This window comes from Trachemys scripta, chromosome 1 (genome assembly GCF_013100865.1).
Source record: "Trachemys scripta elegans isolate TJP31775 chromosome 1, CAS_Tse_1.0, whole genome shotgun sequence".
NCBI classification, from domain to species: domain Eukaryota; kingdom Metazoa; phylum Chordata; order Testudines; family Emydidae; genus Trachemys; species Trachemys scripta.
In genome coordinates this window covers 266,063,294-266,135,382 of record NC_048298.1, presented here as the reverse complement: position 1 = coordinate 266,135,382, position 72,089 = coordinate 266,063,294, and the positions used below count along the sequence as shown (strand labels likewise).

The following is a 72,089-nucleotide window of genomic DNA, read 5'->3' as shown; positions in this document are numbered from 1 at the left end:
GTTTCTTAAATAATTCCCATTTTTCTGCACTAGGTTTCCCACACAGTCATGAGAGCTCATGTCATTTCCATCAAGATCTCTCAGTGGTTTGTTTTACCACAAGCTATTGTTTCTACTGGATTTGAAGATGTTAGTAATTCATATTGTGACATGATAATGACAGAGTGTTTATTTTCCAGTCAAAGCCTCACTAATTTATGTAATGTGACTTTCTTCAAAATTTCTTACAGCATTTTGCACTTCCACAAAACTTTCACAGATGCAAACCCATTCATATTGCTTCCTTCTTGTTTTTGTTTATGGCATATTGCTAATTTGTGATCCCTCGGTCAACTCAATTTCATTTAACAAGATGGGCTAACTTCCTAGCTGTAGGTGGAGAAAAGCCTCTGATCATGAAGTTCAGTCAATAAACTGACTTAAGTAAGCAATTATGCACTGCCTCTGGAAACATGTTCCCCACCTTACAGATTTTGCATACTTGTTATCCCAGTAAGTATCTGAGAAATTAAAATCCTTCATGATCAAAGTTTCTGTTTTCTTATAAATATCTCTTAGCTGTAAACATGTTGCTTGTTACAGTTACTCTAAACACAGTTTACAAGCTAAAATGTCTACACAATCACTACTGTTTATTTCATCACTTTCTGTAACTATGAAACCTTAGTTCTTTTAACCAAGCATTCATGGATCAGGATTGTAAAATACTAATTTGCATACATGAGATTAAAAATAATATGCATATAAACTTACTGTTATTTTGTCTAAGTTATCTCTTTATGACATTAAAATATTAAAATGATACAACGCATGCTCTGACCTATATACAGGAAGAGAAAGATCTCACATTACTTACTTAGAGATCAGCTATCCGGCCATTCAAAGTGATCTTACTAAGGATGGGCAAAGTATTTTATAAGTCTCTCAAATATGAAACACAGTGCAATAGTTTCTACAATAGTCAAATTAATCTGGTGCTTGATAGCATCTATTAGAATGACAAAATCCAGTGTTAGAAATTTGAACAGTCACATCACCAAGTATACACTGTTTGTACTTGCAGAAGCTACATGAGATTTCACTAGCATAGAAAGTTGTTAAATACACCTTGGAAAATTCTTATCATAGCCACATACCTCTCAGTCATGTTCGATCTCGATTGCTTGGTAAGGTGGATACAAGCAAACAATATGCTTTTTAATGTGGCTAACTGTAAATGTATACATCTAGGAACAAAGAATGGAGGCTTTACCTATATGATGGGGGACTCTATCCTGGGAAGCAGAGACTCTGAAAATTGGGGGTTGTGGTGGATAATCAGCTGAACATGAGCTCCTAGTGCAATGCTGTGGCCAAAAGCGCTAATGCAATACAGGGATGCATAAACAGGGGAATCTCAAGTCACAGAGGTTATTTTACCTCTATATTTGGCACTGGTGTGATCACTGCTGGAATACTGTGTCCGGTTCTGGTGTCTCATTTCAAGAAGGATGTTGATAAATTGGAGAGGGTTCAGAGAATAGCCACGAGAATGAATAAAGGATTAGAAAACATGCCTTATAGCAATAGACCCAAAGAGATCAATCTATTTTACTTAACAAAGAGAAGGTTAAGGTGTGATTTGATTACAGTCTATAAATATGTACCTGGGGAACAAATATTTGATAATGTCTCTTCAATCGATCAGAAAAAGGTACTGTATAACATGATCCAGTGGCTGGAAGTTGAAGTTAGACAAATTCAGACTGGAAATAAGGCATACATTTTTAACAGTGAGGGTAATTAACCATTGGAACAATTTACCAAGTGTCATGGGAGATTCTCCATCACTGACCATTTTTAAATAATCAGATGTTTTCTAAGCAATATACTCAGGAATTATTTTGGGGAAGTTCTATGGCCAGTGCTATATAGGAGGCCAGACTAGATGATCACAATGGTCCCTTCTGGCCTTGGAATCTATGAATCTATGAATTTCAAGAGACATCACTCATTTTAATCCCAGTTACATTCCAAAAAAAGTTGGTGTCTCTGTACTTTCATTATTAAAAGCTATTTACATCAAAAATTCAGAATTATGACTGTGGGATTACACAGAAAGGTCTGAATCCCAGAGCATTTTAAGTTTGCTGCCTGAATAATTTTTCAATATTTTTCACATACTGTGTCCCATGTTTGGGCGTTGATAGGTTGTGAGGCATGCCTAAGTCACATATGTTAACTTCTACTAGATTGATCAGAACAGAATACAAATGAAATAAAAACACCCAATAATGAGAATTACTTATCATGCCATGTTGCACAACAGACTAATATCATTCTGGGTGTATTAACCGGACTATCACTTGGAAGACGTGAGAGGTAATTGTTCCACTTTACTCAGCACTGGTCAGGCCTCAGCTGGAATACTGTGTCTAATTCTGGGCACCACATGTTAGGAAAGATGTGGATAAATTTGAGAGTCCAGAGGAGAGTAACAAAAATGATCAAAGGTTTAGAAAATCTGACCAATGAGGAAAGGTCAAAAAAACCTGGGTATGTTTAGTCTTGAGAAAAGAAGCCTTGGAGGGGACCTAGTAATAGTCTTCAAATGTGTTAAGGGCTGTTAAGAAGTGGACATTGCTCAATTTTTCTCCATGTCCATTGAAGGTAGAACAAGAGGTAATGAGCTTAATCTTCAGCAAGGGAGATTTACTTTAGATATTAGGAAAAACTTTCTAAAACTATAAGTTGTTTGCAGTGTTGTTGCAGCTGTGTTGGTCCCAGGATATTAGCTGGTCCAATAAAAGCCATTACTTCACACAACTTGTCTCTCTAAAACTATAAGGGTAGATAAATTCTGGCATAGGCTTCCAAAGGGAGAGAGTGTAATCCCCATCACTGGAGGTTTTTAAGAACAGGTTGGACAAACACCTGTCAGGGATGATTTAGGTTTACTTGGTCCTGCCTCAGTACAGGGGGCTTGACTTGACCTTTCAAGGTCCCTTCCAGAAGTACATTTCTATGATTCTATGTTTAAGTCCACAGACAGATAGACAGACAGACAGGTTAAGACTTGTAACATTACATACCTACACACAGTAGTTTCACACTCACAAGCCTCTCACATTCTCAGCACAACACTGAAAAACCCACACTCATAACAAAACCAGGCTAAACACAAAACTCAGGCTTAAACAAAATCTTTCCTTTTCTCAACTGCCATCCTGCTGTCACTCAGATCCTCAGGGCTACAGAATCCCAGCTGGTCAATCTATTCACCCTAATGTCACTACATCACACAATACTCTCTCCGTTGTAAAGGGTTAGGACACACTGATCTAAAGGACTGGAAAGTAGATTTTTCCTGGGCCCAACCCTACAGTTTACTGAACTCCTTTAACTGACTTCATTTGAGGTCATTCATCATCACATTGGTTTGCACCTCATGTTAGCAGCTATTTTCTTTGTTAGATGAGTTGCAGTCAATGACATGGCGCACCATTCTACACTTCTCTTTCTGTCCCCTAAATATATGTAGTTTAATAATAGTAATAATCCCCATTTGTCTTTCCATGCCAAATTTTCAGACCTGGACAAACTAGCTAACCACTAAATTAAACCCAGTCTTTCTGTTGGCAAACCCATCATTTTCAACAGCAACTGGTAATATTGCTGAACTGTTACATGTATTATAAGAGGTTGTGTTATTGCAAGAAATTGTGTCTGCTGGAAAGAATATCCTGGCTATAACTCCTGGTAATGATGGTAAGGACACATTAAGTCAGTCCACTCTCCCTGTTACTCTCCCATCTCTCACATGCCTTTTGAACCTCTTGCTGTACATGTCACCACAGCATCAGAAAATAAAATTGTGTATCTTCTTGTATCAGTTCCTCAGCAAGCTGTCTCAGCTACTGTTTTAAGTACCCTGACTGTCTTTCTCTTATCATTTTTTTCTACAACAGGCTCTTTGCCAATTCTCTTGATTAACTTGTCAGCCCTCTCAATATCATTCTTAACCTTTGACCCAGGAGACAAATCACTGTCTTGTTAGCTCGGTTCTTTTTAGAGAAGTAGCTATTCAAAGAGCACATAGTCAGGTCTCCTGCTACTAGTATGTCTCTATTTTTATTTCACTCCTCTGCTCTCTCCCTCATTTTCCTGTGGTGTACAATTCCACCCTCATATTCATGTTCAGGCTCCAACACCTGAAACCTGTTGACTACTGCTATTTTAATTAACCATTTCCTACACCTCTTCCTTCCTTTACTGTTCCATTTAAAGGTAGGGATGGAGATATCAGTTTACCTATCCTTCACTCTAAACTTGAATCTTTTGGAAGGGTTAAAAAGTTTGGCTAAGAGTCTTCCCACCACTTACCCAACAACCAGTGTTTCTTATTGTGGTAGCAGTTCCTCTGGGGCAGAATTAGGCAGTCAGCTACCCAGTTTACATGGTGGTGATTGTGGTTGTGGAGGAAAGCCTCTGATTGGACTTACCACTCCTGTTCGCCCACTCCACCTGACAACTCTGGTAGTAAGTATCTTCTTCAGACAATTTGCTCTTCCATTTTTTCCAATATCTGTGACAACTGCAAATGCTCACAAAACAATGTGAGACATTGTCTGTATTTTGTACTCAGTATGTCCCCCCACTCAGGTACTTTTGAAGAAATGGAAAGTAGATGAAGGCTGGTGTGAATGAGGTCATTAAAAGACCTTTAACTTTGAAAACCAATCAATTTTCCTGGATAAAAGAACCTTCTAGAACACTGGTCCTTGACCTGTAGGCTCCGACGAGCATCTCAATGGTGAAGAATAGCAAATTCAGGGGAAAAGATGGTCTTGCTATCCTAGAACATTGAAAATGTGTCTATCTGCAAGCAGCTCTCCTTATATTACTCTCCACGGCCCCGTCTGACCTGTGACACAGGAGCTACTCTGCTTAATACCTCTCTTCTTTGTACGGTGAATTCAGGTGTGAGCTAATTTATCATTGACCCCCAAATTGTCTACAGCAGAAAACACACAGAAGGAAATAACCATTTTGAAAGTAACCTGGAGAGATTAGCAGAGTGGACTTCAGGCAACAAGGGAAGATTTAGTGCTACTAAATGTGAAGTCCTACACTAAGGGAGAGGAAATAAACAACAAAATGTAGGATGTAACCAAATAGTCACCACATTAAAGCAAGTTGATCTCTATTTTGTCTCTTTAATATTGTCCTAATAATACTTTATTAGAAAACCAAGCAATATAGTTGTCACAGAGAAGAGTAGGCTCAAGGATAGGGAGAGGAAGTATCCATAAGAAAATTTCTAACCTCGGAGGGGTTCCCATAATGAAAAAAAGTTGGAGAGCTACTGCTGTAGAGGATAGCTCAGGAGTTAGCTTAGTTTGTGAGAAACAGCTCTTACTTGTTTCCTCCTTAAGATTAAAATAGGAAAAAGCTATTTTCTATTCTTCCAGAACACAAGGCCTCTGGAGAGCTGAATGACTTGCTTCCAGCATCTGATGGCCAATGGTAAGAGCCATGGCAAACCTGAAACCACTTTGGCAAATTCACATTATGGCACATTCCCAGTACATTTGGTGCCATATTAAAGAAGGAATGCATCTGCTGCATTATAGATAGTTGCGATCCTGGAGCAACCAGCAGTGATACTAAAAAAACAGTGATTAATCTTTTCACTGCAAAATTTCCACAGTGAGAGCTAAGCTAGAGGCTGAAGAAATATGGAGGGTTTTTTGTTTGTTTTTTAACATTGTTTTGCTTTGCAATACAGGAAGGTTCTTCTGAGCTCTTACATCTCCACTTACATATGTTACTTGAGGCTTCAAAAAACTAGAATAAGTCAAGTTTGTTTTGTGAATATTTTATCCTGCTCCATTAACCTTCCACTTTTAATTTCTTCTCCTCCCTTTCCCTCTCTGATCGCTATGGGGAGAAGAAACATTTGAATATGCCATTTGGAGGTTCCCTTGTATGGTCCATCCTCTCTGGCAGTGCAACACCCAGTGGCCTCAGCACACACTAGGCTCTGGGCCATTGTGTGCAATCTACATGCAGAATGGACATGCAATGTCAAAGCAGTGTCAAGTCATAGTCCACAGGTATTGTTCTTGTAACACTGAAATTTTTAAAAAGATAATTCTCAGTTTATTGACATTAACTAAGAAAGGTCCTTTTCCCAAAGAGATTACAATATAAACTGGACAAAGTACAGACACGTGTAAGGGGAAGAGAATAAAAGTAAAGTGATTTGAGACCCAATCCTGCAAAATGCTGAGCACCCTTAACTCCCACTGATGCCAGTGAGAATGCTTAGCAACTTGCAGGAAATCAGCTGCAACTTCTCCTTTCTGGGTGATCAGCACTACCCAAGAAGTGGGCATTGTTGTCTGGAATGGAAGCGTTCCCACACTGGTTATGGGGGCATGCACCAGTGTTCCTGGCAGAAGCTCCAGCAGAGGGTAACACTGACAACACCAGATATGCCTTCCTTCAGAGTGAAGGGCAGGAAGATTAGCTGGTGCAGGAAGCTGTAAATTACATATGCCTGTGCTAGCTTTGGTGTCTCTACATATTCTATCCCCCACTGTTTTCCCTTTTTACCACGAATCTGCAGAGCAATAATACTCACCCATTTACACAAAGGATTCATTGCTGCACTAGTAAGACTTGTAAATACTTTGGTCCTTATTATGCTCTCACTCACCCCAGTGTAAATATGGATTAGGTCCACTGAAGTTAATGGAGTTACAGTGGTGTAAAATCAGTGTAAGTGTGCTCAGAATTAGGCCTTTCACTGTAAACTTCAGTCACACTCTTGGCTCAGCCAGTGAGAATACCTAGATTGCATCAACAGTAAGAGACAGAGTCTGCCGTCTTTACTAACGTTGACAATTTCTTTAGGCTTCATGTAGCTCCACTGATTCCAGTGGGAATCAGAGAGACTTCTTAATGTGAGAAAAGGCAGACTTGGGCCCTAAACAAACTTGTTTTTCTTACCCTGATTCTGATCTCTCACTGGCTTTACCCAAGGATAACTATGGAGATCAGTGCATGGATGCCCCTGTATTGCACAGATCAGAAGCAGACCCCACTGCCTTCAACAGTAAAACAAAAAGAAAAAAAAACATAGACAATGAAATAGCTGAAGGCTAAATTCTCTTCTGTGTGCACACATTGAAATCAGTAGGAGCTCCTTGTGAGCCTCTGAGAGAAGAATCTGGCCTTTAGTTTAGTGTGACCAGTGGTATAACACAAGACAGAAATCATTTCACCCTTGAGCTTTACATCACTTACATTTTGTCAGTGATGAACTTTATAATGATAACCACTTAAACTTTTATAGACCCTGTTATGAAATCTTACTGTATGGAGGTCTCTGAAAATGCTTTACAATAATAATAAAAGCTAATCTCTCTGACTAAAAATACATCTTCTCTCTGTGGAGTAAGGAGTTAGGTGTTTGAACTCAACGTGAAAATGTTAATCTGCGTAAGTGGCAGGAAGAAGTATTAGATATAGCTTCCCAAGCATTTATGTGGAAACAGAGGCTCACTTGCATATTAAAAAAAAAAAAAGTAAAATGCTATGGCCAGAGATTTCAGACTTCCATGAAGCAGCCCAATATGATTATCTGATCAAAATCCATAGTAGGAGCATAAACCTATGAGATACAAGGAGACCAGTGCCTTTGGCAGGTCGGTGGAATTTGAGGGCAGTCATCATATGTTGGGAGACTCCCAGCACCCCATAAAAGCAGGCCCCAAACTTGTACAGATACTTAGATAGTTAGTGCTTGCTCTGGAGATATCCAGGACTAAGCAGACATGGAGACTGAACTTCCACTCAGCTTTAGAGAGAGGTCCTTTCAGATCAGTGTTGGGGTCATTGATAGGGCAATGTGAGAGGGCCGTCTTTCAGAATCTAAATTCTTTCTGGCCTTTAGAGGGGAAAAGAGCACCTTGGTGTTCATTTCATTGTGATCATGCATATTCATTAAAATAAATTAATTTATGTAAACAACTACTGAAAGAGATCTATACATATACAATATTGGGAACAGAATTTCAGACTAAATATTTTATTTATAAAAAGTGTTTTACTGTAAATGAATGCTAATCTTTATCAAAGAAAATTTTACATGGATGTCTGCCAGGCAAATATAGGGCCATGTCTCCAGAGTGGATAGCATGTGACTGTTAGTGTATAGGATCAACATTTAAGAGCATTCAAAATCCAAAATTTCCTGCAGGACAAATCCAGCCTTTATTTTCATTGCATGAATACTGAAGTTAATGTGCATGTGTACATTGGCAGTAATGTGATATAATTCCCCCATTTACATTTTTATCATGAATATCTTTCAGAAAACAAGATTATATTATGTATAGTCGGAGAGAGAGAGGCACTTTACCTCAGAGGGTCCCAAAGTGATTTCCAAACAAGCTGATTGGCAAACTTTCAGTCCAATCTTGCAGTCCTTATGCAGGCAAAATTCCCATTGACAAACAGAAGTAAATCAGTTCACTGAAAACCAGTAACCTCTCTGAGGAAAAACAGCAAGCATTAAATAGAAAGAAGTGGGACAGGGAAAAGGACAAATCTTAGAAAAGTAACTAAGGAAATAGCAGCAAGACTTGAACATAGCCTGGATATACAGAGCAAGGGAGAGGGAGGAGTCAAAGGTGGTTTTCAAACTATGGGTTTAAGTGACAGGGAGGATGGTTGTGTGGTCATTAGTGATAGAAACTGGAGGAAATGGTGACGGTTTGGGGAGTTCCGTTTGGGCAAAGTTAAATTTAATGTCATGACCCACAGGCCTTGAACTAAGGTTCATAGGGGCAGCCATGCTTCAACCCTCTACTTGCAACCTGCTGACAGCTGCTTACCCAGGACCGATGAAGGCCAGATCAAGTTTGAGGCTCTGCCCCTGACATCCCATTGGCAGAGTCGCAGAGCATCTGACTGGCCCATCGGCCCTACTTAAGCCAGCAACAGGAATAGGAAGCTGTCTGAACAACTAGGATCCACCCTGCTCTGGACTGTGTGCCTCTTGCTTCTGCTCCCCAGCTTGACTTCCTGATGTCCTGATCTGGCTTAGCTCCTGGCTCTGACCCCCGGTATCTTGACCTGGCCTGGCTCTGGTTATTCACTTGTGCTTCTGATTTACAGATTGTCCCTTGCTTCTAATTTTCCAGTATCCTGACCCAGCTGACTCTTGAGTCCTGACTGTGGTCTCTGGCTTTGACCACTAGGTCAGGCTGCCCACGACCCAGCCTTGACAGCTTGTTTGGACCACAAGAAGGATGGGCTTTCCCATTGTAAGCATTGGACTCACCTGATTGGGCCCTCTGCCTCCATGTGGAAAATCAAGCCCTGCAGGCCCAAGTCGTGCAGCTGATTGGGCAGCACTGAGAACATCATGCTGAGAGCACTGCCTTCAGTGCCTTTCCCAGAACACAGAGGCCTGTGATACCCTTGCATGAAAGGTTCGACAGGAACTACCAGTAGTTCTGGGGGTTCATAAACCAATGCCACCTTCTGTTCCTGATGCACCCCAGAATCTATGCCTCTGACCAGTTCAAGGTGGCCTTGGTAATCAGTCTGATGACAGGAGATGCGTTAGACTGGGCCTCTTGCCTGCTAGAAGGCCATAGCCCAGTGCTGTTGAACTGGGATGCCTTTCTCCAGTTGAAATCAATCATCTTTGATGACTTGCACCAAGCTCAAATGGCCAAGGCCACCCTGAGGAGACTCTAGCTGGGCCAGGCATAGTTGCCTCCTATGTGGCACCCCAACCACCTCTCAGCAGATACTGAGTGCAATGAAGCAGTGCAGCTGTATCAGTTCCAGCAGGGCTTGCAGGAAGAGATCATGGTTGGCTATGAGAACAAGATAGGGGAAAAGTGGTTCCCTCCAGTCCCTCTCCTTGTGTGCTGGGACCTCACCTTCTGTATCACCTGCTGAACCCACACACCCCATTCTGACTCATCGGCGGTTCACCCTGAAGAAAAAGAATGGTGCCATCATCACCACCTGCACTTCTACTGCGGCAAACTTGGCCATGTCATCTCAACCTGTCCAGTACAAACACTGAGGTGCTTGTGGAAACACGCCAGTTCAAACATAGTGGGGGAACTGGCCTGGTCCTTGAGAGAAGAGAATTTCCTTGTAGCCTAGTCCTTACTAAGATGGCCACCCCAATCCCCATCAGGGGGCTTCCCATTTGCAGGTGCCTATCCAGCTGTGCATCCCAGGGGACCTCTGGCAGATCCCCCTCCAACAGGCCCACATTAATTGGGGAGCAGTGGATAATTTTATGGATGCAGCTACAGCTCAGGCCTACAGATTCCCCCGTGACACAAGGCCACACCAAACATGATTGAAACTCTTGATGGCTCCCCACTGTCTTCAGGTCTGGTTGTGGAGGAGACTGTCCCTCTACAGGTCACTATTCAGGGACACAGAGAGCTAATTTGATTTGGTGCGATCCATTCCCCTCATTTTCCATGATCCTTGGTATCTTCTGGCTAACTCTTCACAACCCCCTCATTCAGTGGTGAGAATGGAAGGTCATTTTCCCATCAGAATTCTGCAATCAGCATGGCCAGGGACCAATGAGTGTTGCATCCAGACCCAAGAAGGTCCAAGTAGATTTAGTTGCCCGCATCGAAACACTTACTGAGGAAACTATGGAACTCTATTCCAAGTACTGCGACTATGTTAACATCTTCAAAAAGAAGAATGCAGAAAGCCTTCCTTCCCCACATTGGGACTATGATAATCCCTGGCTGGAGTTCTATGGGGTAAAGATACCATTTGGGTGGATCTACACAATGTCTGAGTCTGAAATGGTAGCTTTGCAAGAATACCTCCAAGAGATCCTGACCCAGTGGTTCATCCACCGGTCAACCTCACCAGATGATGCCCCAATCCTTTTAATAAAATATAAAGATAGCAACCTCTGTCTTTGTGTCAATTACTGAGCCCTAAATCAGGTAACAATTTGGAACCCTTACGCACTACCCCAAATCCCTGAATTGTTGCCCTCTCCAGTACAAGTATAAGGTCAGAAGGGATATATCGTACACAAAGTCCTCAATTCCAAGGTAAATTGTAGTACCTGATTGACTGGGAAAGCTATGGCCCAAAGGAATGCCCGTGGGAGCCAGCAGAGAATGGTCATGCTCCCGTCTTGGTTAGGGCCTTCTGTAGAAGTCATCCCAAGAAACTTGGACCCAGGTCACCCAGAGGGCACCCTTAAGGGTGGGGGTGATGTCATGAACCATGGGCCTAGAAAGTTGGTCCATGGAGTTCACATAAGCAGCCACGCTTCAACCCTCCTCTTGGCACCCTGCTGACAACCACTGACCCAGGACTCATGAAGTCAAGACCCAGTTTGAGGCTCTTCCTCTGACATCCCATTGGCAGAGTCCCAGAGCACTGATTGACCTGCAGGTCCTACTTAAGCCAGCAACAGGAAGCTGTCCAAACAACTGATATGTGGTTCTGATATCTGGTTTGTCTCCTGCCTCTGACCCGGCCTGACTCAGTAACCGTCGTGTGGTTCAGATCTCCAGTTTGTCTCCTGCATCTAATCTCCCGATATCCTGACCCAGCTGACTTTCGACTTCTGAGTATGGACTCTGGCTCTGACCACTAGATCTGGCTGCCCATGACCTGGTCTTGGCATTTGACAGTGAGATAGTTAGGAGAAGATGTCAGCGAAACCAGCTGAACAGTGGGATTGGATGGAGGGAGGCAAGTCAGAAATGGAAAGGTAGATCTGTCAGTCATCAGCATAAATATGGTAGCTGAAGCTATTGCGCTGATTCAGTACTACATAAGAGGGAAAAGGTCAACTACACAATCACCATCACTACTTACTTTGGGGTTTTGAATGTCTCCCATCCAGATACTGACCTTCTTTAACCCAATTTGTTTATCTTGTGTGATCTGTTGGGATGACAGCACTGTTTTACAGGCTACACAACAATTACTTGCATTTAAAAAAATAGTTTGTGAGCAGGACAACCATACTTCGTTTTGGATTAGAACTCTCATCCAGTTCTGCTTCTTGTCTTAACAGCTTTTCTCACTTAACTTCACACTTGAACCATCTGCAAATGCTTGCCAGCTGTATAACACTGTTGTATTAAATTAGATGGACTATATGGGCCCAACGAGTCAACGGTGTTAATATAGTCCTGTCACTCTCCAACATAACACAATTTTAAACAAGATTTGGGGTTGGTATACAGAGACTTCAGCCTGCTTAGTCCCAGGGCAAATACTATTAAAAATCCTTTAAACCTTTTATTGAAGATTCAGAAAAAGAAGGAAAAAAGATGTAAAACATTTGAAATGTAAGGTATTAAATAAGGCCTTCATTTTAATAACATCCCTTGCTCCTTTTCTCTTTAGCTGGAGCAAGTCTTTAAAGGACTCCACTGTTTGACAGGCTCTTATATGTAGAGCCCTGAAAATCTGTGGATATCTGCTTTATGTCCACAGACCATGTTTGCTGATCGTGGATGGATGCAGATCCAAATTTTATATTTAGAGCCCTGCAAATCCGCGGATATCCACTTTATATCTGCAGATAGCCATGGACTATATTTGCCAATTGCAGATCAGATGCAGATACAAATTTTTTAATCTGTGCAGGGCTATACTTATATGGTATTAAAAATGTAATAACTGTCCTTTAGGGAAAAAGAGAAGACATTGGTAGAGACTGGACTGGAACTATCGTTGTTTGCTAAAGTCAATCTCATTTCCTAAAAGACAAGACAGACAACTACACACAAAACTGGGGAAAGAAAAAAAAACGGCAAAGATAGAAAATTCAGCTTCTGTCTCCACTGTGGACCTTCACTTGCAACCTCACTGCTAAAAAAACTCAGATACAGCACATGTTTTTTTCGGCCACTCCCAAACTTGGCAAACTATCAAGCTGTTTAGGGCATTCCATTTAGTGGTCTTTCCAGTCACTGGCTTACAGCAATTTGCTAAATGTGCCATCTTGGCTGGTTAATCCAGTCCCTTATTACACAGAAGGAAGAAGGAGAGAGATAGGAAAGAGAAGGACAAGGACATTGCTGGAGGGGGAGGGAGGAGACAAAGTTTCACATCCTAGCTGGTATTCAGGATTTATTTGCAGCCAGTAAAGATAGTGATGTCATTTGGTTCACTCTCTCTGGCCTCATCTGGTCAGGACATCTCAGGATTAGGATGAAGACGGTCCGGAGTGTCAGGAGATCATGGAGGTGGTAATCAGCCTGCATCGCCATAGCCTGCTTTTCCTCTCAAAGTCTCTTTTTAAGGATCCTGTTACAGGGCGCCTGCCCCACACTAGCCCTGAGAGGAATAAAACCAGTCTAGGGCGGCTGAGCGGCAGGCAGCCAAAGGAGTGGCTGCAGGAGAAACAGCCAATTAGGGCAGCAGCTGCAGACAATTAGGGTGGTGGCTGGACCAGCCAATTGGGGCCCAGCCAGCCCATATAAAAGGAAGATGTAGACCAGAGCGAGTTAGTCTGCTGCAGGAAGCCTTAGGGAGAAGATTGGCTTCCTAGAGGGCACCTGGCAGGCTGCCAGGACTTACAGTCTCGAGGCCCTGGGAAGAGGGCAAAGGAGCTGGAGCTAGAGGCAGGACCAGAATGATCTGAGGCTGCGGAGAAGTGGCCCAGGGAATAGAGACAGTGGGCTGGAAGGAAGAGGCACCAGGAAGCTGCTGTTTGCAGGGGTTGCCCAGAGTAGTGGGCAGGCCTGGCCCTGCCCCCATTAGCCGCTGAAGGAGTGGCCTGGCTGTAGACTGCCAAGCCGCTGTGAGGAGCAGCTGGAGTCTTGTTGGAGGAGTCCCCTGGAAGGGGGAGAAACCGGATGGTGACATGGCTAGAGGGCTGTGCCACAAAGCAAACGCCAAGAGAAAGGAGTCGTAACAGATCTGCAGACGGAGGTGAGGACAGGAGAGCCGCCGACACCTGAGGGTGCACCCACTGGGACTGAGCTAATTCCCAAAACGCCCAGCAGCAGCCGCCAGTGTGGTGAGTGACCCTGTGACAGATCCCAAAAGTGAGTGTTGGGCAGAATAGTCCCTCTTCTCATTATTTTGTCTACCAATAGGCCTAATTTCCAACACACCTATTTTGATTAATTGATTTCCAGACCTCTGCTCCTCTGATTTACCAGTTATAATCTCAACACAGTCCTTGATTGTTAACAGTATAACACTTTCTGTTTGAATTAATTTAGTCTTTCTGTCTTCTTCTTACATCTTTTCTTAAACAATTCTATATAATACATCGTTACAATTTATGGACTTTCAGTCACTTTTTACAGTTGAGCTTACAGTCAGGATATATTTGTAGGCCCAATTATCACAACAACTCCCTGCTATACTCTCCCGATAAACTCAACTGGGGTCAAAATCTTCACCTTTTCCTTGGTTCCCACTTAAAACATTTCAGGTAGATCTAGAACTGATGATCTAAAATTACTATTATGCAACTAAATTAAAAAAATGCTGTATCCATTTGCTCAACACAGAAATCTGACAGTTTTAAAGCTAAGAAACACTTCTCAGCATGAATAAACTCTGAAAAGTATTTGAAAATTAAGCTTTTAATTAAAATTATCATTAAAACTTTTTTCTCCCAAAATGCATTCCAGAGTCTGAGCAAGATATATACAGTTTTCCAATAAAGAACTTGAAAAATATTGGCGCGTGGTTACTTCTGACACAGAAGAAAATACTATATTTATATCACATTGCAATCCATTCATTGCTTTATGGACCTTTGGTTCTCCTGGGAGCATCCCTAATTCACATGATTCCCCAAGTGCAGGATTTTGCATTTGAATCTCTGATCTAGCTGAAAGATATATAAAAGACCCATGTAGCCAGACAGCTCCCTATTGACTACACATCTAAGGAGGCTGAGGAGCGCAAGTTATTTCAGCAAGGACATGGAATAAATTATGCTTAATAATTTGCCCCTAAATCAGCCTTTTTCACACAGTAGAATAATTTATTTATTTGGACAAACCAAACCCCTCTTTGGAGATCTTGTTATCACAAATGCAGAGGATATGAACTTTTAGCAAGAGAGCAAAATACTAATTGATCAAATATTTGGTATGGAGGCTGTTTTCACAGCATCTTGAACACAACTTATTTCAGTTTGCAGAGACAGGCGGCGTGGATCAGAAAATTCAGCTCTTTGTATGCATGTGTGACAGTCACATTTGGATTAATAATGGCTTTGAAGAAACCTCCAAGGAGACTTTGACATTACAGGCCATAATAGCCAAGATGGTGATAGTTATTTCAAATTTCAGGTACTAATCTGTGATGGGAGAACCCCAAAAAGTTTGACAGTTTGGTTAATATAACCCCCCAAATGTTCAAACAATTATCTGAACATGATCAGAATTTCACAACATTATTCAGCTTCCCACTTCACACAATCCTACCTCACTGATCTGCTGCTTGAATGGTACATTCTGTTCTTTACAGTCAAGTCCATTATAGGGATGAGAGGATATCCCAGATTTCCATTGCTTGCAGTCCAGAATGCACATATTTGCTTCTAGAACCCCAGAGAGTAAAAGATTTAATAGGCTCCAGCACTACTGAAATTCCCACTGAGCTCTGGAGCTCAAGGAACAAGATGACTTTACAGTGATAGTTAAATTGAGAAGAGCCATTACTGCAGGGTCCAACAGAGAGGTTAAAGGCTTCTGCTGTTACGGTATGTTGGCATCCTGGCATCTGACCCAAAAGAGGATCTTCCATTGCAACTCACCCAACAAGGACTCAGTATTGGAGAAGACAAAGTCTGCCCAGAAAGGTAAAAGGGCAGTGAAGTCATAGGAAGATCCACATTCCATCTGTAGGATGATTGAAAATTCATGTTTCTTATTTTTTCTAAAGTGGTTTGCCCATCTAGAGTACCAATATGGAGAATCAAGAAGGCTTTGACAAAATAATCCATTATAATCCCTGTGGACAACTATGGCAATAATCTGTTCAAGGAGACTGGAATAGGAATGAGTAAACTAGTCCACTTAAAGCCTCATAGAACCTTTTCCCATTTCTCCAAATCTTTCTGATCCTTCAGAATGTTCAGCTCCCTAATGCCTACATAAAATGTCAAAATATTGCCACAAATGCTGTTTTCAGAGTATTTCTGACAGAGTCCAAATCACAAGGTATTCAAAACCTTATGAGAAAGCCTGCTCACATGGCATCAGCATACCCAACCTCCCATAAGCCTTCTCTCACCATATGTGCACATCACTCCTATTGACATCACTGGGAACTACACCTGGGCATGGCGAAAATAACCCCATAAAAATTAAGGTTCTTTTATATAACATTAATCTTCAGTGTGTGACACAAGGAGTTAGCTTTTCACACCATACAAAAAATATGTACATATTACAGGAAAAAACAAACTAGCGGCAGCCTAACTTTAAGAAAAGAGGAAGGGAGTATCTCTAGTACTCATTTTTGGAGAGTGTTGAATTCCATTTTTGATTATCATGTGTGGGCCTGAGCAGAAATTTAGAACCCCATGCTGCCCTCCCATCATGGTGAATGGGAGGTTTCCACAAAGGGGAGGCTATTAGTTATCTAATAACTAAACTTTGAGTCATCATCATCATTATTTATTAAAGTTACAGTCAGCCACGCTCAGTGAGAAGATATGCTGACCTTTAGGACCAGCACTAGTTCTACCCTGTGTTTCTCTCCATCCTTCTTTTTCCTGTTACTCAATCGTAGGTAACAGAGAGAGAATCTTCTTTCCTTCCCTCTGAATTTCATTCCCTGAAGTAACAAATGATTTTCAGCCCCCTTTGGACTTTATTCTTATCCCATTCTCTATCCCTTCATATAAAATAATTAGCAAAGGAATAGTTATATAATGACATGTAAAGCATCATCATTAGGCTTTAAATTAGACACCCCAAATTAGATTATTGGTTGGGAGAGTTCACATCACCCAGTGCCATTGTTTTAGGCTGTCTACAAACAACATTTATTAGTTACACTTGCTCTGCATTTAGAAGAATTACTCTGCAGCCATGAAGTCTAGAACATATTTCTTTTTATTATTTATTGAATGAAACTTAGGCCTGATTGACCTACAGAAATTGCACTGATTTAACTAAATCAGTTTCTAAAACCATGTAGTTAAATGGATGAAATTCCTTTGTGTAGACATGTATTTTACAAAATTCATTTAGAAACTGATTTAAGACTGTCCACACAACCCGGTTTAGTTTCTGTGGGTATGTCTACACTATGAAATTAGGTCAAATTTATAGATGTCGATTTTTTAGGAAGCGATTGTATACAGTCGATTGTGTGTGTCCCCACCCAGTGCATTAAGTCAGTGGAGTGCATCCACAGTACTGTGGCTAGCGTCAACTTTCAGAGTGTTGCTCTGTGGGTAGCTATCCCACAGTTCCCGCAGTCTCCGCCGCCCATTGGAATTCTGGGTTGAGCTCCCAGTGCCTGATGGGGCAAAAACATTGTCACAGGTGGTTTTGGGTACATGTCGTCAGTTGCCCCTCCCTCCGTGAAAGCAATGGCAAACAATCGTTTCGCACCTTTTTTCCCGTGGGGGCGCCATACTGCTTTCAGCAGACGGTGCAGTAGGACTGCTAACCATCGTCATCGAATGACTGTTTCCACAGCCACTCTGCTCTCCTGGTGCATGAATCCACCTTGTGGGTCCTCTCGTCATTCTGAATAAATATCTATTCTCGTGGCATCCGCTGCAACTCCTGCTCTTGTCTCGCCATACCACGGCAAGTGTGCAGCCCGCTCAGCTCAACTAGGGGACACTGCCGCTGTTGTGTCCTGGTGCTGCTGGCAGAAGATGGTGCAATAGGTCGGCAAAACTTGCCATCCAACCACCGCTTCCGCTGCCACTCTGCTCTCCTGGTACCATGAATGCACCTCGCAGGTGCTCTATATGACTGTCGTCATCCACTGCTTCTGCTGCAATTCTGCTCTCCTGCTCTTGTCTCGATCGATAGCGAATTTCTCTATGTTGGCTCTCATGGGCTCCCACTTCTACTGCAACTCTGCTCTCCTGCTCTCATGAATCCACCTCGCAGATCCTCTCGTCATTCTCTATAAATATCTATTCCTTCATCCACCGCTTCCGCTGCAACTCTGCTCTCCTGAAGACACCATAACATGGCAAGCACGGAGCCCGCTCAGATAACCGTGGCAGTTATGAGCATTGTAAACACCTCGTGCATTATCCTGCAGTATGTGCAGAACCAGAACCTGCAAAAGCAGGCGAGGAGGCAAAAGAGAGAGTAGTATTTAAAAAGACACATTTTTAGAGAACAATGGGTAGACTCTTTCACGGTGAACCAAGCTGTTAACATTACATAGCACATCTGCTTTCGGTACAAGGTCGCATTTTGCCTCTGAATGTCCCCTTAATAAAATTCCCCTATTTCAATCAGGTGACCATGAATGATATCACTCTCCTGAGGATAACACAGAGAGATAAAGAACAGATGTTGCTTGAATGCAGTCCAGTAGCTGTACTGGCCGCAAATTCATCCTAAGTCTTCCGGGCAAATTAATCATTAAACACGTTTGCTTTTAGACCATGTATTATATTTACAAAGGTACACTCACAAGAGGTGCCTTCTCCAGCTTCAAGGTCCGGGAGCTCACCTTGGGAGGATTGGGAGGGTAATGTCTCCAGGGTGATAAACAGTTCCTGGCTGTCAGGGAGCACGCTTTCTCTGCTTGCCTGCTGTGCGCTACCCTCCTCCTCCTCTTCCTCATCATCATCTTCCTCATCCCCAAAATCCTCATCCCTGTTGAGTGAGATTCCCCCCTTGTAGGAGTCCACGAACAGGGGTGGGGTAGTGGTGGGGGCACCCCCTAGAATTGCATGCAGCTCATCATAGAAGCGGCATGTCTGGGGGGTTTGACCTGGAGCGGCTGTTTGCCTCTTTGGTTTTTTGGTAGGCTTGCCTGAGCTCCTTCAAGTTTCACACACTGCTGTGGGTCCCTGTTATAGCCTCTGTCCTTCATACCCTTGGAGATTTTTTTCAAATATTTTGGCATTTCGTCTTTTGGAATGGAGTTCTGATAGCACGGATTCATCTCCCCATACAGCGATCAGATCCAGTACCTCCCGTTCGGTCCATGCAGGAGCACTTTTGCGATTCTGGGACTCCATGGTCACCTCTGCTGATGAGCTCTGCACGGTCACCTGTGCTGATCAGCTTGCCATGCTGGCCAAACAGAAAATGAAATTCAAAAGTTCATGGGGCTTTTCCTGTCTACCTGGCCAGTGCATCTGAGTTGAGAGTGCTGTCCAGAGCTGTCACAATGGAACTCTCTGGGATAGTTCCTGAAGGCCAATACTGTCGAATTGCGTCCACACTGCCCCAAATTCGACCTGGCGATGTCGATTTCAGCGCTAATCCCCTCGGCAGGGAGGAGTACAGAAATCAATTTTAAGAGCCCTTTAAGTCGACAAAAATGGCTTCGTCATGTGGATGGGTGCAGAGTTAAATTGATCTAACGCTGCTAAATTCGACCTAAACTCATAGTGTAGACCAGGGCTGTGTGTACAAGTTTAACTAAACTGTTTTACAAACTTTGTAACTTCTGTGTGTACAAGTTTAACTAAACTGGTTCTGTTAAACTGGTGTAATTTCTGTGTGTACAAGTCCTTAGATTCAGTACAATCTGAATATGTTATGCAAGCCATTTATAAACACCAAGGTGACCAGATGTAGCCAAGACACGTCTGCTCCAGTGGTTAGAGCAGACTGTAGGTGAGATACGGGTTCTCCTCCTGGTTCTACCACTGATGCACCATCTCACCCTTGGCAACTCACTTAACTTTTCTGTGACTCTTTCTCCATCTTTAATGTGGGTCTTATAAAAGGGTACTGCATGAGCGTTAACTAACTTGTTTGCAAAATACTTGGAAAACTTTTACTGAAAAGCACAATGTAGAAGCAACGTATTACTATTCTAGAATTATTGTAAAACAACGTTATGATAAAATAAAGGAAACAAAATGTGCAGCTTTGTTCTTCATTGTGATCCACTTCTTGTCAGTATGAATAGTTTATTTTTCTGTATTTTGCAAGGCAGAAACACAGAATAGATATCTGTGATCCCGACAAGAATAAGATACATTTTGGGCACTTTTAAAGAAAGCTAATTAAACAATTAAAAAATCTGTCACTAAAATGAATCACCAAATTAGAAGCTATTTCAGTTCACCTTGTTCAGACCCCTTTATGATATTGCTGTATAGTACTGGTGAAAATTCTTATGACCAGTGTTTTGTTCATGTAAGTGTTCACAAAAAGCAAATTTCAGGCCCGCCAGCAGATTACCCTGATGGGCCAAGTGCAGCCTGCGGGTCGCAAGTTGCCCACCACTGCTCTAACAGCAAATTCCAAGTATGCATTATGATACAGACTTGAATGACAGGATCACAGACTATTTTTTCCACAAGACTCCGGCCTCATTGTGCACAGAACAAACGATGCTCACTCAACAAGCAGCTATTCAGTATTCTGTTTTCTCCTCATTATTCAATGTGTGGCTGTGTGACGGCATCTATCGGACCTTCTTCCCTGTGCTGGAGGCATCAGCACCTGGACACTCTCCACCCAAGGAAAATCCACTCACACTGGGTGACCAATAAGACAGTCCTCCAGAGGTCTAGAAGGGCCAGGAGGAAATACTGACCAATCAAGAAGCAGCTGGCCAGTTAAGAAGGCTTGCCTGCTTTTGCTCATGGGCAAAGCTGAGTGACAGTATGGCAGAGGAAGAACTCCTCATAGTTAACTCAGAACCCAGGCCCAAGCCAGGACCTTGCACTTGCTCTAAGTGCTGCAACTAAGTACTTACATTTGAAGGTTTTTCTCTTTGTTTAAAGGTGCAGACAGCCAAATCCTGAGCTGCTATTTTGTTGCTTGGTTGTTTAGAGACTGATGCCTAGCATACAACATAGCCTACCCCAAGCAGGAGGCCAAGCCTTGCAGACTTGAGTTCCTGCAGTACCATGAGTGGACCTGAAAGGGGCACTGCAGAGCAGTCTCACCTCCCATAGGTTCATAGTTCAATGTGTGACTATTATCAAATTTCTGTTCCCCTTGTATGTACTTATAGACTGTGATCAAGCCACCTCTTTAACTGTCTGTAACCCTTCTTTCAGGTGATCTCGGCAGCAACAAGGGCCAGGTTCAATATCTAGAAATTCCTCTTAACAATACAAAACAGAACCAGCTCAAGCCCCCATCCAGTAATCTGGGAAAACTCAACACCACCCGGGGCGCCTCTAAGGGTACGTCTACACTATCCGCCGGATCAGCGGGTAGCCATCGATCTATCAAGGATTGATTTATCATGCGTAGTATAGACGCAATAAATCGATCCCCGATCGCTCTCCCGTCGACTGCTGAACTCCAGCTCGGCGAGAGGCGGAAGCAAAGTTGACAGGGGAGCACTGGCCATCCATCCCGCGCTGCGAGGACACAAAGTAAGTGATTCTAAGTCAATTTAAGATACGTCAACTTCAGCTACGCTATTCTCGTAGCTGAAGTTACGTATCTTAGACTGATTTCCTCCCTCCCTCCCCCCACCCCCGGTAGCCCAAGCCTAAGAGACAATGCTTCCCCACTCACAGGCTGTGTATAACAAAAGTTATATTAAAAGGGAAAGGGAACCCAGAATTAATTTGTGAAAACTTCACAACCAGGCTTCCAAAGCATGTAAACATAAGCAAACACCCACCCCATAGTACATTGGGCAGCATCCTTTGCCTCAGTTTCCCACCATGTATTGTGAAAATCCAACAAATGAATGTCTCTTTAACACCCCACAACCCTTCCCTCTGCTGCACCCCACTCACAGTTGGTTGTCCTTAGCGAAGATCCAGAGTTCAGAGGTGTGTTCACGTGGGTTCACCTCCCACACTGAAAGAGACGGGGGTTTCAAGCAACATCTCCACTGCTGCTGCGTGCCCTGAAACTAGCTTATTGCTGCTGCTGTTATGATTAGGTGAATTTTAGGGCATAATTTGTCTAAAGTCTAAAGTATTCAAATGGCTGAGATAACTCTTAGTTTAAAATATAAGGAGATGGGCTGCTCCTTAGATTTGAATTATGCTTACAATTTACCAAAAGAGAAGAGGTTTTTTGTGTCAGTGAGACAATTATTTAAACTATTCTGTTACCACTCTCAATAGTTTAATATGATTTTTTTCAGGCAACTTCTGTATTAGAAGTAACACAGTTACTATAGAATTATTGAATTTATTAAATGTTTTACGAACAAGAGTATTTGGCCTCTTCCCCACAGCTCTATCTCTGACTCATGTACACTGCTAGATGTTCAGCATCAGTAATGTTGGGACTACAGAAGTGGAATTTAGCCAAATGAAGAAATGAAATATTGTATCTCCAAAAAGGATCAAGAATATTCCTTTATTTTGAACTTAGAAGGTAACAAAAGACATTTGCACTCTTCAGTGTTCAACACACTTTGGGATGAGCCAGAAAATGTCACTTCTTTTTTGATGTACATTTTTCTTCTTTACACATATTTCCTCTCAGAAGTAAAGATGTATCACTGAAACACAAGAGAAGAGAAGCTATCCATATATGGTCATAGTGGCAGTGCCTTGAAGATCACAAGAGTGATGGAATGGGGCCTCTCTTTACCACTAGGTAAAATGATTATTTGTAAACTGCAGTTATAAATATGTGGAATTGGATATAATTTAATGTATTCCCTCTGTTATAAGTAGTTACGAAGGATTCATAGTGTAAGACAACTGTTGCACCCAGTTGATAGAGTATTTAGAGAAAAACAAGAGGTTAGGAAGATCAGAATGTAAGAGTGGCCAAGGTGTACATAGATTACAATGTTGAATATGAATAGAAAATATTTTTTAAAACTTAGTTAGCTCCTAGAGCTAATCGGCCCTGTGGCCTAGAGGCTAGGGAATTAGACGGGGAGTCAGAAAAGCTGGGTTCTATTTCCAGCTCTGTTACTGGCCTGCTGGTGACTTTGAGCAAGTCACTTCATCTTGGTGTGCCTCATTTTCCCCATCTCTCAAAAGGGGATAGTGATATTGACCTCCCTTTGTTGGGCACTTTGAGATCTACTTATGAAAAGTGCTATATAAGAGCTATGTATTATGATTAACTAATGGGTAGCATTTTCAAAAGTGCTCAGTGTTGGTCTAACTTTTGTATTAATGCCAGTTAGAGTCTTATCTTTGACATCAATGGGAGAAGAGGTACACCAACTCTGAGTGGTTTTGAACATCCAATATCAAATGTTTATATTGACAAATGCATTTTAATTTAAAAACAATTCAGTTCTTTCATTTATTTCTTAAGAAGTGCTTGAGTCAGTGTTCTGAGGGTTCTGCTGAAATCATTATTTTTTGTTATTATTTATATTACAGTAGATTCCTAAAGGCCCAACTAGAATTGGGGACCCATTGTTGTAGGCACAAATTTTTATTGGGGGCAGGGCCCAGGTCATGACCAGTCAAACCAATGCAGACCTAAACCGCTGGCAACTCACCCCTAAAGAGAGAGTGAGATAGAGTGCTGGTGATGCTTAACTTGTGCTAGTACTCTGGTGAGCCAGACCATACTATCTCCAGTTTCCTCACAAGGAACCCAGTTCAGAAGGAATCTGAGAAACAAGTCAACCCAGGCTCGGTGAAGTGGACTAGCCTGGGTGTTCTGACAGAGTATGCCCTGAAGCTCCAACTGAGGTCCTGTCAGGGACACATGCTGGCTCCCATCAACCAGCAATGGACTTACAAGTCCCAATTGAATTGCAAATCCTGGGGCTTTCCCAACCACTCCCTCTGCAGCAGGCCCTCATTGACTTGGCTTGGCCGACAATTTCATTGATGCAAAGGTGGCCCAGGCACTACAGATTTTCCTGCAGTCCAAGCCTGTTCCAGATCTGATAGAGACAATTGAGGGTCCCTCTTATCATCTGGACGAGTGACTACAGAAACTTCCACTTGAAGTAATGATCCAGGGGCACTGAGACATCCTATGGTTTAGTGCCATCTGTTCCCTGCACTTCCCTCTGATCCTGGGTATCTCATGGCTGGTCATCCACAACCACTTTTCTGCTGATGTGAACTAAAAGTTGAATTCCATTCAGAATTCTGCCAGCAGCACTGCTTTACCCCAGGAATTGGGCAGCACGCAATAGGTCCCCAATGGTCACATGCCAGGATAGCGGGCCAGCAGAGCCACTTATCAACTCTGGCCTTCAACTTCCATCCAAATACAGTGACTACAAAGATTATTTGAAAAAGAAGAATGCTGACACCCTGCCCCTACACAGGGACTACAACTGCCCATTTGAGCTACAAGCAGGGGCAAACATTCTGTTTAGGGGTATATATGATATGTCAAGCCTGAACTAACTGTGCTGCACACTGTCCTTCAGGAAAACCCAAACAAGGGCTTTATTCATATATCCATGTTGCCTGTCAGGGCACCAGTCCTCTTTGTTAAAAAGAAGGATGGGAGTTCTATGTGTTGCCTATTGGATCCTAAATCAGATCACCATTAGAAACTGGTACATGTTGCCAGCAATCCCCGAGCTAATGGACTGTGTGAGTACTGCCCAGGTGTACACAAAGTTAAACCTCCAGGGGGCCTACAATCTTGTGCATGTTAGAGCTGGGGACGAATGGAAGACCATCTTTCAAATAGGTTGTGGCCACTTTTAGAGTATTTTGTGATGCCCTTTAGGTTGACAATGCACCCACGATGATCCAGCATTTTATTAAATTATTCTGGACCAACATGTGGTGCCTGGTTATTTCCTTGGGCAATGCTGAACAGCACACTATGCACATCTGTTCCATCCTATGCCAACATGGCCTCTATATCAAATTAGAAAAATGTGCTTTCAATCAGTCCTCCATAGAATTCCTAGGATTCATCATATTTCCTGCTGGTATCAAAATGGACCCATGCAAGGTAAAGGCAGTTCTCAAGTGAGCAGTGCCATAGAACGTTTGTGAAATACAACTCTTCTTGGGGTTCACGAACTTCTATGGTAGGCTCATACTAAAATTCTAGGAATGAATTGACCCTCTCACAGCCCTGCTCTGCAAAAACACCCACGTTTCTCTGGTCTCTCAAGGCCCAACAGGACTTAGAACAATTAAAATTTGACTTTACCACCACTCCCATATTGGTCCACCCCAACACCATTTAAGCCATCAATCTCAAAGCAGGTGCTTCCAATTTAGCAATCAGAATCATGCTATCCGAGAGTCACAGTCATCAACAACTGCTACATCCATTCTCCTTCTATTCCAGAAAACTGCCCCCAAAGTTCCCAACTGGGGGGAACATCCAGCCCCAAGATTGGCTGAGGGACTCTATCTAAACCAAGAAGTAACAACAGGAAGTTGTCTGAGCAACTAGGGGAATCCATGGCTGGCTGCTACTATGGAGCCCTCCTGCGTACCTGACTCCTGAGCCCTGCGTTCTTGTCCTCCTAGCCCAGACTTCTGTCTACTCCCAGATCCTGCTCTCCTACACTACTCCACGTCCCTGCTCTTCTGTCTTACCCCTGGCTCTAACCCCCAGTCTGGCACCTGACACTATCTCTGGCTTTTCAGCTTGGTAACTGATGCTGTTTTCGGTTTTGTCCCTTGGCTCTGACCACTAGGCATGATTGCCCACACTCCGGTCATTGCAAAGTCAGGAGGCCAACTTGGCACAAATTAGCCCCAGAATCAGGGAAGAATAAAAGTGGCTTAAAGCCACATTTGCCTACCCTTTGCCTAAGAGCTGTGCCAGACTCACTAAGGAAGGGAACAAAGTGCTGGCCATTGAGGCTAAAACATGATTTCCATTCTAAAGAGATAAGCATGTCAAACTCCTAGATGCGTAAACAAACCAAGTGTTTGTTCACCTAAATATCACTGGCTAGATTTTGAACTGGTGACTAGCAGCGAATGGTTCAATATCTGATTACAAATTTCTGAAGCCATTTGTCTGCACTACTAGTCTAGGATCTAAAACAGATGTTTTTAAAGCTTTGTCAAATTGCAGTTATAGTTATTGATCATTGTTCGGAGTATAAAACAATGCAAAAATGTAAACTAATAAACCACTGCCATAGTATTAGGGAAGATACAAAATGGTCCCGGTCTAGTTTCCAGCAAACAGGTCTCCACATCACAAAAATGCTGCACCACACAGACCAAAGACTGACAGGACACAAAAAAACCCTCACCTTTAGAGACAGCCCCTTTAGGTTGTGTTTGAGACACTTTGGTGGGGTAGCTTTCATTGCCCACATTGTTATCAGTTCTGTGGATAAACATGGGATTTCAGTCTCCATTGCTGTCACACCAGCTCCTTTCACAAGCACTTTAAAGTCACAAAGATACAAGCTGTAAGAGAAACATAACAGTCTGGTTTTTCAGCAGTAATATGTTCATCTCATGGGAACTAGAAACTAAACTCCAGAACTGGCCTACTTCAATATTAGAGAAAGGTTTAAAGATACATTAGGAGTAAACATTTTTCTATTACTTCTATCATATTATTTCTTGTGAAGGAAAGGAGAATTCAGAAAAGGAGGACGAGATGGGGTATACAGGCCATATCATTCCATCCCCCAGCCCCACATCTACAGAGGACCAGTTCTCTAGGAGCAAAAGAAGCAGAAACCCCACTGCCCAGCACTGATGTCTCCAAAAAAGGTACTTAAAAAAAAATCTTAGAAACGAAAGAGGATATTAGATTTCTGACTATCCCAATATTGTATGAATATTTGGGGCTAGACACAGGTATTATAATATATTTCTCCAAATAAATCCAGATATTTGATTGTTTAAGAATTGCTGCTTCCTGGAATGATCAAGGGATTAGAGAAAGATTAGCTTTTAAAGTGCCATGTAAAAGTTTATCTTTTAATAGGAAAGAACACTCATTGTGTATCTCTCTTTAGGAATTTTTATATGGAAAACAATTTCCTTATGAAAAATATTTGCCCCTCCATTGTAAATGGACTTTTGTGTATCACTACAGGATTGTTCTGCTAAAAACTTATGTGAAAAAAGGTAAAAAAAAAAAATACATAGCAGAAGTTAAAAATACTTACCAGCTGGAAGTCAGGAAGACCAAGTAAGCTGGAGCCAGTTTCAGAATGGTCACTTTAGGACAGGAGCTCTTTGGCAATGCCACATTTAAAGAGCCACCTACAGAAAGGCATGCTGAGAAAAAACGTTCTGCTAACAGGGCATCCCTGTATTGGGAAGGGTTAGTGTGGATTAGTTAGCCATAAGGGAAGGTGCTCCACTGTCTGTTACGTACCACTGTTGTAGAAGCATTTTATGAAACTATTACTGAGGAGTAACAAAGGAGTTGCAAAGAGTTACTAGGACATTAAAAATAAAATAGTAATTGGCTGTCCTACTAACTCTGCCAGTATCCTCTTAAAGTGCCAATTGTTTTTTTGTCCCTGGAATCCCACTGACAAAATACACTAGAAAAACAGTCTGTGTTAAAATAAGTCAAAGCGATAGATAATAAGAAGCATTAAAAGAAGAAAAAACATGTTGTAAACATTCTAAGCATTAAGCAAAAATTATATTAATTAGTATTATGTATTATTTGTATTATAGTAGTGCTCACTGGCTCCCATCAGCATCTGGGACTCAAATTTCAGTTGTATCTCCCTGGAATATTTCCCTTTTAAAAAATAGGTTTTGGAGAAACCACTCATTATATCAATACGGCGTTTGATCTTTATCTTCACTTAAAAAGCAAATTTGTAAGGTATGTAACATGCTAACACCACTAGATTGTTTGTGTTTTTCCAGCATAAAAATGATTCGCAATCCAGTAGAAATTATTTGTTTTTCCTTTAATGGTTTCCATTAAATAATCATCACCTTCATTAGTGTGATCACTAGACAATTCGCTTCCTCATCCCATTATCTCTAGTTAGCTCTCATTTCTGTTGGCTCTGAATGGTGGAAAGAGGCACTCTTCTTGGTTGTCATATAGGCCCTGATTCAGCAAAGCACTTAAGCATATGCTTAACTTCAAGTGTGTAAACAATCCCATCCCTATTCAGAAAGTATTTATGCAAATACTTAACTTCAAACATGGGTTTAAGGCCCACTTGCTTTAGTGCTTTGCTGAATTACCTATATGTTTAAAGTTAAGCTTGTGCTTAAGTGTTTTCTGAACCAAGGCAGAGGAAATGTCAGAGCAGAAGTAGAAAAAGCGAAGTATGGCAGCAGAGCAAAGACTCCACTCGACATCTCATCAGTGTAACTAAGGGTTTGCTTTTGTTTTACATGTCAGAATATATACTACAGAAATAGTTGTTTTACAGTGGGCAAACAGGAGAAGACAAAATTGGTTAAAAAAATTGTTTATATAAATGATTCACTCATTTCTAATGATAACCTGTCTAGTGCTGGTTGGAACATGATCATTTTTTCTGCAAAAAATTCTGTGGCTGCCCCTACCCCGGCACCAGAGCTTGGTTGGGTGGAACAAAGGTGGCTGAAGGCCACTTTAGTCTCCTCTTCCTCCTAAGTTGCTGCTTGTGCGCTGTATTTCAGGAGACTAAATTCATGTTTCATGTGTCATTAGGCTTCTGTGCAAAAGGCTCACAGCAATCTAGTGATCAGGTCATTTCTGGCTAGGTTGTCTCTCTTTGACTGCGTCATTTCATGTTTGATGATTATCACTGAATACGGGTATGTCGTTATTGCTTGTTAACTGTGTATTGCTAAATCAATGAGAAGAATAGAGACATTAGATAGTAGATAAGGAATCGCTCTGTTTGGAAACTGAAGAGAATTAGGATGCCTTATCAGTCACAGAGTTTAGCTTTAAAAAGAAACACCAAGAGAACTATTCTTAATTCTATTGTCTCTGGTTTTGACATGATAAGTGTGAATGTGATGGAGAGGGTCAAGGGGGCTCATGTGGTGGAGGATAAAGACAAATCTCCTCCCACTGAAAGCTACCTAAGAAGGGAAAAGTTGCTCAGAAAACTCAGAGGAGATAAACTCCATGAAGCTTCCTCTTAGGAGACTGCACAAGTGGGAGGGAATGGTGCCTGGAAAGCCTGTGGAGCCTTAGGTTCTGAAAGGACACCAGACTTCTGCACACCCTGTGTGCAGTGTTTCCCTAGCTCTGCTCTTCCTCGCAGCATAGCTCTCTTGGAGCCTGTGGAGCTTGAAACCAGAGCAACAGGAGTGGAGGGAGGAGGGAAAACAACTGAAAGAAAATGGTACTTTCTCTCCCTTCTTATGTTTTTTTAATCGCACTTCCCCAGTAGAAAAAGGGGAGAGGAACAAAACAAAACGACCCAAAACTTTTTAAAACAAAATGAAAACGTTCGTGTCATTTTGCAAGTTCTTAGCTAATAAAACAATTCTGCTCTTCTCTGCTCCCCACAACAGGCTTTTTCTGACCTATCCTGTTCCCATCTCCCAAATTATCTAGGGTTGGGATGCGTACATGCAAATATATTTTTGATTGTGAGAGTGAGATATCTAAGGGGATTGTTCGGAGCTGATGTATAAACATCTATCTATATCATGCATAAGTGATGGAGACACCCATTAAAATTTCCCAAGTGAAATAAATGGTGTATTGAACCAATGAATGACCGAAGTTGCCTTTACTATAGAAGCTTGAATTTATAAAAGGGAAAGGTACTGCTGTAAAAGCTCATTTTAAATGTTGTCTCAGGGAAAAGTAAGGCCCTGATACTCCAAATGCTTATGTCCTAAGGAACTTCTCACTATTAAAGTTAAGCACACACTTAGGTGCTTGCAGGATATGGGCCTAAATGGGAACTGGTATTAAAATTCTTCACCAAGAAAGATTTACCTACCTTATTCACATGTGCACCCACCCTTACTTCTTTCCTCCTCATTTGTTATGGTGCAGAATCTGGTTTGTAAAGTATTTTATTAGTAATTTGCATCAGCAATAAAAAAGGTCTGTTATTACAGAAATCTGCCCAAGGGCACCTTTAGCTAGCAACCAAAAGGTTCTGAAATGTATTTTTAAATATAAATAAATATCTTTACTGAGGGGATCAAATACTTTGAACATATAAAAGGCAACATGGCACTGGATGCAGTAGAAGAAGATAGATAGAAACAAATATATAGCTACAAACATGTAATATGTTAAGACAAAATCTGCTTAAATATGCACGTGCAAAAGATCTTGAAAGAGGTCCAAAGAAGCCATTCCAGTCTTCCTGATAAATCATAGACAGTACATTTTACAACCTTCTATAAAAGAGATGTTAATAATCCCAAGGAAAGGAAATAAAAAGGGTTTCAGTTACTGTTAAGTTTGTGACACAAAGCAATAAAAATTCAAAATTAATGCTGGTATTCTGGAGTATATACTGTTGTTCATCTGCACATAACTCCCATTGACATCAATGGGAAAACTGTGTGTTGGTTGAGGGCAATATATGTGCAACAATAAGTGAACTCATATCACCTGAAGGGATTGACAGCAATCAGGTTTGTTCATCTGTGCTTGCGCCAGGTTGGGACATTTGGGTTTTGAAGGTTGGGGTGTCAACATCCACCAGCTCCCCAACCCAGGACAAGGCTGTGGGTCTGCAGCCCAGTCCCTCTCTGTCTGCTACTCCAGCTTATGGGGTGGAATAGCTTCCACAGGCCTGGCCCTCTGAATTCCCTGAGCAGGGATTTTGAGTCACTGGATCTGAGTAATCATGGATCCAATTGCCTTGACCCCAACCCATCTACAACTCTGCTCCCTGTACCAGTTTGATTTGAGATGTGCAGGGGATGAGGACACCCCGATACACACCCCATTCAGTTCATGTCTTTCCCCTCCTTCAGAAGACAAATACAGGGCTGAACTGGTGCTAAAGACTTTGCATGGGTAAATTTCATGACAGGTAAACTGAACTCTCTGTCAGTGGTTCCTATCCTTTCTTTTGCTAGCATCCCTGCTCATGATGGATTGTCCAATAAACATCCTTTCCTCCATGTCACCTCAGGCCACATTCCCCACACACATGCCACCTGAGGAGCGTTTCTCTCTGTCTTGGTATTATTGTCTCTTTTTTTTTTCTTAGTTTCTTATACACATGAGCTGATCAAATGTCATTGTATTTGGGGCCATCAGTGATGCAGGGAAGGAAAGTGGATGGGTTTCCGGGAGCTGCCTGCAGTTTCAGGAACATGTTTATGATGGGCGAAAAGACAGATCCTGAGTCATGCAGCTTTTCCTCCATCAACTGCTGTTGTCTTCGGTGTTTCTGACCCCTTCCCCCCACTTATCTGGTGCTCCCCAAGGGACAAAATAGGATCTATTATTATTTATCATTTATATTGGAGTGATGCCTAGAGGCCATATCATGGCCCTATGGTGCTAGGTGCTGAGCAAACATATAGTAAATCACAATCCCTGCCCCCAAATGGTTTACAATATGTAATTAGTTTATATAACTTCTTATGGGAATGTATGTTTGTGAAAGATACTGGACTGAAAGTGCAGGACACTGAAATCTGTTTCTTCAGAGAACACATACCATATAGGCAGTAGCAAAGCACAATTCCCTCTGTTGCTTTGCTAATGTGCCACTATTCTGCCTTGAAGGAAAGATCAGCAGGGTGAAAGGGAAGCTCTCTCTCTATATATTCACATTGTGCCCTTTATGCTTCTGTGGCTAAAGAAAGTGCCTGTCACATATATCTCCTACAAGTACTGAATCCATCTGCACAGAGAAATTCTTGAGAGGGCTTCTTTGATGAGTATAAGACCACCATTTTCACTCAGTTTGTTTATAGTTTTTCAATGCAGAGAGGAACTCCCTCTTATGTCTTAGGTTTTATGTAGTGTCTCTCAAGAGCAGACTAATTTAGGCCACTTATCTCCTTCTATACCCTTCATCAGTAAGCAACAGTCCAACAGTATAACAAAGGATGAATTTACTTATACACAGTAACAATTAAACCAAAATGCATCCTTTACTAATCAAGAGCTAGATTCTGCCCCTAGCTGCATGTGTGCAACTCTTATGGCAGTCAATAGGGATTCTTGGTGCATAACTGAGGACAAAATTTGGCCTTAAGTAAATGTAGGACAGCTTAAACTCTTTCCCCCTAAGCTTTCAGACTTAGGGCTTGTCTATGCACGGAGTTGCACCAGTTTAAACCAGGCTTATTTCAATTTAGTTTAAATTAATTAGGAACAGGTCTAAACTAAAATGAAATAAGCTTCTCTGAGTAAAATAAGGGTGTCTACACTGGGGTTTGCACCAGTTTAATAGTTTTAATTAAACTGATGCAAATCTGTGTGTAGACAAGGCTTCACACAGAGCTGTGTAGAGCACAGTTAACCAGGTCCTTCTAGCTGTTATCCAACAATGTGCTATTCATATTGGCAAAATATTAGTTTTCTTCCAGTCTTTTGGAATGTTCCCAGTGTTCCAAGATTTATTGAAAATCAACATTAATGTTTCAGCAAGCTCCTCAGCTAGCTCTTTTAAAACTCTTGGCATGGGGCTCTTGAGCTTTTCCTCTCCTATATCTATGGCTTCCAACCCTCCATCTTCCTCCTGCACGCTCTTTCTCCTCTTCTGAACAGCACAGAATCTGACTATTGTCTCTTCTCCCCCTCCATGTGGCTGTCATCTACCATTCACACAACTCCTTCCCATCAGCCTTCCTCTCCAATTTGTACTCCTGGCTCTTTCTCTTCCTCTCCTCACAGTCTCCCACATTCATCCTTGGTGACTTCAACCTCCATTCCGATGACACAACTGACTTCTTAGCTGCATGTTTCCACATCCTCACTCTTTGATGTGGCCTATAGCCCATGTTCAACTCTCCCAGTCATCAAAAGGGACATTTACTTGAATTGGTCTCCATCAAGCACTGCTCTCTCTCTCTCCTGATCTTTCTGTTGCTTAGTTCCCCCCTTCAGCCATCTCCTGGTCTCTTTCAACATTGCCCTTCATCCCCATCTTCACCCGTGGTCACTCAGTCTTTCTGTGACTTCCAGTCCATTAGTGTTGATGACTTCCCATCTGCTCTCAGTCCTTTCCTCTCTTCTCTTAATTCCACTGATATATTTATTGATTCTCTCCATTTCTCACTGTTCTCCACCCTTGTCTATTTTGCCCCTCTCTCCCATCACAAAGCCCTCTTGCAATCCCCAGCCCTGACTCACTCCCAAAATCTGCTTCCTCCAGACCTGCTCTTGCACTGCAGAGCATCTGTGGTGGAACTCCCATGACCATGCTGACTTCCTCCACTACAGATGTGTTCTTTCCTCATCCTAGTAAAACAAGTCTATTTCTCCAGCTCAACTGAATCCCAAGCCTGCAATCCCAGGTGACTTCTCCCCAGCTTTGACTCACTTCTCAAACCCTCCTTTATTCTTGCCTCCACTTTTCTCCACACAAGATTTCAACCATTTCTTTCAAGAGAAATTTGATAAATTTGATAAAGTATAACATGACTGTTACTTTCCTTTCCCTCCTTCTCCTTCTTCCCTGTGACAGATGCAGAAGTTTCTTCTATGATCTCCCCCTTTAGCCCCTTTAGCCCCTCAATTTGCCCCAGTGGCCCCATCACATCCAGCTCCTGATCTGCCTCACTCCCATTCTCATCTTCTCCCTTTCTTCTCCCCTTAACCTCTCACTCTCCTCTGGCTCTTTACCTTCACAATATAAGCATGTTTTAGGGTCTCTCATCTTAAAAAACTCACCCATGACCCCATTTTCCTCTCCAGTTATTGCCCCATCTGCCTTCCCCCTTTTATCTCTAAGCTCATGGAATGCACTGTTGACAATAACTGTCTGGAGTTCCTCCCCTCTAGTTCCACCCTAGATCCTCCCATTCCAGCTTCTACCCCTTGAACTCCACTCAAACAGCTCTGGTCAAAGTCTCTAATGACTTCTTCTTAGCTAAAAGTCAGAACCAATATATTATCTTCATCTTCCTTGACCTGTCAGCCACCTTTCACACTGTTGACCATGTTCTTCTTCTTGAAATCTTGTGCTCCTTTGGCTTCTATGATTCTGTCCTCTCCTGGGTCTTCTCCTTCCTTTCTAAATGTTCCTTCAGCATGTCCTTCTCAAGTTCCTCCTCATTCCCTCTCCAACTTTCTGTGAGGATTCCACTGAGCTCTATCCTTGGTCCCCTTCTCTTCTTCTACACCTTACCTCTGGATAATCTCATCTGAAAATAAATTCAACTACCACCTCTATGGTGATGACTCAAAGATCTTCCTCTCTACTACAGATACGTTTCCTTCTGCCCAAACTAAAATCTCAGCCTGTCTTTCTGGCAGCCCCTTGTGGATGTCTAGCCATCAACTCAAGCTCAACATGGCTAAAACAGAGCTCTTAGTCTTCCCTTCACAGTTAGGTTGATGGAAGAATACTTCCATTGACATAGCTACCATTGCTTGGAGAGGAGGCATTCCTACAGTAATGAAAAATCATCTTCTGTCACTGTAGACTGTGTCTACTTTATGGGGTTATGCTGGCACAGTTATGGCACCATAACTATGATTTCATAGTCCCTGGGCTGAGTCCACTGTCTATTCTGCTAACCAATATTGTGTCATTGTTTCCTTGTACTTCCCCATCCATCTTTACCTATGTGCTGTCTCTTAGAATCATAGACTCATAGAACTGGAAGGGACCTCGAGAGGTCATCTAGTCCAGTCCTCTGCACTCGTGGCAGGACTAAGTATTCATAGAATCATAGAATATCAGGGTTGGAAGGGACCTCAGGAGGTCATCTAGTCCAACCCCCTGCTCAAAGCAGGACCAATCCCTAACTAAATCATCCCAGCCAGGGCTTTGTCAAGCCTGACCTTAAAAACCTCTAAGGAAGGAGATTCCACCACCTCCCTAGGTAACCCATTCCAGTGCTTCACCTAGTGAAATTTTGTTTCCTAATATCCAACCTAAACCTCCCCCACTACAACTTGAGCTTATTACTCCTTGTTCTGTCATCTGGTACCACTGAGAACAGTCTAGATCCATCTTCTTTGGAACCCCCTTTCAGGTAGTTGAAAGCAGCTATCAAATCCCCCCTCATTCTTCTCTTCTGCAGACTGAACAATCCCAGTTCCCTCAACCTCTCCTCATAAATCATGTGCTCCAGCCCCCTAGTCATTTTTGTTGCCCTCCGCTGGACTTTCCAATTTTTCCACATCCTTCTTGTAGTGTGGGGCCCAAAACTGGACACAGTACTCCAGATGAGGCCTCACCAATGTTGGATAAAGGGGAATGATCACGTCCCTCGATCTGCTGGCAATGCCCCTACTTATACAGTCCAAAATGCCATTAGCCTTCTTGGCAACAAGGGCACAGTGTCGACTCATATCCAGCTTCTCGTCCACTGTAACCCCTAAGTTCTTTTCTGCAGAACTGCTGCCTAGCCACTCGGTCCCTAGTCTGTAACAGTGAATGGGATTTTTCCGTCCTAAGTGCAGGACTCTGCACTTGTCCTTGTCCTTGTTGAACCTCATCAAGTTTCTTTTGGCCCAATCCTCTAATTTTTCTAGGTCCCTCTGTATCCTATCCCTACCCTCCAGCGTATCTACCACTCCTCCCAATTTAGTGTCATCTGCAAACTTGCAGTCCACGCCATCCTGCAGATCATTAATGAAGATATTGAACAAAACCGGCCCCAGGACTGACCCTTGGGGCACTCCGCTTGATACCGACTGCCAACTAGACATGAAGCCATTGATCATTACCCGTTGAGCCTGACGATCTAGCCAGATTTCTATCCACCTTATAGTCCTTTCATCCAGCCCATACTATTATCTAGAGTCTAGGCCACTCCTGACAGGTGTTTGTCTAACCTGCTTTTATAAATCTCCAATGATGGAGACTCCACAACCACCCAAAGCAATTTATTCCAGTGCTTAACCATCCTGACAGTTAGGATGACAGTTTTTCCTAATATCCAACCTAAACCTCCTTTGCTGCAATTTAAGCCCATTGCTTCTTGTCCTATTCTCAGAGGTTAAGAAAAACAATTTTTCTTCCTCCTCCTTGTAACAACCTTTTACATACCTGAAAACTGTTATCATGTCCCCTCTAAGTCTTCTCTTTTCCAGATTAAACAAAACCAATTTTTTCAATCTTCCCTCAGAGGTCATGTTTTCTAGACCTTTAATCATTTTTGTCACTCTTCTCTGGACTCTCTCCAATTTGTCCACATCCTCCCTGAAATGTGGTGCCCTCAGAACTGGACACAATACTCCAGTTGAGGCCTAATCAGCATGGAGTAGAGCAGAAGAATTACTTCTCATGTCTTGTTTACAACACTCCTGCTAATACATCCCAGAATGATGTTCGCTTTTTTTGCAACAGCATTACCCTGTTGACTCATATTTAGCTTGTGGTCCACTCTGACCCCCAGATCTCTTTCTGCAGTACTCCTTCCTAGGCAGTCATTTCCCATTTTGTATGTGTGCAACTGATTGTTCCTTCCTAAGTCGAGTACTTTGCATTTGTCCTTATTGAATTTCATCCTATTTACTTCAGACCATTTCTCCAGTTTGTCCAGATCATTTTGAATTTTAATCCTATCCTCCAAAGCACTTGCAACCCCTCCCAGCTTGGTATCATCTGCAAATTTTATAAGTGTACTCTGTATGTTATTATCTAAATAATTGATGAAGATATTGAACAGAACTGGACCCAGAACTGATCCCTGCAGGACTCCACTCATTATGCCCTTCCAGCATGACTGTGAGCCACTGATAACTACTCTCTGGGAATGGTTTTCCAACCAGTTTTGCACCCACCTCATAGTAGCTCTATCTAGGCTGCATTTCCTTGTTATGAGAAGGTCATGCGAGACAGTATCAAAAGCTTTACTAAAGTCAAGATATATCACGTCTACAACTTCCCCCCATCAACAAGGCTTGTTACCCTGTCAAAGAAAGCTATCAGGTTGGTTTGACAGGATTTGTTTTTGACAAATCCATCCTGACTGTTACTTATCACCTTATTATCTTCTAGATGTTTGCAAATTGATTCTTTAATTATTTGCTCCATTATCTTTCCAGGTACAGAAGTTGTGCTGACTAATCTGTAATTCCCTGGGTTATCCTGATTTCCCTTTTTATAGATTGGCACTATATTTGCCCTTTTCCAGTCTTCTGGAATCTCTCCCGTCTTCTATGACTTTTCAAAGATAATCGCTAATGGCTCAGATATCTCCTCAGTCAGCTCCTTGAGTATTCTTGGATGCATTTCATCATGCCCTGTGACTTGAAGACATCTAATTTGTCCAAGTAATTTTTAACTCGTTCTTTCCCTATTTTAGTCTCTTCTGATCCTACCTCATTTTCACTGACATTCACTACGTTAGACGTCCAATCACCACCAACCTTCTTGGTGAAAACCGAAACAAATAAGTCATTAAGCACCTCCATTTCCACATTTTCTGTTATTATTCTTCCCTCCCCACTCTGGCCCATTGAGTAACGGTCCTCCTTTGTCCTTGGTCTTCCTCTTACTTCTAATGTATTTGTAGAATGTTTTCGTGTTACCCTTTATGTCTCTAGCTAGTTTAATCTCATTTTTTGTGTTGGCCTTTCTAATTTTATCCCTACATACTTGTGTTATTTGTTTATATTCATCCTTTGTAATTTGACCTAGTTTCTACTTTTTGTAGGATTCTTTTTTGATTTTTATATCACTGAATATCTCCTGGTTATGCCAGGGTGGTCTCTAGCCATACCTCCTATCTTTCCTATGCAGTGGGATAGTTTGCTCTTATGCCCTTAACAATGTCTCTTTGAAAAACTGCCAACTGTCTTCTATTGTTTTTCCCCTTAGATTTGCTTCCCATGGGATCTTACCTACCAACTCCCTGAGTTTGCTAAAGTCTGCCTTCTTGGAATCCATTGTCTTTATTTTGCTGTTCTTCCTCCTACCATTCCTTAGAATCATGAACTCTATCATTTCATGATCACCTTCACCCAAGCTGCCTTCCACTTTCAAATTCTCAACCAGTTCCTCCGTATTTGTCAAAATCAAATCTAGAATAGCCTCTCCCCTAGTAGCTGTTTCCACCTTCTGAAATAAAAAAATTGTCTCCAATACATTCCAAGAACTTATTGGATAATCTGTGCCCTGCTGTGTTATTTTCCCAACAGATGTCTGGGTAGTTGAAGTGCCCAATCATCACGAAGTCCTGTGCTTTGAATGATTTTGTTAGCTGTTTAAAAATAGCCTCATCCACCTCTTCTTCCTGGTTAGGTGGTCTGTAGTAGACCCCTACCATGACATCACCCTTGTTTTTTGCTCTTTTTATCCTTACTCAGAGACTTTCAACAAGGCTGTCTCCTATTTCCATCTCTTATCTTCTACTTAGCTCTCTGAGGCAGGGGCTGACTTTTTGTTCTGTGTTTGCACAGCACCTAGCACCCTGGGGTCCTGGTCCACGACTTTCTAGGTGCTATGGTAATACCAATCATAATAACAATTTCTACTGTTCCGTCTATAGAGCTCACCCACTGAGCTGATAACCTAAATGGAACTTAAAGTGATTAACAATGCAACCTCCTACTGACTTTCTTACATTTTATTATTCCTTTCATCTACCAATCCCTACTCTAGAACTCAGTCCCAAAAGATTACAGAATTTTATCAAGAGAGTTATCAAAACAACCCTTGGATGTCATCTTTGGAATCTCAGTGGGCTGCAAATTCCAGCTTTATTGCTGTGCTAATTAATGTAGGTTGTTATGTGGACATTTGTCCACTAGAAACTAGACTGAGAGACTGTCAACCCATTTCACACAGGCCACTGAACAGTCAGCAGATGATAATGAATTTTGGTTACTACCAACCTGGGCCAGATTTGAAGCAGTGACCCAGAGGTGAAAAACTCTACATCTCATTACCAATCCCCTGAGCAATCCAGCCCCTGACTCATATTATGAAAAGTGGAGGAAAAAACCAAACCTCAGCAGTGTGAGTTAAAGGGTCAGTGTTAACTTCAAATGTTAAAGCTTTTGTCCTCTATGCATCGCTAACATAATTATATGTAAATATCCTGTAAAGTAGACAATTATATCATTGAGAAACCAACTGGTCACAATAAAAAGACAAATACAGTTTCTCAAATAGTAGGAGGGCAGTTGTTCCTCTGCTTCCCCCTGCCTTCATCCCCCACCATTTCCCATTGTTATGACAAGGCTGATGGGGGAGCTCTGATTAAATCTGATTGCCTACAATTCTGCTTACTTGACAGCACACCTATTGTGCTTTCAAAAACAAGCATCATGACTGTGTATGCACAAGAGGCTCAAAAACATACATGACCTCTTCGATGTTATATTTGGTTTTACTGATTTTTGTTTTCATAGTTGGAAGTTATCTAGCTGAGGAAATTGTCAGTGTAGAGAACAACCCACTCCAGTCCCCCACTCACAGGTTTTCACATAACCATTTGCAGGATCTTAAACCCAACTTAACCATCTTTTAGTGGAGGACTGATGGAGATGATATGACCAGATTGTAATGAATACATGCATGTTTCAGCTTTCACTAAATGGTTTCTAGGAATATAAGCAGTAAAAGGATTGCAAACTGGTGTCACAGGAATCACAGCTAAAGAATAAACATCATACAATAGAATTCATTTCCACTTTACATTAGACCTTTTGCTGTAATTCTTTATATAAAAATCTCTTTTTTTTCTTGACCGTTAATACCGATAATTATATCTGTATTTCTTAAGAATATTATGAGTTGCCATTTCAGCATAGTAGCAGATTGAATTTATTCACCTTACGGATATATTATTATCACAGATAATAACTGCAGCATGATAATTATCATTAATTATTCATTTGGATTAAGAGGCAAATAGGCTTGCATTCAAGGGTCTTCCAGAGCACTGTTCATTGTTCCAGAGCCCTGTGTGCCAGTGTGACTAATTCATACTCTTTTCAGTGCCACTGTTGACATCTGACTGGTCCCATATGTATTTATTTGAAAATATTATAAAAGGAATAAGTGCATCATTTCAGGACATAACCACTAAAATAGACATATGATATCTTTTCTGCCTTTGAGTGAGGATATGCAATTTTCTATTAAGGACTGTGTTCACAGAGCATCATTTCAATAGATCTGTATGTATGTCCTATCTTTGCATTCCTGTGTCATATTATTTAAGCTTATATAAGCCAATGTATTTACATAATAGCTTTTAGCACAAATAGTATTGTGTGAAGCTGTACCATTTGTCAGTCACTGAATATAATGTTAGCAGAATTGTTTTTAATCCACTTTGAAGCAGATCTAAGTTTAATGTGCAAGGATCTTCTCAGTGTAAGGTTAGAAAAATCCAAGGAAGGGGGGGGGAATTAAAAAGAAGGGGGGGATGGGAGGATGAAAACAGAACAATAAATAATATAAATGCTAATTCCTTTATGTGGCTTTCATCCTATACTTATTAATGAGCCACACTCTCTCTTGATAATCTTTGCTTCATATCTAACAAAATGTCTCGAAGATAGTAACATGATCATTTGAGAACCACCATGACAGATCCAATATGCACTGTGTGATAAATTTCACTATGGTTTTTATAGCTCTGAGAATGCACTTACATATGACCACAGTGATTTACTATTTCTGCTTCCAATTATGATACATTTTCATTGTTAATATTTTTGCAAGGTTTCAATGACATCTGATTTGACTCCTTCTATAACAGTCTGGAGCATTTCTTCTCTAGCTCCAGTTTTGCTTGTTCGACTGTCTAGGCTTTTCTGGGATGTCTCCCCTAAGGAGCCAGTGAAGTTATGCTGAAGCTTCCATTTTGGGCCTAATGGTCTTTACTGGATATAAGCAGGGGGAGAGAAAAGAAGACCAGACAGATAAAGAGACTGCAAAGGAAAATGAGCCATAAAGCTATTAAACGGAAAAATATTATGTATAAATGCCATTTAAAGGTTGCAAATTTCAACATAAAAATATTGCCCCAAAACAGGAAACGTAAAAGTTAAGTTTCTCATTGCAATATCCATTTGCTCATGTTGCAGATTTATAGCATTGTCAACATCTAGCTAGGCTGTTAAATGTTTGCCCTTTATACACAGGTCCGTTACCAGAAGAGATGGCAGGGATAACATTTGCTCAATAGAAGCAATCAAACTACTTGCTCAATAGACGCAATCAAACTCCCCCAGAACAGTGTAGCAGCAGATAGATATCTAGCAAAAAAGGGGCTGGGATATAAGGGCAATTATATATTGACGCAATAGCTGCAAAACCTCCAATAAACCGTGATAAACCCAGCAAAACTAACTCAATATTGATACCTACTAAAGGGTGTCTTGTAGGATTCAAGAACAAGAACATTGTTTAACGGAACCGAAGCTGAATGGGAATGATACTGTGTTGATGAATATCCTATAAATATTAGAGCTAGAAAGAATAGTTAAATTAAGTAGGAAAGAACAGGGCAGAGCAGAGACACTGGATGAACCAACCAGCCTACAGTATTATTATTATTTATAAGTTGTATTGCTGTATCATCTAGAGGCCAGTGGTCCATTGTGGTAGGCACTGTACAAACATATAATTAAGCCCTGGTCTACACTACGAGTTTAGGTCGACTTTAGCAGGGTTAAATCGAATTAAGCCTGGACACGTCCACATGACGAAGCCCTTTCTTTCGACTTAAAGGGCCCTTTAAACCGGTTTCTTTACTCCACCTCCGACGTGGGGCTTAGCGCTAAAATCGGCCTTTGGGGGTTGGATTTGGGGTAGTGTGGATGGAATTCGACGTTATTGGCCTCCGGGAGCTATCATTGTTTCATCAGTGCTTCATTGTGACCGCTCTGGACAGCACTCTCAACTCAGATGCACTGATCAGGTAGATAGGAAAAGCCCCGCGAACTTTTGAATTTCATTTCCTGTTCGCCCAGTGTGGAGAGGACAGGTGACCATGCAGAGCTCATCAGCACAGGTAACCATGATGGAGTCCCAGGATCACAAAAGAGCTCCAGCATGGACAGAACGGGAGGTACGGGATCTGCTCACCATATGGGGAGATGAATCAGTGCTAGCTGAACTCCGTAGCAGTAAACGAAATGGCAAAATATTAGAAAAGGTCTCAAAGGCCATGAAGGACAGAGGCCATAACAGGGACGCACAGCAGTGCCGCGTGAAAATTAAGGAGCTAAGGCAAGCCTACCAGAAAGCCAGAGAGGCAAACAGAAGGTCTGGGGCAGAGCCGCAAACATGCCGCTTCTACGCAGAGCTGCATGCCATGCTAGGGGGTGCAGCCACCACTACCCCAACTGTGTGCTTTGACTCCATCAATGGAGAAACACGCAACAGGGAAGCAGGTTCAGGGTACGCGGAAGATGATGATGATGATGAAGACAATGAAGATAGCTCACAGCAAGGAAGCGGAGAAACCAGTTTCCACAACAGCCAGGATATGTTTATCACCCTGGACCTGGAACCAGTAACCCCCGAACTCACCCAAGGGTGCTCCCAGACCCTGAGGGCACACAAGAGACCTCTGGTGAGTGTACCTTTGTAAATATCACACACGGTTTAAAAGCAAGCGTGTTTAATGATTAATGATTAATTTGCCCTGGCAATCACGGCCAGTACAGCTACTGGAAAAGTCTGTTAACATGTATGGGGATGGAGCGGAAATCCTCCAGGGACATCTCCAGAAAGCTCTCCTTCATGTACTCCCAAAGCCTTTGCAAAAGGTTTCTGGGGAGGGCTGCCTTATCCCGTCTGCCATGGTAGGACACTTTACCACCAGGCCAGTAGCACATAGTCTGGAATCATTGCATAACAAAGCATGGCAGCGTATGGTCCCGGTGTTTGCTGGCATGCATCCATTCCTTATCTCTCTTTGTTATCCTCAGGAGAGTGATATCATTCACAGTCACCTGGTTGAAATGGGGTGATTTTATTAAGGGGGCATTCAGAGATGCCCGTTCCTGCTCGGCTGAACAGGAATGTTCCCCACTGTTAGCCACGCGGTGGGGGAGGGGTGAAGGGATCATCCCAGAGAATTGGGTGTGTGTGTGGGGGGGTAGTTGGGTTTGTGCTGCATGTTAACCCGGAAACCCCAGCCCCTCCTTTTACATTGCAAACCCATTTTAAATGGCCAACCCAATGGGTCCTTGGTATGGAAAATGAGGGCGCTACTGTTTGAAACCGTTCCCACATGTTATGAGGGTTAAAAAAGCCAAAAGACTGTGGCTTACCATGGCTGCCTGCAAGCCAAATTCTGTTGCCTGGCACCGCGTGAGTGATCTCTCACACCAAACCGGCAGGCCCTCAATATAAGAGGAAAAATGCGACCTTGTAATGAAAGCACATGTGCTATGTAATGTGAACAGCAAAATTTAACGTGAAAGAGTGTACCCATTGTTCTCTAAAATGTATCTTTTTAACCACCTCTCCCTTGTCCTCCACCAGCTGCAAATGTTTCTCCTTTGCAGAGGCTAGCAAAGATTAGAAGGAGAAAATGGCAGACTCAGGATGATATGTTCACAGAGCTCCAGATGTCCTCCCATGCTGAAAGAGCACAGCAGAATGCGTGGAGGTAGTCAATGTCAGACTACAGAAAAGCACAATATGAACGAGAGGAGAAGTGGTGGGCTGAATCGCGGGATGAACAGAGCAAGTGGCGGGCTGAAGATGATAGTTGGTGTCAGCTTGCAGACAGAAGGCAAGAGTCGATGCTCTGGCTGCTGGAGCATCCAACTGATATGCTTCAGCGTATGGCTGAGCTGCAGGAAAGGCAGCAGAAGCAGAGACTGCCGCTACAGCCCCTGTGTAACCAACAGCCCTCCTCCCCAAGTTCCATAGCCTCCTCACCCAGACGCCCAAGAACACGGTGGGGGGGCCTCCGGCCACCCAGTCACTCCACCCCAGATTATTGCCCGAGCATCAGAAGGCTGGCCTTCAATAAGAGTTAAAGTTTTAAAATTTTAAAGTTTTAAACTGCAGTGTGTCCTTTTCCTTCCCTCCTCCCCCACCCCTCTCAGGCTACCTTGGCAATTATCCCCCTAGTTGTGTGATGAATTAATAAAGAATGCATGAAAGTGAAGTAACAATGACTTTATTGCCTCTGCAAGTGGTGCTCGAAGGGGGGAGGGGAGGGAAGGGTGAGGTGGTTGGTTTACAGGGAAGTAGAGTGAACCGGGTGGGGGAGGGGCGGAGGGTTCATCAAAAAGAAACAAACAGAAGTTTCACACCGTAGCCTGGCCAGTCACAAAACTGGTTTTCAAAGCTTCTCTGATGCGCACCATGCCCTGCTGTACTCTTCTAACCGCCCTGGTGTCTGGCTGCATGTAATCAGCGGCCAGGCGATTTGCCTCAACCTCCCACCCCGCCATAAATGTCTCCCCCTTACTCTCACAGATATTGTGGAGCGCACAGCAAGCAGCAATAACAATGGGGATATTCTTTTCGCTGAGGTCTGAGCGAGTCAGTAAGCTGCGCCAGCGCGCTTTTAAATGTCCAAATGCACATTCCACCACCATTTGGCACTTGCTCAGCCTGTAGTTGAACAGGTCCTGACTACTGTCCAGGCTGCCGTCCCCAAGGGTCACGATAGGCATTTCAACATCCCCAATGGTTATTTTCTGGTCTGGGAAGAAAGTCCCTTCCTCCAGCTTTCGAAACAGACCAGAGTGCCTGAAGACGCGAGCATCATGTACCTTTCCCAGCCATCCCACGTTGATGTTGGTGAAACATCCCTTGTGATCCACCAGGGCTTGCAGCAGCATTGAAAAGTACCCCTTGCAGTTTATGTACTCGGTGGCTTGGTGCTCCGGTGCCAAGATAGGGATATGGGTTCCGTCTATCGCCCCACCACAATTTGGGAATCCCATTGCAGCAAAGCCATCCACTATGGCCTGCACGTTTCCCAGAGTCACTACCCTTGATATCAGCAGGTCTTTGATTGCCCTGGCAACTTGGATCACAGCAGCCCCCACAGTAGATTTGCCCACTCCAAATTGATTCCCGACTGACCGGTAGCTGTCTGGCGTTGCAAGCTTCCACAGGGCTATCGCCACTCGCTTCTCAACTGTGAGGGCTGCTGTCATCCTGGTATTCTGGCACTTCAGGGCAAGGGAAAGCAAGTCACAAAGTTCCATGAAAGTGCCCTTACGCATGCAAAAGTTTCACAGCCACTGGGAATCGTCCCAGACCTGCAACACAATGTGGTCCCACCAGTCTGTGCTTGTTTCCCGGGCCCAGAATCGGCATTCCATGGCATGAACCTGCCCCAGTAACACCATGATTTGCACATTGCTGGGGCCCGTACCTAGTGTGAGGGCTGTGTCCATGTCAATTTCCTCATCACTCTCATCGTCGCGCTGCAATCGCCTCATCGGCTGGTCCTGGTTTTGCTTTGGCATGTCCTGGCTCTGCATATACTCCAGGACAATGCGCGTGTTGTTCATAGTGCTCATAATTGCCGCGATGATCTGAGCGGGCTCCATGATCCCATTGCTATGGCATCTGGTCTGAAAAAAGGTGCAAAACTGACGGAGGGAGGGAGGGGCGACTGACGACATGGCGTACAGGTACAGGGAATTAAAATCAACAAAGATGGCTGTGCATCAGGGAGAAACACAAACAACTGTCACACAGAATGGCCCCCCCAAAGATTGAACTCAAAACCCTGGGTTTAGCAGGCCGTTGATTTCACGGAGGGAGGGGGAAGCAAATGGATACATCTATTTTTTACATCTTAAGCTGGCAGCAGACGGTGCAGCATGACTGATAGCCCTCGGCATCTTTTGGGTGCTTGGCAGAAGATACTGTATTACGATTGCTAGCCATCATCGTCAAGATGATTCAATAGGACTGCCGGCAGGACTGAGTCTCCAGGAGACAAAGCATGTCTGCCCAGGTGCCTATGATTGAACTGGAATACGACGACGGATACCGATCATAATACACCATCTACTGCCAAAAGGCAAGGGGCAGCTGCTGTGTAGCAATGCAGCCCCACATCTGCCAGCACCCAGATAGCTGATGAAGGCTACCAGTCATACTGCACCATCTACTGCCAAAAAGCAATTAGCTGCTGCTGTGTAGCAATGCAGTACCACGTCTGCCGGCACCCAGATGACATATGGTGACAGTGAGCTGAGCTGAGCGGGCTCCATGCTTGCCATGGTATGTTGTCTGCACAGGTAACCCAGGTAAAAAGGTGCACAAATCAATTTTCTGCAGTTGCTCTGACGGGGGGGGGGGAGGGGGGCTGATGGCATGTACTCAGAACCCCCCGCAACACTGTTTTGCATCATCAGGCATTGGGATCTCAACCCAGAATTCCAATGGGCGGCGGAGACTGCGGAAACTGTGGGATAGCTACCCACAGTGCAACGCTCCGGAAGTCGACACTAGCCTCGGTATTGTGGATGCGGTCCACCGGCTTCATGCACTTAGAACATTTTATGTGGGGACACACACAATCGACTGTATAAAACCGATATCTATAAAACCGGCTTCTATAAATTCGACCTAATTTCGTCGTATAGACATACCCTAAGAGATAGTCTCCTGAAGAGTTTAGAATCTACAATCATACAAGTGGACTACCTTATGTGTGCCCATCTTCAAGAATTAGAAAAAAAGAGGTCAAATAACGCCCCAAGACATGAATGCAGTGAGCCACTGCCTGACCAAATTCCTTTCACGGTTCATGTCAAACTGAGTGTAGTGTCAAGCTAGGCACTTACCATGGTGTTACAGCATGGAAGTCACCCCACTGCACCCCACTGCAGTCAGGCATGATGCCACAGGTGATCCCTGCCTCAATTTCTCTTCATCCAAAGTATAAATAAGTCCAAGCTGGCCTTTCCAGTACTTAAGAGCACCCTATTGGAAGGTCTCATTTATTTAACTGAAAAGGGCAAACAAAACATAAGCGAAACCTTCAGTCACCTACTCTGCCAGAAGCCCCTCCACTTCTGCAAAATGTTCTGCTGGCACTTTCCCCCCTGACAGTTAATTGTTCTTTGCTGAGTAAATCCCTAGTGGCTCCCCAGAATGTCCCACACCCAGTTCATTCTCCTGACCTGTTTCTATCACTTCCCTAGGAGCTCTTTCTCTCTGGGACTGCTCCTCTCTCTGCAAGCCTCCCTCCAGAAGCACCTTCTTCCAGGTAGCTTCTAACCAGCTCTCCTGAGGAGTCTGTCTCCTCAGGAGCTTCCTCTGTTCCTTCAGGCTGGGAACATCTTTTGTTCTGTGTTTTTACAACACCTAGCTCAATGTGACTTGGTCCATGACTAGAGCCCCACTGGGAACTACAGTAATACATGTGTTAAGTAACATAAATAAATAATAATAATTAATATGGCCTTTAAGAACCTTCCAGAAGAGCAGGAGGAGAATGGTGGCAGGTCTAGTTCTAGGTTTTTCAGTGCATCTTGTGAAATCAGATGTGTGGGTCCTTGCACTACTGGGAAGAGTTTCTTCTTGAGGTCCCTCTTTCTATGCATTAGGCCACTATGAGCAAGGATCTTTTCACGCCATAGCACTGCAAAGCATTGTATAACTTAATTGTAGGGAAAGTAATAGTAATTTCTGCTGCATAAGTATAGTGTTTTCAGGTAGTATAGGATATGGGCCTGACTCTGTTGCCCTTCACCTTTGTGTAGTCATTTCCACTAATGCAAATTCAGAGCAATGTGGGTGTAAATCCTAGCAAATCAGAAGGGTAACATTTTATATCCATTTAGCATTTATGAAATAAAAAGGGAAGCACAGAAACTGGAGAGAGAAAGGGCAGAAATCATGAAAGGAAGGAGAATAGACAATAAGGAATGTGTGGAAATATAAGGCCAAATTGTACTCTTAGTTACATTCGTGTAAATCTATTGGGCCAAATTAACAATAGGCATAAGGAGATGCTTCTTTATTGACTTCAATTATAATTCTTATAATTATAAACATCTCCTTATGCCTATTGTTAATTTGGGAGGAGGTAAACTGGAACACAAGAGAGCCCTTTGAAGCCAGTGGAGCTGTGTGCTCAGCACCTTTGAAAATCAGGGCCCAATGGAGAGGTCTAAACATGGATTTAAGTTCCTAATTGTAAGATCCCAAGTTTGATATTTTTAGCTTTAACCTATCTGTGCCTCAGTTTACCTACCTGTAAAATGGATTTCATACTATTTCCACATGCTTCAGGTGTTGTGTGAGGCATTATTAATCAGTGTTGGTAAGAGACCTTGGCGATAAATGCTTTTCTCAATCAGTGCCATAGAGGCATTCATCTATGCATTTGCTTAACTTTAAGCATGTGTCTATTGAGTTGAGTGGAACATGCTAAAGTGTTTTGCTGAATGGGAATGGGTTTAAGCATATGCTTACAGTTGATCATGAGCTTACATGCTTTCCTGAATTGAGGTCTGTATGAGTACAAAGTGGTATTATATATAGTACATTAAAAGGCAAAAGTTGGTTCATTTAGTACTACCTGTGTCAGGCTACTTCTTTGGGGAAAGTACTTTGGTGGGGTTCTTCCACATAACAAACATTGCTGTGATGTGTATCAGAGGGGTAGCAGTGTTAGTCTGAATCTGTAAAAAGCAACAGAGGGTCCTGTGGCACCTTTAAGACTAACAGAAGTACTGGGAGCATAAGCTTTCGTGGGTAAGAACCTCACTTCTTCAGATGCAAGTAATGAAAATTTCCAGTATACTGATTTATACCTGCCTCTGGAAATTTCCATTACTTGCATCTGAAGAAGTGAGATTCTTACCCACAAAAGCTTATGCTCCCAATACTTCTGTTAGTCTCAAAGGTGCCACAGGACCCTCTGTTGCTTATTGCTGTGATGCTGTATGGCCGGAAACATTAGTCTATTAGATGAATGTCAAACAGTGACTGGGCATGTCTGGACTCTGAATTTTCCATAAGTATAAAGCAGATAGCAAAGGAAAGTATTCCAAAGCTGTACATTTTCCACATTCACAAGCACTTACTTTTTGAGAACCAGTTTGCATATCGCTAGTTTTTTATTCCCCCCCACCAGTATCTTCCAATCAAACTTATTAGGAAAGGTTTTTTTTAATTTATTTAGGGGAAGATGTATTTACAGGATAATTCAGTGAAACTTGACATCTTTCTTGCAATAGGACCCCAAAGACACATTACTCTGTGCACAGCAATATAACATACATCTGAGATGCACACGTATACTCATAACATTTGTTAGTCATCTGAAGTGCACAGTGATCAGGTATTCAGTATGCTCTAATTCTCTATTTAAATATTATGAAGGTAGATTGTCATACTTCAGTAGAGCAAGAATGACACATTACCATAACTGCTACTCCCTTAAATGGTCATTATGATTGGATTGGAACAGTTTAAACTTCTTCAAAAAGTAAGATCAACTTTATGTCTACATTAATACAACCCATTTGCCAGGTGGGTCTTCATATTGCATGTAAGCCATTTTAATTGAGGTTATTGAGTTTGAGCTCTTTTCTTTGCAGCTAACAGTTGTTACTATCTTCGAGCAAAATTACCCTCCTGACCCACATGCAAATCTAAATTCCAATATTCTGGTCTCTGATTGGAAACTCAGTACAGATCTGCAAATAGAATTTTAGACTTATAATTTATATTAAATTAAGTTCTCCTTTAAAAATCTATAGATATTGTTATCTTCTTTTAAATGGCTATGTTTAAAGACTGCCTTGTGCTTTTACAGGTAAATTATTAATCTGCTGCAATGCTCAGGGTATTAACACTGGGAAGCTCTAACACACACACTCAGGGGCAGATCCAGAATGCATTAACTCTTCCCCTCTGTTAGCTGCTGCAGTAGCATGCAGCTGTGAGGGTTTATTGGAAAGTTGGTACAGTACTTCCAAAGGAATGGTCCACTCCCTAGTAAATGGAGCTGCAGTGGAAGTGCATTTTTCTTCGTATATCTGGTATATTAAGTATCTCTGAGGTAGTTAAAAAGAGTCATAACAAAAAAGGGAATAGGCCAAGGACTGATGATGATGGGAGTTTAAATAGAGTTAAACAAACAGAATATCCTACAGCTGCAGTGTATATGTACAGAGAGAGAGAGAGAAAGAGAGAGAGAAGGTCAATCTGACGTGCCATTGCAGATTTCATTCCATTCCCAAAATTAGTGAAACCTACATTCCCCTTTCATTTTAATTAGGAGAAGAATACCTTCCCTAATCTTTTGTGGCGTGTTATTGGTATTATAATGCCCATTTCCTTTCACCCTCAGAGGTGACTGAAATGTAGTGACTTGGTCCCCACTAAGCCCCCACTTCGGACTAAGGTACGCAAATTCAGCTACGTTAATAACGTAGCTGAATTCGAAGTACCTTAGTCCGAACTTACCGCGGGTCCAGACGCGGCAGGAAGGCTCCCCCGTCGATGCCGCGTACTCCTCTCGGCAAGCTGGAGTACCGACGTCGACGGCGAGCACTTCCAGGATCGATTTATCGCGTCTTAACCAGACGCGATAAATCGATCCCAGAACATCGATTGCCTGCCGCCGGACCCTCCGGTAAGTGAAGACGTACCCAATGAAGTGAAATGATCCCTATTGTGATAGAGTTTGTAGATCTGGGTGCACTGTGCCAAACTTCTTTAGATGATCAGTCATGTTTTGCAGTGAATTTGCTCAAGAAATGTGTCTTGCATTTTTTGTGTCCATTTTCCACCACCATTTAAGGAATAAACAGTCCCATTGGCAAGCTACATTCATGAGTAATCATGGGAAAAGATCTTTGCATTAGTACGCCTGAATACTCATGAGCTTGCATAATCATCCAATCCAGGAAGAAAATACCAAGTGACTTATGATGAATTACAACTAACTTAGGCCACAGTTCAGAAAGGTACTTAAATACATGACTAACTTTATGTATTTGAGTAGTTACTGATTTCAGTGGCACTGCTCATGTGCTTAAGTTTAGTAACATGCTTAAGCACCTTGTTAAATCAAGACCCCAGAGAAGCTGGCTAGGAATATTCACGGAGCACTGTTTGTGATCAATCCATAGCATTACAAAGTTCACTAAAAAATTCATTGAATATTTCAGGCAATAGTGATCTCTTTGAGGCTGAGCAGAGAGGTTAAATTCATTGAATAAGTTACTCATTGTGAATTATTCACTCAACTTTAATAGTTAGTAATTCTATAATATGCTTTGCTAAAGAAAAGTCCCGTATAAATCAATCCATAGTATTGATATGTAGGATTTCATCATGGGAGATTTTTTCTCCTTTGTGATCTGATTTTCAGTAAATTGTGTCACCTTGACACTAACCACCCTTGTGTGTTCCTTCTTCTAGTCATTGCTGCTGCTCCAACCAGTCCATCACAGTGCTACAGCTATGACATGCAGACATTAGACCTCACTCTCTTTCACGTTGATTTACACCATTGACCACAATGGAATTTCACTGCTTGATTAGACCTTTTGCATCTGCTTTATAAATCCAAATATCTAAGTAATGAACATAAATAACTACAATTTTACCTACAATCAAATCCTAGTTATATCCTCAGTAAATTAGGAGCATATATTATTCATGCTGATAGGATGTAAATGTGTACTAGGTTCTTTTCAATCATAAAATAAGGACTCCAAAGTGCTTACAGTCTAAGGCCCTGATAATGCAAACACTTAGGCACAACTTAGCTTTATGCATATGACTTGTCCCATAGATCCCCTTTTTTCTTCCTCCCCTTCTTCCCAGCCCTTGAATTCACTCAGGGACTTATCCTGCATCCATCAAAACTCTGATTGATTTATATGGGCATTAAACCAAGCCCTCATTGCTTCCTATCATAGTTCAATCACTTCAAACCCAATTATTCCCCATTCTTCCTCTTCCTCCTCCCTCCACAGTGCAATTCCTAGTCTCCTCCCCATACTTCCCTTTCAGCAGTCAATGCTATGTACACAAGGGAGCACTGAGGCAGTATTACTGTCATTTGTGAGGCCTCCAATGCTGTGAAGTTACACTCCTGTAACTTCTCCTGCCATACCTGAGAAAACCCTTCCTTGGGCCTTTGTACTGGTTGCCCCAAGGAAGTGGGCTGGGATTCCTGTCCCATGTTGGGGTGGGGTGGGCCTGGTGCTTCTTTTCTCTGCTTCCATTGGAAAACTAAAAGGCCTAATTTTCCTTGCCCCTGCTGCTGCCAGTCCCATCTCATGTCCCTTTTATCTAATTAAAGAAGCTTGACATTCTATAATGAGATTCTATTTTTAACTTCCAGGGAGTGCTTGTTTTTCAGTTTTACATGCAGGTACCAAGTTATGCTGACCTACTTCTCTTTTCTTCTGCTAATTTCTTTTCTTTCTAACTCGTTAATTTCAAGCTCTCTTTTTTCTGCATGGGACCTTACAACTCATGGATGAACCCCCACAAAATGTTTGAAGATTGGGTTTGTTTTGAATTAGATGCTTGCCCAAATTTTTTTGAACTGGAAACCTCACGAGTTCATGCTCTCTTTAAATACTTCTGCTGCTGATCTGGATATAGCATGTCACCAAGAACAGCTTTGTTCAGTGTATTGCGAATCTGGCCCCGCACAAAACCAGAAAGCTCCGATGCAAGTTAAAAGTTAACAAAAATCATCCAGATTCCGCAAACCCCAAAAGAGATTCAAACTTGTTTATGGTTTTGGGCATGACTCAGGAAAAATTAATTCTGCTTATACTAAAGCTATGTCTACACTACAGACTACGTCGGCAAAACTTATGTCGCTCTGGGGTATGAATATTCCACCCCCCCGAGCGACACAAATTACACCCACATAAGTGCTTGTGTGCACACAGCTTATGCCACTCGCGGAGGTAGGATTTTTTATGCTGACAAGAGAACTCTCTCTCATTGGCATAGAGTATCGTCACCAGACGCGCTGCAGCAGCGCAGCTATATCAGTACAGCTGCACCGCTGCGGCACTGTACGTATAGTCATGGCCTAAGTAGTAATCTCTGTTAAGAAGCAGAATTACCAGTTAACTAAGAAATCTTATTCATGGTATTGCACTGATCTCGTGAATGACAGATTTAGACTGACAGCTAAGGAGATGTGTCTTCTTTGATATATTGTACAGGGCCAACCACATGTTGATACTCAGATGACAATAGATTATCCAGTGGTTTAAGCAATGGGGCAGTTCATTTAAAGCCTTATATGGGCATTCCTTACTCTTGTAAATAGTCCCACTGAAGGTAATAGAGTTAATCGAACAATTTGCCAAAGGTCGTGGTGAATTCTCCATCACTGACCATTTTAAAATCAAGATTGGATGTTTGTTCTAAAAATATACTCTCAGAATTATTGCAAAGAAGCTCTATGGTCTGTGTTATACAGGAGGTCAGACTAGATGATCACAATGGTCCCTTCTGACCTTAGAATCTATGAATTTATGAATCTATGAAATAAGAAAAATTTGCTCACATGAGAAAGGGTTGGCAGAATCTAATCAACAATGTATTTATCTCTTATACAGCAAAGCTTTATAAAAGTGCTAAGTATTTTTATTTATTTATTTATTACTAACGATGATGTTTGAAAAACAAAGAAGAAACCCCATTCCTGTGTTGATCCCAGAAGAACCATGGAATAAAACAACAACAGGATTTGCTAAAAGGAAAAGAAAAAACACACAAGGGAAAGCAAAGTTATTTTAAAGCTTTTAAGGCAGCACTACAAATATAGCCCCCAATTCTGCCCTCATTAATCTCAAGTAGTATCTCACTCTGTGAGTAGGCCCATCAGTTTATCAGTAGAACTCAACACAGAGTAAGGTACTGCTCCTTGTGAGAAAGAACAGTATAGTCTGGATCAAAGGCAAGTAGAAAACAAAATTAAAACTATAAAAATATCCTTTAAGCAATGCTAACTCAAAATCACTTTTATGTATATGACCCAGAGCTAAAATGCCCTTAACATGCTGCATGATGGGTTTTCATAACTTCCTTTATTTGCCTAGCCTAAACACTGGTTCCTTTTTTAAACTCTGAACAGGACTAGGGAACCATCCATTTTTTGAAAAAAAAAAAAAAAATTACCCAACTTTGGAGACAAGCTTTCGTTTTGTTTTATTTTGTTTTTCTTTTTTTTAAAAGAATAGCAAGAGACAAAAGAATATACTTTGTTGGGATCAATTATACTCTATATAGATCCTCTATGTCCTCCTAAAGTAAGTATAATCAGAAAAATACTGATAACATAAAAATCCTACCAAGTTCAAGGGTTATTCAGTTTCTTCAGTCGTCCCTGCACCTTTGAGAGACAATGTCCACGAAAATCCTAGTTGCACAAGACATTTCTTCCGCATTAGTGCCACCAACCTGAAACAAGAAAGAATATCAGCAGTTTCATTAGGAGCTCCAAATATGTGTGTATCCCTTTGCTAACGGGAACAGTTCCACTGCTCACGACTTTGTGGCACCTCTGAGAGAGGTGAAGGACCCTTTTCCTCTTGCACAGCAGTAGTGTAGGGCCACAGCTGGCTCTCAGCCTGGTCACTAGGCAACACAACAAGCCCAGCTAGGCCCAATGAGCCTCCCAAAATGATGGTGCTTCCTGGTTGAGTAAGGGAGCCAGTAGTCTGCTACCTCAGCCCTGCAGCAGCACAGCAGCTGCTCAGTGTTTAACCCACAGCTATGCTTACCCTGCTCTCACTTTCACTTCCTGCTCTTGCCTTGCTCCAGCCTGTCCTTGCTCCAATCCCAGCCACAACCTCCCTGTCTGTTCTGGTTTCTGACTCCTGGCTCTGACCCCCTGGTTACATCTCTGACTATCCCTCTGGCTTACCCTGTAGCTTAGGCTTCTGACTCCAGTTTTGACTTCAGCTTGGCTCATCAACCCTGACTTGGAGTCACCCTTGAACCAATGCCTGATCCCTGGATCTTTGCTTGTCTTTACCTGAACGGCCACCACAACCACCAGGTAAGGTCCTGTTCCACCCACAAGGTAGGACACCCCTGACCTGGCAGCTTACAAGTAGAATCAGACTTCAAAAATTCTTTATGCTATAACTGGTCCAATTTTGAATGAAGCTACTGCCACTAGTGCTCTAGCCATCTTCTCATTTCTTCTGATGCAGACCATCAGTGCATCATTATCATCATCATCATCTGATGATGAAAACCTGTAAGGACAAAGCCAAGGAAGAGGACATTTAAGAACCATGCTGTCAAGGTAAATAGAAGCATAGAAGAATATATGTATAATAGAAATACAAAGAAGAAGGGTGAATTTAGAGAAAATTAAATTAATTAAAAATTGGCTGGAGGGCACAGATCCTTTTGCATGTCTACACTGCAATTAAACACCTGTGGTAGGCCAGTGTCAGCTGACTTGGGCTTCTGGGGCTGAAAGTGGGAGGATCCCAGAGCCCTGGCTCAAGGCCCAGCCCAAGCCCAAATGTCTACACTGCAATTTTACAGCCCTACAAGCCCAAGTCAGTTGACAAAGGCCAGCTGTGGGTGTTTAATTGCAATGTTGATGTCTCCTGAATGGAATGTCACAGTCCTGAAACCCCACAGCCCACTTGTGCCCCTAGGAGGATCCCTCCTTTAGACTAAAATCTGTCAGAAGACGGGGTGGTAGGTTTAGAACACAGCATTGTCTCCCTTCCTGCTAACCTGGAAGAATACCCATCACATGAATTGTGCATGTTTGGAATTCCATGGGATTTGTGGACTATGATAGCACCATGAAACTGCTGGGATTTTCCTACATTAAAGTAGACTTCATCAAAAGGTTTACTTCTGGATGAAAAATAGCTGTCTCAGTCGGACCCTGGGCAAGACCAAGGTGATACTGGTCAGAAGGGGAAACATGTTGAAGAGTTAGCCTACACATTGTCCCCCCTGCCACTGAAAGAATCCAACCCCAGTTAGTCAAAGACATGTGATGCCTCAGTGTCCCATTTGACTCATAACTAAGTCCAGATGATCAGGTAGCATCAATGGAAAAATACAAAGAAAATAATTCTTCCACTTTTAGCATGATATAGCACTGCACCCTTCTTTCCAGAAAAACATCTTTCCACCAGGAATTCATCATCTCCACACTGAATGGCTTCAATTCACAGAATCTTCAGCTGAATGTGGAAGCAATGAGGACTCTTCAGCTTGTGCAGAATGTGCCTACCCAACTTCTCAACAGAATGAGCTGCCATGAGCACATCGCTCTTGTGCTCTAATCTTTCTAAAACCTCTCCAGCGCATCATCAGAGATCTACAACCTATCCTGAAAGATGATCTTTTACTCTCACAGATCTTGGGAGACAGACCTGTCCTCGCTTACAGACAACCCCCCAACCTAAAGCAAATACTCACCAGCAACCACACATCACTGAACAAAACCACTAACCCAAGAACCTATCCTTGTAACAAACCCCGATGCCAACTCTGTCCACATATCTATTCAAGTGACATCATCATAGGACCTAATCACATCAGCCATACCATCAGGGGCTCGTTCACCTGCACATCTACCAATGTGATATATGCCATCGTGTGCCAGCAATGCCCCTCTGCCATGTACATTGGCCAAACTGGACAGTCTTTACGCAAAAGAATTAATGGACACAAATCTGACATCAGGAATCAAAATACTCAAAAACCAGTGGGAGAACACTTTAACCTGTCTGGTCATTCAGTGACAGACCTGCGGGTGGCTATATTACAACAGAAAAACTTCAAAAACAGACTCCAACGAGAGACTGCTGAGCTAGAATTGATATGCAAACTAGACACAATCAACTCCGGTTTGAATAAGGACTGGGAATGGCTGAGCCATTACAAACATTGATTCTATCTCCCCTTGTAAGTATTCTCACACTTCTTCTCAAACTGTCTGTACTGGGCTAGCTTGATTATCACTTCAAAAGTTTTTTTTCTCTTAATTAATTGGCCTCTCAGAGTTGGTAAGACAACTCCCACCTGTTTATGCTCTCTGTATGTGTGTATATATATCTCCTCAATATATGTTCCATTCTATATGCATCCGAAGAAGTGGGCGGTAGTCCACGAAAGCTTATGCTCTAATAAATTTGTTAGTCTCTAAGGTGCCACAAGTACTCCTGTTAATCTTTCTGTTAAATCCCTTCTGTTTATCCTTATGTTGCTAGTTCTAAGACTTAGTTCTAAACTTCAGCACAATCAGTGGATCAGAACCTAGTTACATCAGTGACCACACTTACATGCATGCCTGGCTTAGACAACTGCACACCCCTGGGACAATTTAGCTTACAAAGCTCAGGATGAAGTGTCAGAGCCAAAGATAAAGCATTTTGGTTGAGGGCACTCAGTTATGGAACTGGATCTAGGGGATACTAGACTGATCCAGAGTCAAAGCACCTTCAGGCCATGCAGCAAGGACCTCCTCTTTGACAGAACTATTCCATGAGAACTAGCATGGTGATGGTGGGGGATGGAGGATTATTCCTCAAGCAAAATCTCCTTTAATCAGGAAATAGAAAAAAGCAACAAAATCTAAGAGCGAGCTCATACAGCAGATCTAATGTACCTTGGATGTCCTTGCCTACTATTATTATAAGTTCTGTAGAAAATACTTAGAGATAGATATATGTCACCATCAGCTCATAGAATCATAGAATCATAAAATCATAGGACTGGAGTGACCTCGAGAGGGTATCTGGTCCAGTTCCTTGCACTCGTGGCAGGACTAAGTATTATTAGTCTGCAGAAGAGAAGATTAGTCTGCAGAAGAGAAGAATGAGGGGGATTTGATAGCTGCTTTCAACTACCTGAAAGGGGGTTCCAAAGAGGATAGATCTAGACTGTTCTCAGTGGTACCAGATGACAGAACAAGAAGTAATGGTCTCAAGTTGCAGTGGGGGAGGTTTAGGTTGGATATTAGGAAAAACTTTTTCACTAGGAGGGTGGTGAAGCACTGGAATGGATTACCTAGGGAGGTGGTGGAATGTCCTTCCTTAGAGGTTTTTAAGGTCAAGCTTGACAAAGCCCTGGCTAGGATGATTTAGTTGGGGATTGGTCCTTCTTTGAGCAGGGGGTTGGACTAGATGACCTCCTGAGGTCTCTTCCAAACCTGATATTCTATGATTCTATGAATACTTAGTCCTGCCACGAGTGCAAAGGACTGGACTAGATGACCTCTCGAGGTCCCTTCCAGTTCTATGAGTCTATGATTCTAAGAGAGAGCTCATCAGTAAAGATAGATGGGGAAGCACAAGGAAACAATGACACAATATTGGTTAGCACAATAGACAGTGGACTCAGCCCAGGGACTATGAAATCATAGTTATGATGCCATGACTGTGCCAGCATAACCCCATAAAGTAGACACAGTCTACAGTGAGAGAAGATGATTTTCCATTACCTATTATTCTAGACCATCCCTGACAGGTGTTTGTCTAACCTGCTCTTTAAAATCTCCAGTGAGGAAGATTCCACAACTCCCCTGGGCAATTTATTCCAGTGCTTAACCACGCTGACAGTTAGGAAGTTTTTCCTAATGTCCAACCTAAATCTCCCTTGCTGCTATTTAAGCCCATTCCTTCTTGCCCTATCCTCAGTGGTTAAGAAGAACAATTTTTCTCCCTCCCCCTTGTAACAATCCTTTATGTACTTGAAAACTGTTATATGTCTCCTCTCAGTCTTCTCTTCTCCATATTAAACAAACCCAATTTTTTCAATCTTCCCTCATTAGTCATCTTTTCTATACCTTTAATAATTTTTGTTGCTCTTCTCTGGACTTTCTCCAATTTGTCCGCATCTTTCCTGAAATGTAGCACCCAGAACTGGATATAATACTTCAGTTGAGGCCTAATCAGTGCAGAGTAGAGCAGAAGAATTACTTCTCATATCGTGTTTACAATACTCCTGCTAATACATCGGAGAATGATGTTTTCTTTTTTTGCAACAGTGTTACACTGTTGACTCATATTTAGCTTGTGATCCACTATGACCCCCAGATCTGCTTCTGCAGTACTCCTTCCTAGGCAGTTATTTCCCATTGTGTATGTGTGCAACTGATTGTTCCTTCCTAAGTGGAGTACTTTGAATTTGTCCTTATTGAATTTCATCCTATTTACTTCAGACCATTTCTCCAGTTTGTCCAGATCATTTTGAATTTTAATCCTATCCTCCAAAGCACTTGCAACCCCTCCCAGCTTGGTATCATCTGCAAACTTTATAAGTGTACTCTGTATGTCATTATCTAAATAATTGATGAAGATATTGAACAGAACCGGACCCAGAACCGAGTCTTGTGGGACCCCACTCGATATACCCTTCCAGTGAACCACTGATAACTACTCTCTGGGAACTGTTTTCAGATGAGTTCTGCACCCACCTTATAGTAGCTTTATCTGGGTTGTATTCCCCAGTTTGTTTATGTGTAGGTCATGCGAGACAGTATTCAAAGCCTTTCTAAACCCTTACTCATGTGCACTCCTACTCTGCACCTTCAGACTCTCACTCCCATCCCAAAAAGAGGGCTGGTCAGTTTCATGCAGGGTGATGACCTCTGTCTCTCCCATGGTCCAGATCCACAGAGATACTGAGGCACCTAAGTCTAACATTTAGACTTCATACTGGCCAAGTCTTCCGGTATGTCAGGGAGACTCCTGTTTACAACCCAAACTCCCCTGACACCTGATTTAATAATGTTGTCTCCTGCACAAAAAAAAATCCATTTATGCTAAATTCAAAAATTCAGCTCCATTATTCAGAATCATAAGTGTCAGCCACATGTGAGCATCAGCATAGGCCATCAAGCTGGAAGTGGGGTGGTAGGTGAGGGAAGTTGGGCCATGGCCTAACCACTTTTTGGCCAGGCCAAACCTGAGCAGCTATAACCCCAATGCACCAGGTCACAATGCCACTCTCTCAAATTTGGAGGGCAAACTTGTGGAGGGGCAAAAGTGCTATGTTCACTGTACTTCAGTAAGACCATTAATAAGGTAAATACTTCTTTCTATGTTTTATGTAGCAAAGTAATATAAGAGAACTTATACTGTGTCTATTCAGATAGGGTTTAGTAGCAAATTAAGTACCACCTCCAATGTCCCTGAAATTAATGTGAAAATGTTGGTCACTTTGGACACCACTGATATTTCCCAAAAACAGCACTCAGTGTGAGAGAAGGGGGCAGGGATCCAGTGGGAAAATAGTATGTAATCATGTAATTAAAGATTGTACCATAATGCATTGCACAAGCAACCTGAATATTAACATTGCCGAAATTGTGAGTGCTTGACTTTGTGACCTTAAAAATGTATTTTCAACATTGCTTACTTTCAGTATGTCTACACTGCACACTCTTTGTGCCAGCTTGTAAAGAACATACAGTATATGCGCTCCCTAGCATGGGTATAAATACCAGTGTAGATGGTGAGGCATTGCTTATGTGGGTAAAGACATGCCTGCGCCCTGTGGGTATGTACCCTACACAGCTCTCTACACGTCCAAGCGGTGCCACCCCCATTTACACTGCTATTTTTTAGCAATTGGGAAAGGTTTCACCTCAGGGAGTGGCCAGAGCCTTTCTCCACCACAGGGAAAGGTTCCGGCAAAGAGTAGGCAGCAGGAAAAGACTGCAGCCCTTCCTTGACATGTGTAGCTACATACCACTGAGAACACAGCCTTTCACTGTGGCGTGTAGCTATACATACCCTACACACCACCACCATTAGTGTGCAGTGTAGTCATAGGCTTTGTGTGTAATATAAGAACATAAGAACAGTCATACTGGGTCAGACCAAAGGTCCATCTAGCCCAGTATCCTGTCTTCTGACAATGGCCAATGCCAGGTGCCCCAGACGGAATGAACGGAACAGGTAATCATTGCGTAATCCATCCCCTGTCGTCCATTCCCAGCTTCTGGCAAACAGAGGCTAGGGACACCATCCCAGCACATCTTGGCTAATAGCCATTGATAGACCTATCCTCCACGAATTTATCTAGTTATTTTTTGAACCCTGTTATAGTCTTTATCTTTATATTATATATATCTTTATGTTACTGACAGGGGATCTTAACCCACTGTTTAAAATTATATTTTAAAAGCTTTGTACTGTAGATGTGCACCTTAACAGAAAATAAGCAAATAAGCGATCAGATTCTACTGTAACTCAGCAACCTATCAAACAACACGATAGCAGACACATCATATTTTTAAAATGCATGTAATGGAGAGATTATTCAGAGAGATGTATCTTTAGTGGGGGAACAAATATGACCCCAGAGAGTCTGAGTTTAGCCTCTTAAGTGTTCCTCCTACTGAAATTTGAGAATACTACCATGCAAAGGAGTTCATTTTATACTTCTGCTTTTCTTATATTATATATAGTTTTAATACCCCAAGAAATAAAAGTGCTGAACCATGTCTGATATTTTATTGTACTCCTAAACTATTATGAGTTAAGTATGACAAATACCCCACTGCTTGAACTAAGGAAGTTTTTCTTCTAACTCAATCAGAGAGCATTTCCATTAAAAGCTGAAGACCTCAGTTCTAACCCCAGCAGTACCTTCTCTGCATGATTAATTATTTTTATGTGCACTGTAGTCCATTAGGGAAGTGTCTGATGGCCTCAGGACACAGATATCTGGCCTTTATATGCATTATTTTGCCAACCTCTATCTCTCTCTTCTATCTTTATCCAGTGAAATACAAAACATCATGTTACTAGTACCTTTATCTTTTGATTGTTTTGGGGTGGGGTTGTCTCTAAAAGATTTTCCTTATAAGTTATCAACATAATCTTGAGGCAGTATTTTCAATATTTGTGTCACTTAACCAGTTTAACATTTTTAAAAAGATACATTCGAAATATGGGCCCAAATCAGTTTTTTATGGAAAGAAATCTTACACAAAAATTCAGGAGTCTTACAGCACACCACTGATTTTGGAAAAAATGTGTAAAATAAATAGAGGCCACAGAAGAAGTTATATCTGTTAAGAATACTAGACCAATTTTGGTCTCAGTAATGATGTGTAAAATTAGAAAAACTCAAATTACTTCAGTGGAGTTACCCCAGTTTTACAGCAGTGTAATAGAGAAATGAATTGTTCCCCTAGTCTCTGTTGATAACCTTAATACGATCCATTGTCTGCTATTTCAGTAGTATTAGTGGGAAGAGAAATATACTTAAATATCATTATCTTACTGTGATCAAGAGCTAACTCTGGCCTGTAAAATACATTCATGATTTTTCTTCACTGTTTATGCCTTACACATAAAATAATAATAATAATAAAAAACCCTGCTAATTAAGCTGGTTCTGAAGTATAAGGAAAAATAAATTAATAAATATTTCCTAAATCATTCTTTCAGATACGCTGCCAAAGATCTATTAAAGAGTCCTGATGTACATATACTCAGAGAAAAGAATGAACAGTACATCAGAAATGGAGAAACCTGGGAAAATCCTCACCACATTGCACTCAATTGTAAAACTCCCACTGACTTCAGTGGGGCAAGAATTTCACCCAACATGGGGAAACAAAAGGCTTTAAAAAAAAAAAATTCTATTAGATGTTCTTAAGTATAAAAAAAGTACCTTCATTATATTTCAAGCACAAAATATGTGCAACACCTCTCAGCTTCAATGAGAGTTGAGTGTACTCTGAAAATTGGGCCTTAACGTGGATCTAAATTTTGGTACCCAAGTTTGAATTTTTTAGCCAGTGTACCTAAGTAACAGTGCCCTTGGTTACATTGAAATCAACAGTGATGCCCCCATTGAATTCAGTGACAATAGGGTTAGGCTACGTATCTGTTATCATAGTACTGCTAAATAGCACAGAACTAGCACAAATGATGCCACTGACAAAGCAGAGGAATGCCAACCCCACCCCCACCCCACCCCCGCCTCCAAAAATATCAGTGGGAAACTTAGATGTGTCACTTATTTTTACAGTTATGCCTTCAAAAGTAAACCAGGTGAACCCATCTGATCCACGACTATTTCTTCCCGACAGCAACATGATTACGCCCCTTCTTTTTTACCTGGGCTATATAGGCATTAAAAGCTTCCTTGTAGCTGGTTGGCACGTGAGAGCATTTAATGTTTCTTAGATACCGCTCTGTTGGTTCCTCCATCTGTGCTAAGGAACCCCACTCATGGTGGGAGTATTATCATAACATTGCCTTTACTATGACAAACAGAGGTCTTTTCTTTCCATTTCAGTTTCCAGACACGACCTATATGGGGGCATGCTTAGAGATAAGTAGCTCATCCACATCTGCAAACAGTTCTATTTTACATATTCCCAACTCCCCTAGATTTCAAACATACATTTATTTTGGGGTTTACTCCCAGGTTTTCTATGTGTTGGATGATATATCTTTTTAAAAACAAATTTACGTAAATACAGTAAACACATAGGCCCATGTCCACAAAGATACTTAGGACTTGAGATGCTCAGCATCACAATGCCTAACTTTTAGATGTCTAGAAAAATCACTGTGATAACACAGTGATCCACAAAACCTGAGTTAGGAGCCTGGGCTCCCTATACAATGAGTGGGTAGAGATAGGCGCCTTAGACTGGGATCCACAAAAGCCAGCACGTTAGGTAGGGAGCCACCGAAACTAGCCAACAGAAGATGCTGAGGGGGTGTTTGCTAAAAGAAAGCATTTATCACAACTATTATCATAGTGATCTTTTTCTTTCCTTTCCAATTTCTAGACACATACCTGTATGGAGACATGGTTAGAGATAAGTCTCTCTTGTGGATTTTGGCACCTAAATCTGGGCTGAATGGAGGCATCTATCTCCACTAGCCATTCACAAACTGAGGGAAAATAGGCAATCCTCCATCTAAGTGGTGTGCAGGGTCCAATCCTGCACAGTGAACACAGGTGTACTGAGAAATTATTAGGGATTTTCATGGTGCACCACAGTGGCTCAGCAAGAGGAAAGACCATGGTGCAGCATGGTAGATGTAGTCCAGCCAAGGAGTCTGGTTTACAGGGCAGATCGGGCACATGAGCCACCTGAACTTCAATTTCCGTGAGGCATGGTGGCAGCATTGCCAAATCAAAATGTTGAGTTTTCAGCTGAAAGCATTTGGCCAAAAAAATTTTGATTTAGTTTTTCGGCCTAAAAGGTTTTTTTTTCTTTTTTCAGAGAAAAAACTTCCAACCAGTTCTACTAGGGAGTCATAAAACCATGCAAGCTGAACCTGCTTGGAAGACTCACAGTGAACCCAAACAGCCCAGTATGATGTAGCTCCATTCAGTGCCTATTTCTTTGTTTAGGCCTCTTCCTTCCTTTCTTCTCACCAATCCCTGCTATCTTGAATCTGATATTACATAGATCTTTTAAGGATTCTAGCACGTTGCCTGGCTGATCCAGCACAGAATTCTCTGCTGGGTATACAAATCTCTGGAGGCCAGCAATACAGGCCAAAACACTTCTGAATGAAAAGCAGTCTGCTGTGGAAGCCAAAAAAACAAGTCCCAAGAGATTTGTAGAAGTGAGTCAAGGAACTGAGTTGACAATAGGGGGTTCATGCAATTGAATTCCACATCTCCATGCCCTTTAACTCTGATTTCTCAAGCTTTGCCAACCCAGCTCAGAGGATATATTGCAGCTCTGTATGCCCCACTGCAGGTCTGAGGGACTTCAGGCACTGGGTTCAGACTCCCTGTAGGAGGCATTTAATTCAGGACATATTTAACTATAGAATTCAAATACACTCCTGGATAAAATAATGCTTTTTCTCCTCCTCACCTGATCAGGGAACAGATTTCAGTAAGTTTTTTATTCGATGCTTCCTATTTAAGGTACACAATAGACGTTGTGAAAAAGAAGATACTGATCGCCAGGAAAACCCTTATCTTACCTATTTTTAAAAATTCCATTCTAAATCAAAGGTTTTAAGTTTTAAGATAAAAAGTAGTATTTGAAGTTACCCATTGGCTGCTTTTAGATCTCATCTGTAATCCCCTGATGTCCTTTCTGAAGTAATCTCAGTAATTTAATTTTAAAAAATTTAAGGAGAAGGTTGGTGGTTTTGTTCTTGATTGTATGATAAGTACTATAAAGTATTCTTTGGGTAGTATTCTTGTCCATTGCGGGGCAAAATTATTCTCCGTGGTCTGGAGGAGGTTGAGTAGGGTCTGTGCTAAGGCCAGAGGCCCTAGAAGGAATTCCTTTGAAGGTCTTTGTGGTGTGCATATCAGAGTGGTAGTTTAGCTGACCTTGTGGCTGGGTAGACAGTAACTATGTTCTCACGTAGCCAGACCTGAGTAGCTCTTAATGAGCACAGACCCTAAAAATGGATGCCATTTCCCCCATCTTGTGGAGGTTATTGCAGGGTGGGTCCCATATGACCTCAAGCCAGCCTTGCTTACACTCACTATTTTAAACTCTCTAATTTTCTCCTCGGGCAAATTTTCCCTATTGCCAAGTGATCTCTGTCCTGTCCTCCCTTTTATCCTCCCCGTTTTTTGTTCCTCCCACCACCCTTAAATCAGTCCTTCAGAAGCCTGCTTAGTTACATACAAATCTGAATGGAGAACTTGGGCCTTTCTTGTATACATAATTTTCAAATCCCCAGATATGGTCTGTAGTGGGAATAGACTGTTTGTGTTTACTAAAATTTAAAAAGTGCTTAAAATAGCCACTCTTCATATTGCAGAGTTTAATGGCTTGATTTTTAAAGGTATTGAGCACCTGTAGCTGGTACTGACTTCAATAGGAATTGTGTGTGCTCCTCCCCGCTGCAAATCAGACCATAAATGTTTCATTCTAAATATATACAATCTCTGGAGCTGGACAAGTGGTTAATTCGGTGCCTGACCCATTTGGAGGTATTCATGACTCCAGTACATCTGGTTCATAATATGCTCAAATGCCACCTGAAGCTTTTAATTCATACATTTTAGTGAGTATTTACTCCGTTTAACTAGATGCATTGCAAATGATCTTCCTTTTCATCTCGAATGTTGTTCATCCTCTGAACACCTGCACTGGGTTTTCACATAGAAATCCTGCAATTATTTCCCTCCTTCTCTTTCTATCGCAACCAGGTGGGCAAATGATTCATTTATTTAAATTTCAGAGGGTTTTTTTGTTTAGTTTTTGTTTGTTATTTTTTAAAATCACAGTTCTATAGGGAATATGTCGCTAATTTAAAATACTTCACAAAATTGCACTGTAAGGTGCTCCATAAAAGAATGACACTACAACTTACATCAAACAAGCAAACATTTGTTATGGGGACAGTAAAATTTACTTTTCACAAAAGGAGCCTACAGTAATAATGCATTCAATTCTATTTCCCAGAATGCTTCTTAAGTATGTTAATAAAGTCTTTATTGTGTCTGCTTATAAAAGTTGCCACCATTTCCCATTAGAAAGTCTCTGTTTATTCATCAAACATTTACTGACAGTGACTGCTGGGAGCAGGCTCAGATTTCCACTCCATTACACGTTTGTGGCATAAAACACATTAATTATAGATATATTACAATATTCAACTCATTGAGGAAAAATTAGATGATCAAGGCTCATTTTCCTTGACAATAAGCAAGTTAATGAAAATACTAATTACCTGATGATGAAGTGGAGCCTTCAGGATTGAATGCTTAGCATCTGTAGAAGAGCTCTGTGAATCTAGCACAGAATATTAAAGCCAGAAGCACTGGAAGTCTAAAGGGTGGTTCACGAGGTCATCAAATGCCCTTTAATCACAGGACAGAGAGTTGTTAGTTTATGATATAAACTTTCATATGCAGCTTTGATGGAAGTTATGAAAAGTCACACAAGCATAATATTCACGTAAAGCTAATTCTCACCATGAACTGATCTCCTCCATTTATTCTTTGAATTAGTAGTTAAATTACCCTACTGGCTCAGTAATCCTATCGTATGGCTCAGGATTAAAAGAAAACTACATAATCTAAAGGGTACTAACATCAGAACAAGAAATATGTGGCTCTTAGGAACATAGTAGGATAAAGCATGTTCACAAGAATTACTGTGTCTGTTCTGAGTTCACTTAAGTCATCAAAACTACTAACATCTGAAGTTAAGCTATAATCTTCTTCAGAAGGAATTTTTTTAATTGCAACTGCCTCTGCACTTGTATATTTCTTATTGCCAGTTCTACTTAATGCTGTAAATCAGAACGACTAAACTGCTGATCCCATCTTTTGGTTTCTGGCCAAGATCAATTTTTACTTCCCATCTGTTTTTGACATTCTACCAATAGCTCTATTAAGCTGTTCTTTCTTTTCTGGACATTATGTATTGAAAAGTATTCCACTACACTATGCTTGTTGGTGATAAAAGCAAAGCTTTGATTTATGTTTATTCAGTGTAGCTCTTTTTTTTCCCCCACTCCATATGTCTGACATTAACTTTTTAGCATACAGGGGTGAACATCATTTTAAATATGCTAATATTTTACCTCACAGTTTAGTACTCTTCCAAACTGTTAAATGGTAAACAATAATCTACTAATCACACAATATTTTTGTCATATATGATTCAACAAACCTGCTACTTAGATTTTCTGTGATCATAAATGCTGCTGCATCTAATGAAAACAGTATGCTTTCTCTCTACCTGGTTCATTCATTTCTAGATATCTGAGTTCAAATTGCATTATAGTGAGAAATGAAAATTTATTTGATGTGATTTGTTGGGTTGACACCCATTTGTTAAAATCCTGTTTCCCATTTATGGATGTATAAAGCTACTGGGTAGTTGGCAGCCTCATTCCCAGGTACACAATAGTAGGGAATATGTAGAATAGGATTGATCACATAGGAAAATCTGTCTGCATTGTGACTGCTAGAGCGTTACAAAATATTTGATTTGAAAGTGAACAGCACTCCAAATCAGACCTTTTTTTCATTTAAGTTGCAGTGTTTTTAAAGCTTTTTTTTTTTTTGGTATCTCCAAAACTTTTATTAAAATTGTACAGAAATGGCCTAGTTTTTCTATCCCGCACTTCTAAAAACAAGCTACAAATGTTTGGATCGTCTAGATGGCAGCAAGGATTTTGAGGGAGTTAACCACAGAGCATTTCACATGTCGAATTTTGAGCTTGGATTAGTCACATGACATGGTCTCTCTTCACTTTCACTGAATGGCCAAGCCTACCACATGTGCTCAGGAAGGTCAGAGAAGACATTTTGAATACAGAGGGAGAGGCTACATTTATTGTTCTAATTCCCCTCTTCCCCCCATGCTCTGCCATTCTTGTGTCTGTTAGACTACTAACACATCAGCTTTATGTGCTTATAGTTCAACCAGTTTGCAGGAAGAGTGGCTCAGCTGCAGCGCTTTCATATAGCCCTAGTGTCTGTGTCTGTGCGTTCCTGGCCTGGCAGAGAGAGGCCTAGGCTGCTATGCTCCTCTAGGCCAGAACCAGTAGTGCCAGTTTCTGGAATTCTCTAAGGTATTACTACTATTGCTGGGAAATCAACAATTTTTAGTTTCTGAGATTTCTGAAATTCACATTAACAGGCTTTTAGTGCTAGCTCCCTAGGTAGGCCTGAGTTTTGCTTGGAGTACCAAAAGAGGGACATGCCAGTCTTCTGCCATTCTTCCCTGGTCCTGAGAACAGCTGGAAACCAGGTACAACAGCTTCAGTCACCAGTCTAGGATCACTGAAGCACAGAAAGCTCCAGCCATACTTTTGCCTCCTATGCCTGGCTTGCCCCTGTAACACCCACTATGTCAGAGGGCCAGAAGCTGGTGGCAAAGATCTGGCTACACTTACTGACACCACTCAGGGATTCTCCTAAAAAAGGAATGCTTAGAGGGCCACTGCATTAGCCAGGATCGCTGGAGCACATCCTGCCCTGCTGGGCCCTTTTCTTGTCTTCATGCCCTCATGCCAGATAGCCAGAAGCATCTTTAAGTTCTTTGCGCCAATGGACTAGTGCAAAGGTGAATTATGAGGGACCAAGGATCTGGGGCCATCTGTTTATTGTGCCCTGCACTTACCTGTGCTACTGCCTTTTTATCTTCTTTCATGTTGAATTTATTTTTTCCAGTGTTCGAAATTCTAAATAAATATCACTGTATCATTATTCATTATTATTTATCTTACTGCTTTACAAAGGAACACAGTTCCCTGACAAAGATCAAATATTGGGAAAAGGGGCCTGTGCCCAGGCTATATAAATGGGGAATATCAATCTGTAACATAGGAGATGCAGGCATTAATATAGAAACACTAGTGCTTTGATGCAAAAGCAGATCAGAACTATGACCACAATCAGGGAGTTGTAAAATAGTATGGCAATAATATTGTGATGCTTATATGGAATCTTGGATTCAAACAAACACTCTCTTTATGAGCAAAAGTGGATTTACATAGAAAACATGGACATTTCACCTTTACTTCATCATCTTTGTCTCTCTTGAGGAAAAAATAATTTTCATAATATGAAATTCTGTAAAACATTATCACATAAAGTTTTGTATAACAATTTTCACCAGGTTTATAAAGCTCTAGAAAACTTGTCATATTTTACCCTGGTTCTGCAGACAGAGTTCTCATTTACATCAACATGAGTTCTATGTAATTATAAATAAATGGAGATATACCTATCTCATAGAACTTGAATGGAGCCTGAAAGGTCATGGAATCCAGCCCCCTACCTTCACTAGGAGGACCATGTACTGATTTTGCCCCAGATCCCTAAGTTGCCCCCTCAAGAATTGAACTCACAACCCTGGGTTTAACAAGCCAACCTTCAAACCACTGAGCTATCTCTGCCCCCCAACCCAATTGCCTTGCATTGGGTCAAGTCAGTACTATGTGATATTTCTCCTTAAGTTGCATGAACATACAGTTTAGTCACAATTTAAAAGGAACGGTGGGAATGATTGGTAGAATGGTAAACAGAAACCTATTTTTGAGTGTATGTTAAACACGGTAGCATAAATTTTGGAAACAATTTGTCATAGAGATGCCATAGTGTAGCATGACACTTGATTACATTTCTGACAAAGAAATAAGCAACAAAGGCAGCCTCAAGCAATGGCATGAAGAGGAAACTGACAGCCACACATTACCTGTATGGAATGCCCTTTTCAACAGCTGCTGTCCAAAGTCTCTTGAACTCTGGATAAACTGTGATTAGAGATGGGCCTGAGCCAAAACACTGGATTCAAACACCCCAAATCTTTGGGGTTTTCAAACTCTGCAGCCTACACCCATCTCTGCTGGGGATATTTCTGTCTGTTAACGGAAATATATTTACATATCAGCAACTGGAAATTATTATTATTATTTCCATCTAGACAAGCATACAAATCTAGCATTCTAAGCACCGAAGATTTTCAAAGGTATTTAGATGCCTAATGATGTAGATAGGCATCTAATGGGATATTCAAAAGGCCCTAAGCAGGTTAGGTGCCTAATTCCCATTGAAATCAATAGGAGTTAGGTACCTAAACTGCTTAAATGCTTCTGATAATCCTACTAGGTGCCTATCTGCAGCTTTAGACCCTTACTACCTTGGAAAATCTGCCTCCCCTTGGGGTAAATCACAGCAAACAAATCAGCTGACCCAGCAGCTAAGTCTACCCACATCCAACAAGAGAAATTGACCTACAACAGAAATCCTGCAAATTGCTCCCTTCCCAGCCAAACCTCAGCCACCTTTACAAGCCATTCTGTTCCCAAAAGCCTGAAAAAAAAGATATGTCTTATTGAGTGTCATGAAGGTCAACAGACATGGGCTATTTTGGACCAAGAATGGGAACACGTCCCAAAGATGAACACACTCTCTCTTTGAAATCAAAAGGACTCCAGGTGAGGAAGATCTATTCTCCACTGAGTGAAATTATTACAATAGTGGGTCTCTGCATTTTCCTATTTTGTAAAGGGCCTGATTCTTCTGAAGGCATTTGTTTAACTTTGCTTTTATTTTGCAGAGTTATTTGGCCAGATTCTTTTCTCAGTTACACTGGGGTAAATCAGGAGTAGCTCCAAAGAAGACAATGGAAATACACTGGCACAAAGCTATGTAAGGCAGTGCAGAATCAGATCCACTGTCCTAGTATCGGCAACATTTAACTCAGGAATGACATTGTCAGCTGTAGTCCGAATATTGTCATATACTCTGTCCATCATTTCAAGCTCAACTTTTGACACCACTTTCTATATCCCTTAAGAAGTTCATCTTGTGCATAATATGACTTACCAGAAGAGAAAATACTAATCATATCAGATACTAGTAGCATGAATCCATGCTCAGCAAAGGATGGTGTGGTGATGTGGAGTTCATTTCCTCTAGAGAGCTATCCCCACAAGGTTTGGTTCAAATCAGAATTTCAGAATTAAAAAAGGTATATGACCCAGCCCCAACCCGCATCCCTATCACACACAGACACAAGGAAGCAGGCCCCCAGCTCTCAGATTTTTAAAAGATGAACATGTTTGTGATTCAAGTTAGAAATACATTCTCCCACTGTTAAAATATTAGATCTTTCTGAAAGAGAAAGACACATTTTTCTTCACTAGTTTAATCTCTAACACTTTAAAATTCTTTAGAGGCTTAGTGCCTAGCTCTAGATATTTGTTAATGTGATTTTTCTGACCTGAACATTTTTCTATAATTTTATCCCTCCAGCATGGCATGTTACAGCTAAGTTAAAAAGACTGTGGGGATACAAAGAAGAAATTATTGTGCAAGAGTCTGAAGTTAAATTGCAGTGTTTACAAAGAACTGGTTGAAAAGAAACCCTTAATGTCTTAATTCATAGAGATATTTATTTTGAAGAATTTTGACAGCTGTAATATAATACGAAAGAAAGAAAGAAAGAAAGAAAGAAAGAAAGAAAGAAAGAAAGAAAGAAAGAAAGAAAGAAAACATTTTTCTTTATCTCTAAAATGCTTTCTTCTTTGTACGTAGCAGGTGCCTCAAGCCACCTTATACTGCCTGCTTTAATTTGTCTTTAATATCAGATGTGCCTTATTGATTTCTACTGTGTATGTTTTCATTCTGAATAATTCAGAGGTACA

At 41.7% G+C, this 72,089-nt stretch overlaps 1 long non-coding RNA gene across 1 annotated transcript; it reads right to left on the bottom strand.

Moving 5' to 3' along the window:
* Nucleotides 1–29,910: 29,910 nt before the first annotated feature.
* LOC117871539 lies at nt 29,911–66,765 on the bottom strand. Its single transcript, XR_004644267.1, has 3 exons — nt 66,654–66,765; nt 54,330–54,438; nt 29,911–29,990 (listed from the first exon to the last, which is right to left on the bottom strand). It is a non-coding gene; the product is annotated as an uncharacterized LOC117871539 (long non-coding RNA).
* Nucleotides 66,766–72,089: the final 5,324 nt, after the last annotated feature.